At 37.5% G+C, this 72,089-nt stretch overlaps 3 long non-coding RNA genes across 32 annotated transcripts; 2 read left to right on the forward strand and 1 right to left on the reverse strand.

Annotated features, from left to right (window-relative positions):
- Positions 1–16,825: 16,825 nt before the first annotated feature.
- LOC113356787 lies at positions 16,826–24,873 on the reverse strand. 30 transcript variants are annotated; one of them, XR_003363211.1, is made up of 12 exons: positions 24,731–24,873; positions 24,160–24,207; positions 23,714–23,992; positions 23,537–23,564; positions 23,051–23,192; positions 20,034–22,693; positions 19,813–19,889; positions 19,685–19,715; positions 19,416–19,538; positions 19,009–19,302; positions 18,500–18,753; positions 16,826–18,331 (listed from the first exon to the last, which is right to left on the reverse strand). It is a non-coding gene; the product is annotated as an uncharacterized LOC113356787 (long non-coding RNA). The 30 variants fall into 30 exon arrangements; XR_003363212.1 differs by having other exon boundaries at positions 19,685–19,727; XR_003363199.1 differs by having other exon boundaries at positions 19,416–19,889; positions 23,714–23,811; positions 23,920–23,992.
- A 4,322-nt stretch (positions 24,874–29,195) lies between these two features.
- LOC113356789 lies at positions 29,196–36,310 on the forward strand. The gene is made up of 2 exons (XR_003363219.1): positions 29,196–29,651; positions 29,871–36,310. It is a non-coding gene; the product is annotated as an uncharacterized LOC113356789 (long non-coding RNA).
- A 5,558-nt stretch (positions 36,311–41,868) lies between these two features.
- On the forward strand, positions 41,869–43,697 carry LOC113361465. The gene is made up of 5 exons (XR_003365133.1): positions 41,869–42,194; positions 42,269–42,334; positions 42,492–42,622; positions 43,357–43,424; positions 43,570–43,697. It is a non-coding gene; the product is annotated as an uncharacterized LOC113361465 (long non-coding RNA).
- Positions 43,698–72,089: the final 28,392 nt, after the last annotated feature.

Below are 72,089 nucleotides of genomic sequence, written 5' to 3' on the forward strand. Positions count from 1 at the left end.
GCTTTGATATTGTCTTCATTTTGATTTCTGGAGGATCTTTCTTTCTGAATTTTCCTCCGAATCTTAGTGATTTCTGTGTTTACATGACCAAAGACAGTGTGATTCCAAGTGCCCAAAGTTTTTGTGGTAGCTTGCAATTTCTCTGACAGGTTCAAACTTGTATTCTCTGTGGAGTTCCAAGTATCTTCAATCACTTCTTTGCAGGTAGGGTTTGTGAGCCAAACTTGATAAAATCGTCTTATCTTTGGATTTTGTTTTGAAGTAGGTTGGGTTTGAAGGAGTATTGGTGCATGATCAGAGCCATGAGGGATGAGATTGTTAATGATTGAGTCAGGGTAAGAGATAAACCAATTGTTGTTAGCTAAAGCTCTATCTATCCTGGTCTTAACATTTTTTTGGATGTTTCTCTGAAGGGAATATCTCTTAATCCATGAAAATCTATGGTGTCATGAACAATCTTATATGATGGTGAGGGTTTTGTGCTAAAGCTTTGCTTTTCTGAGGTATGAAGAGTGATGTTGAGGTCCCTAAAATGACCTAAGGTGTTTTTATATTCTCACCAACTTCTGTAAATACTTCCATTGTTCTTCTCTTTCATGCTTTTTATGAGAGCCATATATGCAAGATAATAACCAGCTTCTATCTTGTAAATGAGAACACACTGTTAAATGCATCATGTTGCTAGAAGTATGAATGATTTTAACTCCTAGACCATCTTTCCAAAGAAGAACTAGACCTCCAGCCTTACCAAATGTGTCTTGACATTGTATATTTGGATATCCTAAATGGGCTAAGAATTTTTTGACTTTTTCTGTTTTTTTTTTTGTTTTAGACAAAAACAAGATATCTGGATTATAATGATAAACGCAATCATTTAGATACTGCCTAGTTTTCTTATTTCCTATTCCTTGGACATTCCAAGCTAGAATTCTCATCATGCAAACTATATTTTCACTACTTTTAGAAAAAAGAGGTTTCTGAATGTTTAAAATGGGAGATATATATGCAAAAAGATGAGAACTAATGTTAAAAGACAAATCAAAATGAAAGTAGTTTAGAGAAAAGATTAAAACCTGATCATTCTGCCATCCCTGGTTGCCCTGCTGCTGATTGATAAAGTTGTCCCAATCTTCAATTTCATTATTATACCTATGATTATAGTAATCTTCATAATTTTCCATGTTGTGGCTGCTTTCATGCTGCATTCGAGACTCTTGATCTTGAACATTTTCCTCATAATTTGCCTGAGAGGAGCTTCCATATTCTCTGCACCTTTTGTGGCTTCTGGCATTTGAACTTTCTGGTCTATTTGAAGAACCTTGAGAATAAATGGTTGAAACCAAATGACCATCCTCTGGAATAGTGAAAGCTCTCTTTTGACCAGTCTTCTTCTTGTTGTTCTTTTTTGGAGAAATATGAATTGTTTCTCCTACTGCAAATTCTGGATTATTCTCCGTTGGATCAATGATTTCTCCAAAATCTTCTCCAAATTTGAAAATGTATCCTGCTATAATCTGAACATGGTTTGCTTTTTCATCACATTCTCCTTCATTATGATTTGCAATCAAACAAGCAGGGCATAGTTTCCTTGGTTGCTTCTGAAAATAAATTGGTATCCATTGAGTGTATTTGGCAGCATTCTCTGCAAGAATTCCCCTTATCGTAGGATTAGTAACATTAAACTCAATGAGGGCATTTACTACGTTTGAATCCACTGGACATCCATCTTCTGGTTGAATTTTGATGACTCTGCCTACAATGCTTGCAATCTGGTTGGTTACTTCTGCATTCTGGAATTCAATTGGCAGCTTCTTTATGTCTATCCAGTATTGCTGAATGTTAAAATCAATATTTCTTGCATCCATGGTTGGATTCCCCTCTTTCAGAACCATCAGGTATCCATCGATATTCCAAGGAGCTTCTCTCAGAACATCATTATACTCCCTCCAACTTTTGAAAGTGAAAGTGAAGATATTTAAACCTCTTTGTATGATTATGAAGTGACCATGACCCCATTGGAGAGTAGCTTCATATTCAACCTTTCCAACTGATAATGAAAGTTCATACATGACTTTTCCGATAAGACTTTTCTCACATTGCTTAATACCCTTACTTAACTTGATATGTGGGTATCTTATGACTCTTCGAACATTCTCATCATCACTCAAATTTGTTGAATTGAGTTTTCCAATTAACTCAGAGACTTCACCATAGGAGGTATTATCAGACATTTTGTATATGTAAACTGATAAGTAAAAGAGGAAGATTGTGATGATTGAAAGACTTACTCGAAACCTTTTTATACTGTTCCTGCTTGATTCTTTCTTGTAACGTGTAATTTTGTTCAGAGAAATTCTTACAAGTTGAGCTTGGTTCAGAAAATTTCCGATCAGTGTTCTTTGACGGAATCTCCAATGAGTTGAGTCTTGATATTCTCTACAGCATATTTCGAAATCTTCATTATGTAATAACATCTTCACAGTGTCAGCCATTAAAAAACCTTTGGATACTGGACCAACGTCTCGTGTAGGGAACCTTTGATGACAGAAGACAAGTTGAACGCACTACCTGCTGTTCATGGCGAAAGAAAACAAAATCACATTAAAGGGAAAGTAACTGATCAGAAGTAAAAAAATAAGGACAGTGAAATTAAGGCACTAGAAACTATAAAGAAATTTAAATTCTCGATATGCAAAGAAAAAAAAGACAGTTAATGATGCAGAGAGAAAGAAAAAACTTTAATGGATGAGTTGACTCAGTTTTCGCTCCCGATTTCGTCCCTCCAATGTTTCCTCCCATTGTCGGATGTTCTTGTTATGTTGCTTTCACTATTGGGTATTTTTGTTAACAAGTGGTAGTCTTTAAAGCTTAGGAAATGGTTAGTATTTGTTTGTTGATCAAGAGACATGATATATCTGCATCAAAAAAGGAAGGCTATTATTGGGGCGTCACATTCCATTAGAGGGGCGTCACCTAATAGGACAAAAACGGGTCACCCAGAAGTAATATCAAAAACCCCTTATCTCAAATAATTTTTTAATGACCGAACAACCCTTTAGTTAATTTTAATTTTATTAAATAATAATTAATTCTACGGTTGGAATCAATCCAAACCTGGACGTAAAACCAATTTCTACAGTTGGAATCAACCCAAACCTGGACGTAAAATCAATTTATACGGTTGGAATTAAAAGGAACCTGGACGTAAAATTGAAATTTACGGCTAAGTTGACGAAAGGAAAATTCAGTAAACTAAACCTAGACGTAAAATTGAAAATTACGGTTGGAATTCAACTAAACCTAAACGTAATACAACATGCAAATCAAAGTTTACGGTTGAATTGAACTAAACCTAGACGTAAGTTCTTCAAAACCTAAATTACGGTTGAAAAATCTAGTAACGTACCCAGACGTAACACTAGCAAAAAGTAACTAAAACCCTAATTTTACTTCGATTTCATTCAATCTAACCTATTTTAAGCACAAAAACAAGTAAACAAAGATGGGTATGTTCGATTATTACCTTACATACACCATGAGTTTGTTCGATGAAATGAATTCAAATGGATTTACGATGAAAAGGATGAAAAGAAAGAGGAGAGGAAGAAGAAGAGCAATTTAAATGTGAAGAATGAAGAATAGAAATTAGGTTTTGTTTCTGTTTTTAAGTTTTAATTTTAATTGAGGGTAGTTTGGACAGTTGCTATTGAATCAAAAGTACCCCATAACCAGATTTTTGGTCACTAAATATCCAAGTGAAGCCCCTCTATTGGATGGCGACGCCCCAATAATAGCCTTCCAAAAAAGAGGTACTATTTTAGAATTTCTTTTTCAGAAACATTCAAAATCTTGTTGCACAAAAAAAAAAGTTTGCATAAATTTAGCCCTACCCAACACTAATTCCTAGGTCCGCCCCTGATGGAGAGATTAAATCTCAATCTAGCGAAAAAGATCTCATAACCATGGAACCCAACGGCGCTGCTAATCCGGTCAATCTTGATTCATATACTCTTTATCTCTTTTTACCTGTTTTGTCTATTCGATTCAATCTGATCTATTTGCTGTGAACATCTCGATCCCCAAATGAACAACAGAAGGAGATCATCGAAGATGATTCTATCTCAGATGCAGAAGCTAAGATCAAATCTTTATCAGCAAAGAGTAAGAATGTCATCAATCATGATGAACGAGAAAGATCAAAGAAGGTTGCAGTTTCTTTAAAGTGTGCTGCTTATTGCATCCAATGTGGAGCCTTAGGGCATTGAGATTGTAAGAATGTAAGAGTACTATTCCCAGAAAAGAACCATGGAAAGAAACTTTGTCCCCGTGGTTCTGGAATGTGCATAATTATTGTTAATCCTGGTTGTGAGTTTTCCAGGTGCCCTGTTAGCGAGGTAACTAGGTTTTTTTTTCCTCCTTTTGTCTTTCTATGATTTTATTGTTTTTCTGTAATTTTATAAATTCTGTATAAACTTGTATCTGTTGTTACTTGTTTGTATCTTCTCTCTTTTCTCATATGGCTTTACATGTTGCACTACCCAATTAGGAATTTAGCATATATATATATATATATATATATATATATATATATATCTGTGTTGCTTTATTTATATCTTCACTAGGTATCCCGGGGCTTTACGGTCCCGTCTCAACCTCTCGTTATAGTCTTAAGTGTACTCTTAAGTGTACGTACTTTATTTCTTTGTAACAATATAATTAAAAAATATTACAACCTAGTTAATGTATCCAAAATAATGAATATTTAATTTTTAATAGCAGGCTAGGTTCACATAAGCCATGACACTTTGCCATCCAGCACCAACAGCAACCCCTGCAAGTGAGTTTCAAAGTATCGAATCAATTTCACTGTACTGTACATGTTATTAATGTTGTATGAACTAAGAATGTCATGATGACCTGAGAGGTATTGAACACTGTTAAGAACTATGGAGAAAGCAAGAAAAGGTGATAGGGTATCTTTTGTTGCTACTGCTTCATGCACTGTAAATATGTAGGCTAATTGTATTCCGTAAAATAAAAAAATCACAAACAACACAACCACAATTGTGAACGATGTTAGTGTAGACACCACTATTGCAAATTTCTCTCCTTGCCAACTCCCTCCACCGAGTTCATTGTAAAAAAGACAGTTGGTTAATTATAAGAAAAAGTATCATGTGAAGAAGAAGAAAAGGAGAAACATTATGCTACACACACTTCATATTGCCATAACCTATTCATTATCACCTTGCTCCCGCCAAGTATCAAATAGATGTGATCATATCCCACCAGTGAATTTTAAGCTGCGCACATGAGTAAAATGAAAACTATAGGTATATACCAGATTGCAAGAGCACTTTTCAGGTTATGGAAATATGTGCCAGCAGTTCAATTTGGTCGCTACTAAAAGCGCTGAATGCAGATGGCCAAACTGCTCTCCTTGCAGACGGGTCTGTGATGAATTATAAAACCCACAATTCATATTTTATCAAAATATTTTACCTAATTGAAAATTCAAATAAATTTGCTACGACGCTAAATAATAAAATAACACATAATGTACCTGCAATTGATTGAATAAAAAAACTCGGTATGTAGGATGCTAGCAATTGAAGGCCAAGGTTAGCAAAGAAAAAAGGGATTTTATTCCGCGAAACGAAAGCTACAGAAACTGCTTCGTCATATTCATGGATCAGGACGACTTCACCATCCCATGACCGAAAGTTGCACTTGATGAATGTATTCGGCAGCATGAGCTCCTAACTAATAAGGCCAGCACATCAATAAAATGCGATGATAAGTACAGAGAGAAAACCAATCATCGTTATTGTACAAAGAAATAGAGAATCAAAAGAACAGATGGATCCATGTTGACAACTATAAATTAGTTTAGCTTAGTGTGTAACGTGAATAACAGTGAGAGAACAACAAAGGGGATGACCTTTTTTCTCTACAAAACATATTTAAACTTACTCAGAGAATGATACAAAACAGAAGTGCTCAAATTGGGTCAACTCCATGAAAAATTAAATTGATGGTGTTTTACGTGGGAAATACAATATGTTAGTTTTTTTTTTTTAGCTAAATAAATGTGATTTACTTAACATATGATTGTGAGCCTAATCTGGCCAGTGCAGGGATTATAGCAACGTGACACTCATGCATCAATACGTCTAAGCTCCCAGATTAGATAAAAGTAGTTGGTATATCAGCATGTTAAATTTGGAACTTAAACATTATTCCAATTAATAACCAACTGTCAATTTTTAATAGAGGACGAAATTACTTAGACTGTCCATTATCTTCACATGTTATTTTTAATTCATTGAAGATACTACTCTTTATAAATTTATGATGCTCCCCAATCATGAAAATGCATGTTATAAGACCATAATGATGTGGTCTATATATTTCATGAAAATTATTTCATAAAATACATACCGATAGGAAAAAAACAATGTATTGTTGTTTCTGCTTATCTCCCAAAGATTAGTAAATATGCTTTAAGGAAAAAAAAGGTTGGTATATGTTAACACTTCATTTTGAAATGATTTTTGAAAAATAAATCATATTCCTTCAACCAACACAACCAAACAGGTGTTAAAAGACTTGATGTTAAGAAAACGATACGAAAACATACGGAAAACTAACCAACAAAAACGCTCATTGAGTATATAAAAGTTCGAAGAATCCATTAACAAAATTGGGAACGAAAAAAGATAACCCTTATAACAGAGTAACTCAATAATTCGAAACAAAAATTATAATTAAAAGCCCTAGATATGCACATATTGATACCTATTGTACTCTTCATTAGTACATATATTACGTTCAACCGAAATAAGAAAGCAGTAATATATGTTGATTAAAAAACGATACGAAAACAATCATAATTATTATTGTAAAATGTAGTATCACATAACCTTTTAATCCTATTTTAATTCTGCTAATCGTTTAGCCTGAAACCAAATCTATATGTATTTGAATTAGCTCGACTTCCATATTATTTTTTCAGTTTTATATACTATAAGACCTTCTTTGTGTATTTTTGTTCTTTCTTGATCCAAAATTCTATCCATGTTTACACTATATTTTTGTTGTGGGTGAATGTTAACATTTTTTTTTTACTTTTCGTTCATCCTTGTAATAATATTTTCCAAATTCTACGATATGTTCTTTAGATGCATGGTTTGGGAAAAATTCCTCATATCATGCCCTCTATATATTTGTTCCGTTACTTGTTTTTTTAAGTATGAAATCACTTCTCCATCTATTTCTTTAAAAAAAAAACTCTAGAAAACAAAATTTCCTATTTTCTTAAGTTGCAGATTTCTTAGTAGTTGTTTTGCGTCCGTCCCCTCATTAGACTCTGAATTTTCTCTGAAAATTTTCCTCAGTACAATGCTTCACATACAATAGATGAGTTGTAGAATTTTACTGCCATATGGCGATAGATGAGTTGTAGATTTTTTTCCTGCATTGTTGATTTCGTCAGTGTCATCTAATTCAAAAAATTGGCTAATTATAAACGTGATGTCATTCCAATCTTTGTCTAATTTTTTATATTGTTTAAACTTTGCTATCTCGTGTTTTGTCCTTCTTTTCGATGTACATATATATGATCCTATTGTAATTATAGGTAACTCAATCTTTTTTAGATTCATAAAACTCAATAGGATAATACTATGAAACGTAATCTCGTACTGGTATTGTTCTCCATGTATATGCCGTCCCAACTCATATGTTTTTTTGGAATCTATTTGTTTTCTATTAAGGAAATAAGGGACCGGTCTGTAGAGTTTCTTATGTTTTGTCGTACATAACATTGGTTTATTGATAAGGATATGTTCTTCATCTATTGAACTATTTTGACCCGAAGTTTGAAATCTTGTTGTGGAGAGATATTTTTCTCTTTCTATTATTCACCAAAATCGTGTCGTTTATTGATCTCAAACTTCATCTATTGTAATGCAAAAACTCTGTTCTTTTCTGGGTTTATTTAACAGTAAAACCTTGTTATATTCTATTGGTTTGAATAGCCTATTTTAGATGCAGGCTTGTGATTCGCTTTTGACGATTGGATTTATCGAGTCTACTTTCCATGATTTGACCATTTTATATATGAAATCCTAACTAATTTCGGAATCGTCTATTTTTAGGAAATTGTGTAGATTGTTTGATATATTTTTGTATTTTTGAGGTGTTTTGGACTTAGTGTGCTCAGTCCTAAACCTTAATATTTTAGCCACCAGCTCAACAAACCTGTAAGTATATTTGTGCCATGTGTTCATGCTTTGTATATATCTGTTTTGTTACTTATTTTCCAAGGAATGCAATTACTTCTCCGTTTATTTATTTTAGTAATTTCTTCCTTAAAACAAATCTAGAAAACAAAAATTGTCTAATTTTTTAACGTTGCAAAGATGTCTCCGTAGTTCTTTTGCATTAGGTCCTCATTAGACTTTGAATCTTTTCTGAAAGTTTTCTCCAGTAAATAATCTTCAAGCATTTTATCATCACGTGAAAATAACAGAGTTATATAATATTTTCTTGCATTTTTGATTTCCTCAATATCATCCGCTTCTAAAAATTGGTTAAACGTGATGCCATTCTAGTCTTTGTCTAATTTTTTGTATTGTCTAAACTTTGTAATTAGCTCTTGTTTTTTCTGCTCTTTTCGTTGTACATATATATGATCTTATTGTAATAATCTTTAATATAGTATTTTCAAGATTCATAAAACTCAATCGGATAATACTGCGAAATCGTGATCTCCTATAGATATTTGTCTCCATGTATATGTTGGACCAACTCATATTTCCATCGAAGTATATCAGTTTTCTATTAAGGAAATAAGGGTGCCACTTGTAGTTTCTTTTTTGTTGTGTAGTACCTAACATTGGTTGATGCATAACGATATTTCTTCATCTGTTGGACTATTTTGATCCGAAGTTTGAACTATCTTGTTGTGGAGCGATATATTTGTCTTTCTCCAAAATCATATTTATTATTGTTCTCACACTTCATCTATTTTAACACGAAAACTATTTTATTTTCCGGGTTTATGTAACAATGACCATGTTATTCTGTTGGTTTATATAGCCTATTTTTTATACAGGCTTCTGATTCGTATGGTTGAGTATATACATAATTGTAACTAATTTAGGAAAATGTGTAGATTGTTTGCTACGTTCTTGTAGTTTTTTTAGGTATTCTGGATTTAGTGTGTCTGGTTGGTCTTAAACGTTGACATTTTAGCAACCAACTCGAGAAACCTGTAATTATATTTGTGTTGTGTATGTGTATTGTTGTGAATGTTGCTTTTTAGGGTATTTGATGGTTTGGGAAAAGACTCATATTATCATGTTCTCTATATATCTGTTATGTTACTTGTTTTCATAGGAATGAAATCACTTCTTCGTTAATTTCTTTTAGTATTCTCGTCCTCAAAATAATATATGGAAAATATTATTTTTTTTATTTTTTTATCGTTGCAAAGATGTCATTGTAGTTCTTTTGTATTCGGCCCCTCATTAGACTTCGAATCTTCTCTGAACGTTTTCTCAAGTAAATAAGCTTCATGATTTTACTGTCACATGACAACAGATGAGTTGTAGAATTTTATTTTGCATTGTTGAATTCGTCAATGTCATCCATTTCTAAAAATTGGCTAAACGTGATATCGTTCCAGTCTTTGTATAATTTTTGATATTGTCTATACTTTGTTAGCTCGTGTTTTTGTCTTCTTTTTTACATGTACATATATATGATCATATTGTAATGATCTTTAATCCAATATTTTTTAGATTCCTAGGACTCGATCGGATAATATTGCTATAACGTGATCTCGTACTGATATTGTTCTCCATGTATATACCGTTCCAACTCATATTTATCATCGGATTCCATTAAGGAAATAAGGGTTCCATATGTAGGGTTTATTTTATTGTGTTGTACCTAATATTGGTTCATTGATAATGCTATGTTCTTCATCTCTTGAACCATTTTGATTAGAATTTTGAACTGTTTTGTCGTGAAGAGATATTTTTCTCTTTCTCCAAAATCATATGTATTATTATATTCTCAAGATCATCTATTGTAATACAAAACTCTATTATTTTCCAAGTTTATGTAACAATAAACCTTGTTATTCTGTTGGTTTATATAACTTATTTTTGATATCGCGTTGTGCTTCGTATGCTTGAGAATATACGTGATTCAAACTAATTTTGGTAATCCTCTAGTTATAGGAAACTGTATAATTTGTATGATTTTTTAAGATATTTTTGATTTAGTGTGTCCGGTTGGTCTTTAACGTCAATATTTTAGCCACCAACTCAACAAAACCGTAGGTTTATTTGAGTTATGTACGTGCATTTTTGTGAACGTTGCTTTTTCACCTCAGCATGTTTTGCACTAGGAAGTACTAACCTTTTAACTTGATTTTAATCATCGAAATTTAACAAATTTCGATCACAAAGTCAGACGGTGAACAGTTACTCGACAAATTCCTGAAACAATTGTTCATCGAAACCAAGATATTGTGTTGCAACTCTTGAGATTAATATATATAGTGACCTAATTAACAACTTTAGATTGAATTCAATTGTGTCTTTGGGTAAAAATAAGTTTTAAATTGATCAAGTTGTGTTGCTTGTTAATTAGCTCCTTACCTTTATTATGCAATTTTTGTGTTCTGGAAGTGTTGGAACTTAAAAATAAAATAAAATAAGTATCACAGATATGTGATAGGTACTGGCGCTGCAAACATCTATTCTCTATTTCGTTGTTGATTTTCCACATGTTCCTGGTTGAATTTAGGTTAATGCAACCACATATCTTCTATTTCCTAGCCTCTTGAGAAACTATACCCGATTATTGTGAAAATTGCTTTTCCACCTCAGTAATTATGATTTTTTATTGGAAGTATTGACTCTGTAACTTGATCTTACTCATGCAAATTGAGATGAATATCTTGATACATCCCAAGTTCGCCAACAATTTGAGATATTAACTTTGCAACCCTACCTTATATTATATGTGATATAAGATGGAGTATCCAAACAAAGTTTTGGGATCACACCTGAACTAATGTGACGTAGTTGTTAAGCAAAAGACTTTACCACAATGTGGCCTAAGCTCTGTTCGAACTACGAACACTGTGGTGGGCATTTGAATATTTTCCTATCCTAAATTGTCAAGAAACTGATTGTCCCAGCAATTTGTAATAATCAACACCCAAAAAAAAAAGATGCGTGATTTTCCATAAACATCATTATTGTAAATACTGCACTTCAGGGTCCCGGGGAATAACATCAATAATCCTTAAAAAAGAGAAACATAGATTTACAATATATTGAGTTTTCCAATAGAACAATAACCCAAAACATCCTAATTTTTAAACAACTCTAAAACAGTGCAACTGTTATCTTAATGTAGAAGCTAGTACTGAAAAGATTAATAGAATCTTCTAAGAGTAATACTTTTATAAGAAATAGTTATATCTAAACCAATCCATTATTTTTTCAGATTAGTTTTCAAAAATTTATTGGCCGCCTACTCTTCATTATCAGAGTTTACTTTCTTTTTCAGTATGTGCCGAGTATTTTTGGCTGGTGTGTTTTGGTTGTTTTGCTTGATTGCTTCTTTGTCATTTCTTAATGCACGTTTTCTACCCCTCTTAGATGTCTCCTTGTCATTATCTTTGGTAGTATGTGTAACATTCCTTTCGTGTCGTGAACCCTATAAAGAAAGCGAACTTTACATGTAAGAGGGGTCCCTACAGAGAAAGAGATCTTTCATATTTGAAAAAAAAAAGTGTTTTAGTAACAAACGCTTGCAAAGCTACATGGTATTTTGTATCCGCATCCTGAATCCTCTAACTCTCCTTCTGACTTGAACACTTTTTGGACCGTAAAATTTTCAGACTGGTTAATTATATTGTACTTATATATTACGAATTTGAAAACAGAGGTGTGTTCCTTGATTCGGTTGAACCACCCGTGTGCCTCTTCTTCCTTGTTAATCTGGATTTGGAAATAAATAATGTGGTGAGCATGTGTTCACAGTACATCTATCGAGTTAATTTTCCATACTAATATGTCGTTACCCCATTGCATTGTTCCAGGTTATCTACATGTTCTTTCGTAGTTCATTTCATCAACTTTTCTGTTGTCTTTCCCATCATTGTGAGTACTGCAATATCTTTGTCATCTTTTACAGTCAAATTCAATTTGTACCTATATATATTCTAAGTCATTAGTAAGTCTTGATGTAGTTTCCATCCATTTATATATATATATATATATATATATATATATATATATAAACACTATTCATTTTTACCATCTTCTTCAAAATTATTTTTGCACTTGTTATACCAAGGTTCCTCATCTTCGTCGTACTCAACCTTTTTACTACATCTGTTGCATGCACTATAATACCATTTTTTGTTCTCAATCAAGCCATGTATCATCGCCTCGCAGGTGAATGTTCAACCTTTTGCCATTTATTCGAAGCGGCACACATTTAGGTATGTTTAACTTTTTATTATCAAACTTTAATTTTTGGTTAATACCTTTTAAAGTAGTCATAAACAACTTATCAAATTAATCAAAAACTATCTGCTTCTCCAAATGTTCTATTTTTTACCATAACATGCCCTTGTGGTTCTTGACATAATTTTCTTGCTACTGTAAATGAGTTCACTATGACACACAGATTGAATAATGAATAGTTATATAAAATTTCTTCACAATCAACCCACAAATTGCGTGCAAATAAAACTCGTTATTAAGTATTTTACCTTTAATGTAAAAGAATTCTATGTACAAAGCACCATCGAAATTATCCCATTTATTATTATGTTCTAACAGTGAGATAATAACAATGATTAGCTTGATGGAAGTTCTACAAACAGTTTTTGAAAGTATAATGTCATCCTTCCTTAAGATCTAACAATCCCATAAAAATGACATAATGCAATTATACAAATAACCACGTTGAGTAATCTTGAAATTCTGAAAACAGTAAACACGAAAAAATTAACAAAGAAAATTATAAAAATAACCCACCCTAGGTTTAAATCGAACCTTTTGGAACATCATCTACGAATAAAGGTCTAATTTCATGGAACCAAATGGTTCTTAAGGCTTTTGATTGATACTCCCTTCGATGCAACCCATTTTAGAAATACTCAAGCAACTTTTCTTCCACAATCCTTTTTCTTCCATAATTTTGAACGCAATAAAAACCTATAAAGTTCTGTGGTAAATTGTGCTACTATAACTGTCAATAGGTAACAATTGCAGCAGCATTAACAGACGTCACAAATGTTCTACTCATTTGAATATTCTTTTCAGTCCATACAGCATAGCACATGACAGGTAACCTACAAAATTACTAAAATTATGCACCCCAATACACAATCAAGTAACCTGGCCTGTAACCACTACTACTAAACTGATAAGCAAGGCTCGGTACAATGTGCCATTGTGATACATAAAGCAGTTGCTACAACTATTCATAGTTATAAGGGGAAGGGTTTCATCAAAATAATGGGGAAACAATAAGAGAAGAAAAACTGAATGAAGAAGATGAATAAACATGATTGCATCGAAGTAGGATATAAGCAATATACCAAACCCCTACCAAGTATAAATTATAAATTGCAACTGCAGCCACAAATCATTGAGACATCAAGCAAAAGCATCAAAAGTCAATATAATATCAAGTACAAAGAATCATCATGCAATTTATAATTTTACTCTTTTACGCAGTGGCCTGACCTTTGCATATACATGCTCTTTCTGCAAACCACGATAGTGTAGTAGCATCCAGGAAAATAGTTCGTCTTTCAGATTTACGTGGAAGCTTGGATTATTATGGCAATGCGAAATACTCATAAAATCATAACGAAATTGGGTTAGTATGTAATTGTCTAATCTTAAAAGCCTCAAAGGCAACAATATTAAACAAAAGCACACTAACTAAATGCAGTTATGTTATGTCGTGGCCGTTGTAGCAGCGAGTCCATGAAGGGGATACAAGACTAACAGAAGTACGCACCTGAGTTTAGAACTGAGCAGGCATATGGTATGTTATGTTATGTTAGGAAATGACCCTTATGGCCCCGGCTCAACCTGTTATTAGAGTTATGCGTCATAAAGTCTTTGGTATATAATTCAGGGTTTTTAACTTGCCATGTTACGTGAAAATATTTTAAGAATATCATTAATATGTTTTTGTCAATATTCAGGCATCACTTATGATTGTTTCTTAATTTTTTTTCCTTGGTGGCTTTTCTATTTATTGATTCCAAGATAATTAAACTGACCATCGGTGAAACTTGAATGCTATCCACTTAGTATAAGTATCCACGCAACCTAGCAAAAGTGAATATTTATGCCTTAGACACATGCATGAATTGCAAGCTTCTTTCTTTGGCATTCCGTAATTCTTGCATAGTTGTATTTATTTTTTAGCCAAGATTTTGTCTGTGCCAGTTTTGAATATCCATTCTACACGTTTTTTGAATTGTCTTAGCCCGTGTTTCTGCTTTTTTTTTCACTTCTCCATTATTTCGTGGACTGATGTCTACATGTAAATTTTTTATTCATATTTACACGTGGGAAAAGATCGATGCATGCTCGTTGTTTACACACATTTTCAATGACTCGATCTCCTAAAAATGCAACTGCGTCCTTGTCGATTTACTTGAGTGCTTTACCGTTCTTGTCATCCTTATCATCAATGAACTCTTCATTCCTTAAATAAATCTCAAGCATCTTATTATCATATGATAGTCCGATTTCACTGCTGTAATGACACTTAACGTTGTTCTTAAGATGGTCATGATCATGCAACATCAAAAACTTAAAAAATGTAATACCATTTCAATCTTATTTCAGTTTATTATTTGGTTTTAATCATTGTTGTTTTGTTGCTTTAGATCCTGCAAGAAGTTCTCTAATTCGTCTTCAGTATCCGAATATCTTGCACTCGATTAAGGACCCACATAAGTCCTGCAAGAAGTGTTTGCTCTTTCTTTTGTTGCGTAATGTGTGGTGCTCTTTCTCAGCATCACTGTTAGTCTTTCCTTCCATGATCTCTTCATCCTTCATAAAAAGTTTAATCACCTCGTTTTCTAGCGATGACTGTCTTTTCTTCTGCATCTAGGCATAATCAAGTTTTAACAGGTTACACAACAAAGGAATATTTATCTTCGCGTGGCAAGAATACTTTCCTAGTTTTGGTACCCTTTTGGACGAATTAGCCGTTGGAAATAGAAATGTCGCTATCCTTATCAATGCATTATTATTAATATTAATATCCACTACTCTTCTTATAAAATCAGATCACATTACATCATTTCTTTCATACATCTACATTTGACACTTTGACCGAGTTGACTGGGTCAAGCGCTCAATGATTTGGCTCTGTCAGAAGCGCTTAATGATTTGGCTCTGTCAGAAGCGCTCAATGATTTGGCTCTGTCAGAAGCGCTCAATGATTAGGGAATGTTGAACCACCGTAGGGGTGGGAGGTGGTTTACAGTGACGTGACACCATCATGAATCTTAAATGGCCATAACACCCATCCTTAGAGATTTGGCAAAATTCTTAAATCGTTTTCCTAAAAATCTATTACCATTACAAAATTTATGAAAAGAAGGACAAATAATATAAACTCTACATGAGCTCCTCTACTAAACCACCGTGAGCAATCATGAAATCGTGTAATACTGGAAACTCCAATGCAGCGGCAATCACATATCACATTGGGGTGAGTGACGCTTTAGGCTCCCTGGGGATGTCTACTAATAACGTTGTTTTCTGAAATGGATCCTGCGAGAGTTGTCTCTCTCTACGTCTCTTTGTTTTGGTTCTTCTTTCATCAAACTTTATTCGATTAATGAATCAATTTACGATGATAAATAATATCTTCATGAGTTACAGAGTAGTAGACCACCTTCCCTTTCAAAGAACTACAACTAATAGCTTATAATGAGTCAAACCCTTTCGTCACCTACAATATAAAATCACCTAGTAATATGGGAAACCGATATGGAGAATTTTTTTTATGATAAATCTAAGGTGTAGAAAAATACCTAGGTAAGTTCTAAAAGCAGGCAAAGTGACTACCATGTACCAACACCGAACATTGAAATAGCCACTCATATAGCGGGCGTGTTAAACTTCTTCTAAATATATAGTATGTACGAAGAAAGAAACATAAACATAGAAGAATTAATGAATTAGTTGAATACCAAGTAAATGTTAATACAATGAATGAACGTCTATTTCTTGCACGTCTCTTGAGTTCTTCCATAACATCGAAAGCTAATTTAGTCGTATAACTACCAAAAGAACTTGTAACACTTGAATGGCAAGGCCAGGAAGCCAGCTCTTTTACATGCCAATGACATCCAACGAATTCATGCACTTGAAACTCTTAAAAACTCTATATGAATGAAGTTTAGAGTGAACGCTTTAACAGAAATTGTAGAGTGAACCCGTGAGTGAACGCTTTAACAGAAATTGTAGAGTGAACCCGTCCTAGAAAGCTGCATCTGCAAATCAGCCAAGGTAAAAAAGAATTCTCCATTATGTTACAGTATTTGACAATGAGAAAGGGTATAAGAATGTTCAGAACAAAATATGCAAAGGAAAGTGCTGCCTAAATCGGATGATACCATAGACACAGATGCATAACAACAAAAATATCCAACTGACAATATTTTTTATTTTTTTGATCAATAAATTAAAAGTTGCATAGATAGGAGATGAAATACATGAAATATGGACTAAGAAATAAATCATTTGTCTTTCTCAAGACTCGCCAATTCGCCAATATATTAGCTAAAATACAGTCAAATCCATGATAAATATTCGTGCTCCACCCAATCCCAATCACATTCCTCCCCCACATCTATGATTGAATTTCTAAATCTCTATATGCTCAACTACACAATAAATTCAAATAGCATAAGAAGCTTTAGCCTTTAACTCATCTATCAAATCCAAAAATTAACAAAAATTTTCTCTAATATAAAATCGAACTTGAATTTTATAATTACTGTGCCCCCTTGTGCTCTATCTCCTCAGTACTGCCACTTTAGAATCATTCAAATCTGGTGGAGCTCCTGCTGGTCCAGTTATTACCGGCACAACTTCCTCTGTCACTTTTACTTTCTTCCCACTTATCCTCTTGTACAAAGTTTACCTCCAACATAGACTTTTGATTCTCTCTCACTTTATCACTTTATTTTAGCTGCCACCGGAACGTTTGTGATCTGGAAGGCTGCAAGGGACATGAGCGATGAAAAATGCCTTGCACTTTCACATCTGCTTGAATATGCATTTTAGGTTGTCATAACTTCCCCTGGACTCATCCACATTTTAGCTTGTCATGAATGGACCTATTAATATTGTAAAAGAAAAAAAAAACATTGTAAAAGAAATTATGGGAAAAATGCTGCTCTTAAACCTTAACCTGGTGGGATAAGAAAATCAGTATCTTCAATTTATTACATAGACAAACCACAAAGCCCGTCGTCCTTCTGATGCCATAGATTAAATCTGTGTAAAAATCCTTAACGAAATTCATGCCTACAGTACCGCAGTGAAAAAAGTATGCATAGATTGTATCATCCTCAAAAGTGGCATAGAGTTGTATGAAGTACTGTTAATATAACTCATCTGTAATAGGCAGGAGCTTAATTAGATTAAAAGGAAAGAAGAGTATCCTGGAATAGCTTAGACAGTCTCCATCATTGATGCTGTGAATCAAGTTCCGTTGCTGATTCTGTGAAGTAATATACAAATCTCACCGGCAGACCTCCATTACAAAATTCAAGAATACCTCATCCTATCAAGTTCCCCTGAAACAAACCGAATAACTTAATTTTGTCTTGATGTATGAGCATATCATACTACAGAAAAATTGAATGTATAAAGTGAAGCAGGAAATAATTTAATTGAATTGTCAAACAGTTGAAAGTTTGAGAATAGCATATATCCAATTTGGGTAACGCTGAAACGTCAGGCTGAACATGAACAATCCTACTTGCTACCTCACTTTCACTTACATGATTTCTTTGGCGATCAATTTTTCAGATATTAAGCTCCTAACTACTCCAACTACCTCATTAACTTTATTTACTTGTGAAAGCCCAATAATGTAGTAACCATCCTTGAGCACTTTCATACTCTTCAATCGTATATCCAAAAATTATTATTTCTGGTTAAGAAAGATTAGGAAAGTCTCCATTATTGGTGACGTTAATCAAATCATCTACGTGATTTTTCGGTACTTCCCATATTTTTTGACGCTGCAAAAGAACGGCAGCAATTCATTCAGTATTTCTTATACAATTGATGCTACAAAAGAATCACATAAAGACACATATACTGTCAATGAAAGGTTTATTATGTAAGTTCAATGGAAGGTTTATCATGTAAGTTCACAATTAACATGAAGAGAAAGAGGAAAAACTCACCTCAGAGATATTGTTGCCAGTATCAGTAGCTGATGGGGAAAAGTGCCCCTTCTAACACGACTTTAGCCTCTAGACTCAGCTCACTGATAAACTTCAATGGAGAAGTCCAGACCAACGGCTCTGCCAACGAAGGGGTTCAGCATTGCTGCACATGCTCCTTAATGCTATAGCATATGGAATGCTCCTGCAAATTTCACCCATGAATCCATCATAGGCAAACGGAGTTTACAATTCCAAGTTAACTTCAAGTAACCCTGTCGATTGAAGCATATTCAAAATGTTAAAGCATGATAGCAAATATTCAAAAAGTTTAAAACATGATAACAAATATTCACTTGCACGTTAATAATTTTGGAACTTGGGTTAATGATGAAAAAAACCGCATATACGGATTACCCTTTCCATATTGAGCAAGAGTTAACACCAACATATATTAATTATAATATCGGATGCTTCAGAATAAGAGCAGCATAACTTTGTTTTCATAGTTTATAGTTGTTTTGGCTTACCCTGATGCATCTCTTTTTATTCGATCTTCTCCTTACGCAAGAACCGCATTGAGCTGCTCAAGGTAACTATAATCTAAACAATCAAAATCGTTATTTTATTAAGAAAAAAAAAGTGATTACTTACTTTCCCATGTGTAAAAGCAGGCACATAACTATTGGACTGTGTTAGTCTGCCTTTCATGACCACCGAATGCCTTTAACCCCTTAACTTCTGTCGTGTGCTTATATGAATAGGAAAATCTATTCTACCTTTCGGTTTGTTTACTGATATTCTCAATGACTTCATTATGTCCACTACACAAAACCACAAATCAAGTCATATTGACAATACCAAAAAATGAAATGAATTGTATACATCCAGAAAATATACATTCCCCTTAATTTGCTAAGAGAGATGATATATATACCTCAATTGTCCAGGACAAATCCTCAATAGTATCAGACCTCATTAAGAGTCACCTTTTATAAGACTAATGTCCAACATTCATCTTATGCCATCATCTTCAGGAATCAGGATCCTCCATCCATGGCTACCACATACAAAAAAGCATGACTATTCTTACCTCTACTTGAAGAATAGTAGTATTAGTTTTCCTAGATCGAATTGGGTTAGCATTAATACATCTAACATGATATGCTTTACAATGCAGTGAACCTTAGATGTACAAATACTAACCAAGTTCAGCCAGGGGCGCCATTTTCTCCCTCTGTAGTACATTCTGATAGTGTTGTAGCTCATTTGGAATGCATATAAAAGATCAACGTAATAAAAAATAAGAATAAAGCACAAATCGTAAAACATACCTCCTATCATTAAAGCAAAATGCATGCTTCAATGCAAGTCCAACCTTAACTGATTTAACGAAACAACTCCATCTAATCTGAAGTTAAAGTTCAAGTTCAGTTCAGTTCAACTCAAAAGCACCTAAACAACAAATCAATTCAGAAACACCCAACAACCAAAAAATCAAGTATAATTTTGGAGTAATTCTAAGTAATCTTCGAGCACCAAAATTCAGCACTACCTTTGAAAACCAAACTCATTTCAAGATCCATTTTCAGCAAGGACTTCTTTATACCCTCCAACCTAGCTCTCTGTCTTGATTCATAGAAAGCTTAAGATCAACCTCAATCCTGGCTACTTGAATTGCTTGGTAATTGCAGTGGAGCCTCCTTAGCAGAACACGGGATGCATAGGTAGTAAATATACACATAGCTCAACCATATACACTTACTTATCAACTCTGGGAACTCTATCACAATGAATGATCATCAATAGAAACAATCTTTTGCTTCCTTATTGGATGCAGCTCTTTGAATTACATTTGAGGTTGTTTTTAAAGAGTGAAATTAATCACTGTAGCATCAGGTCGGCAACATTAAACTACGGTAGTGACTCAGGTGAATAATACAAAGAATTTTCGTAGGATGGAACTGAAACATTAAATTCAGACACACCAACTTTGTCATTCCTATGATAAACCTAAAGTTTTGCGATACATTCCCACATGACAGCTCTATCAATCAAAGGAACTGAGACCCGCAAAATCCATGCAGTACGAAAGTTAAATCTTAATTTCTCCATTCCTAGTAAAAAGTGCTAAACCTCGAAGTATATTTCCTGATTTCTCTAAGACATACGAAACCAAACCTGAAAAAAACAAAAATTAAATCTTGATTTTTGAACTCCTCGCACCTATCAATTCAGCTATGACATTCACATCAAATAAACCCTAACTCAAATTAATAAAATAATATTTGGATGACTTTAATAATTGAATTTAAGAAACACTGGATATCTGCTATAAAGATAAAATTGTAGCAAAGAAAACAAAATTAATCAACCGAAGACCCTAATCAAAACTTATTCAAGAAAACAAATACAAAATTGAGATATAAGTCACTACAGGACGTGAAATTTCGGTTGGAATTGAGATATAAGCTCGAATTTGCTGTAACACGGGGGATGATGAGGAAGGTTTTCAACGATTTCTTTGTTGTGAGTAAGCCAGAAGAAGAGAAGAGTTTCATAGTAGAGTGAGAAGTTTAAAATTTTTCCAAACAAAATAAAGCGAATAACAAATTTCGGTACCTAGTCGTTTTTCTGCATCAATCAGATTACAACAATGCTAAAAAGCTGCACATCTTTCTGATTCTACTTTAACCTCCGCAAAAATTTGAAAAAAACAACCAAAATCAATACAATTAAATTTAGGAAACCACATCAGAGAAGCAATAAAGAATCGAAAAAAAAAGTACAGACAAACAAAAATTTAGGGATTCTGCGCAAGAGGAAGTGTTTGGAGAGGGAAAAAATGAAAAAGCTGGTTAGAAATTGTTCCGTATAAAAAAAATTCTGGCAGATGAAAAGCCAATTTTAGGGCTCGAGATTTCAACGGCCAGAAACAACAGGGAATATCTCGACGGCCCCAGACAGCCTAAAACAACAGGGAATATCTCAGCAACTAATTCAATGAAATTAGTGGAAATAATACCTGCAATTTGCATAAAATCTACTTACAAAAATTCGACATTGTGTACTACATTCAGTTTAGCATTAGCCCATGATATCAAACGATTTTCTTCTTACAACACTGATTAATATGCCAACTACAATGAAGCCCACAACTACTTAAATCAAACTGTATTAGAAAACTACCCATACTTAGGTGAGTATCTCACTCTGTAGTTCACTACGGGAAGTATGCCGAGGAACCACTATATTTTCCAACTGTCTGCAAGATTTAAGTTTATCATGGGTAAGGCTTGTCCCTAATCGGTAATTTCATCACCCCATCTCGATGGGTATTCTCTGTTCATGTTCAAGTCACTCTTAAATTACTGATCTTTAGTTAAAACAAATCAGAAAGATAACCTACATGCAAGGATCTGGATCTAATTGCTGGTTCAATAGAGATATGCTTAGGAAATTAAAGAAAATATTAACGAAAGCCGTACATAATATGAATCTGCTCAAAGCGAATCTTATAGTTGGTCCAATTTGCATATCTGACTTACGGTGATGCATCAAAATCATTTGGAACAGAAAACAATCAAGAAAATGCAAGAAAAAAGATAATGTACATAATACAGAGATACGACTCTAAAGAATGATAATCTGTACCTGAATAAGGTCTGGAACTAAGGATTTTGCCAACAACAGCTTAGATATCAGATTTCTCCTAGAATAACAGCAGTTGATTTACTCATCAACAAAAGCTGAGATGCCTTTCCTAGTGAAAGAGTTCTTAGACCTAAACTTGTTGACATGAACACCTCCATTCTTCTTGAACAAATGGGATGTTTTTTTATGGGCCTATGAGATCTTTCATACAAACACCGGCTTACTTATATCAGCTAATGCAGTGCTCCTAAGATGCTCAAAGTTGAACCAATTGTTTTTTATGGGATATTTTTTATGGGCCTACGGAGTCTTCCTACATTTCCTGCAAACATAAAAACAGATAAGAAAGAATCCAAGGCTTCTGCGCAACATGGGAGAAGATTCACAGTACCAGTAAAAGAGAAACATGTGTGTTGTGAAGCGGATAATTTGTTATGTGCTGAAGTAGAGAGAGAGCATAGGGAGACTTGCACAGTTCTTTCCTGACCACCACCTTGAGACCCAGTAGGTAGAACATTCCAGCAGGTTTGCCAGCCAAAGATTGTGTTCTCCATAGAACCCCTGCGAGTATATTAAAACTTAGCATCCCAGTAGCAATAACAACAGAAAACTAATATGGGAGAAAATACTATTTAAATTAATCAATATCCACTTCCTCTTAAAAGAAGTAATATGGGGCATAATTAAGTCAGCAGAAACTAACTTTTAAAACCCGATTCACGGTCATGAGGGTTACCCTAGATCATGACCATCCACATTGATTCTACTCAGCCTTTTATGCAACAATGTTGTATAGCAATTTGAGACCGCTCCAAAATCATATAAAGTAAATTAGGTAACATCCACATATTATATAGCCATTGTCTTGTGGAAGTGGAACCTAGGCACGCAAGATCAAGCCAAGAAAGTTGAGTCAACCTGAACATTGCTTGATCTTCTTGCTGCACTGAGCAGTAGCTCTAAAACAACCAAAGAACTTCAAAACCAAGACCTGTCTAAACTCCCAAGTGAATCTAAATAAACCATGCATAAATTCTGTGAAGGTTTAACCTGATCCCAGCTGCCACACAAACAAATAATCAGAAACTCAAAAGTAATTCTATCCCAGCAACATTTATCTTTTGCAGAATATCCCAGCAAAAGTAAATCTATCCCATCTGCTAGAGTTTTTGTATTTCTACCATGTAAAACAAAACCTAAACTATGTAAGAATTCTAAATAATCAACCGAAATTTTAGTCAGAGAACATAGATTTACTTATTTGTTAATCAACGTTGAAGTGTATACTTATTTTAGTCACAGAAAATAGAGAGGTATCAAGAAGAATTTTGCAGCACCACTTGTGCACCATCTCATGACTACTTATAGTTGGTAACTGTAGACAGATAAGGCGAGAAGTAGAACCTTGTCGAAGGACTATTGACTGCAGACTCTGTAGATATACATGAAGAGGAACATGTTGAAATCATCCCATCAATTATCTAGACTCATCACAGAATTATTGAAACAAAGCACCACAACGCCATATTGATAGAGAAATTATACTAAAATAAGCGCACAATTTGAGCTTAAACTGTTTACCTTTGCGCAATCAATTTCAACTGGATCCTCCACGCCATCGATATTAATTTAAAAATTCACAGCAGGTCCCAAATGTAATATCGTTGAAGTGTATGCATCTGCAATTGAAAGGGAACAGCAAGAACACGGTTGTCAAGTGGTTTTCCGTAAGCCCCTATAATATTAACAAAACTTACTCATGAAATATCAGAGGAAGAACTTCCCACTGTTCAGTGATAAACCACCATATGTAGCTCATAAACCATGTGGATTGATGTGGTTTCCATGATCGACAGATGCCTGTACAGTATACAGGGATGTGTATAACATTAACATTCACTATAAAAAAAATAAAAAAATCAAACCTCTAGATTGATGTGGTTTCCATGATCGACAGATGCCTGTACAGTATACAGGGATGTTGTATAACATTAACATTCACTATAAAAAAATAAAAAAAATCAAACCTCTAATGACTGATGTGGTTCTTTGGAAAAATCATCGACTTGCTCAACCTATAGATAAAGAAACAACACTAATCAACTCATAAAAGGTTAACATTTTAAACCTAGCGAGTAATAAGAACAACACTTAATGTACTGATTAAGAAGCATCGATACGAACAGAGAGAATATGTTAATCAATTATCTGCATGTCTGAATCAATTTACACAAAACTGAAGCTATCAAACTCAAGTTTAGGCTAGCAGCAAAGAGCAAACGGTAGGACAACAATGCTATTTTGTGATATAATACTTCTTTTAGTCAATAAAATATTAAGCAGGTAGAATACATAAAAACATCTCCAATTGAACACCCAAACTTTTATAATTCAAAAAAATCAAGATTGGGAAGACGTAATTAAGATTTAGATGGAAAAGTACAAAGAAACCTAAAAATAAAATTTGATTCATTATTCAAACAACTTTTAACTTTTGATTGATTGAACCATACAATATTTCTTATGCAACAATTAATGGAAATCATTGGCCAGAAAACCTAATTAATAGATATGGAGAACCTGAAAACTTTGAATTACCTTCATCCTGAACTTCTCCTGGTTCTAATTTGCTTCCGAGATCACAAAATAACAAAACCCTATCAATACAATTCGATAGGATGAACTTGAAGCAAAAGGGAGTTTATTGAATCTCGTTCATACAGAGCAATGAAGAATTGCACCAAAAAAAAAAAAAAAAAAGAAGCAAAATCTAAGGCCATAGTCATAGAGGTGGAGAAAATCATCTTTTACATGTGACATAAACACCAATTGCATCCAACGGCCATAAACATCATAGAATATTTAGACGGCGAAAAACAGCCTTAAGCGCCTCCCCACCCTATTTCTATCATTCACTGCCGTCCAAGTCATAGCTCGATCCGGATGATTCCGACCGTCAGATCAGGGTCCCCGTCAAATCCGTCCGTCTAATGACTTTCAAATCTAAGAGTCAAACACCATCTTTTTTTATTACAGTGATTCAACTGTAGTTCAGTGACATGTTGATTGACTAGGATGATGGAGGTTGTGGATTTTTTGCGTCGTGTGAGGATCCGTCAACAACTACTGTGTCTGCATCAAATGCTTCAGTTGCTGATCTTCCATGCCCGCGTGATGCTGATTCCAGATTAGGTCTGACAGCAAAGACTGGACAGAAGGTTCGTTCTCCTGGTAAACAGGTATATGGAGTGTATAACTCTAGACCTCTGGTGCACTCCGGGAATAAATGGTCTCCTCTAAGATGTTACTATGTGATTTATGTTTCATCTTGCGTCTCACTGTTTCCCATATCGTATTTAATTGCCTTCCTTGAATCATTTGAGTTATGATCTGTCAAATTAGTCCATGCATATCCAAACCACTAGTTTAACAATTTTTGTTTGATATACCATTAAAATCATTAGGGTCTGGAAAATGCTGATACCAAGTTACTAACTAGGAAAAATGGAAACCTTGTTTTTCTCGCAAGTTTCACAACCAAAACATTCTAAAGTCTCCGTTTGCATAAGGTTAAAAGTAAAAAAAACGGAAAAAAAGGAATCAATGCTTAATTTATGATACCTCTTTTTTATTTTCTAATGAAAGATCTTATTTAAGAACAAGATAAACCTAGATGGAAATTAACTAGGAATGGCATTTTCACAGTAAAATCCCTTTATGATAGACTATGTGGAATGCATGACATTGACAGAGCTAAGGAATTATTCTGGAAAAAATTATGGAAAGCAGAAATGTCGAAGATAATTAAATTGTTCGTATGGAAATGTCCGAATGATGCTCTACTAGTTAATCAGATTCTTTCATGTTATATGCCTAATGTAGATGAAAAATGCATATTTTGTCATGATCATATTGAAACCTTAGAGCATCTCTTTTTTGAATGTGTGTATGCTAAATCAGTATGGAACCTCCACCTTTCTCTGGGGGAGTTAATAGTAACACAACGCATTTGTGTTTCAAGGAACATTATAACCAATTGCAGGTAGGAGGGGGCAATTTGACTGAGACATGTGCAACTAAATGCTGGTTCATATGGAAGGAGAAGCAAAAGCTACATCTTCTCTACAGATTTCAATTATTGTTCAGAGACGTGTGAACTATTGGGGCACTACTCAAGGAAATATGAACCAGCAAACAAGTTGTACTAACTCAGTAGCACAACAAAATGTCCCCTGGAAATTACCTGACTCTCAGTGCAACAAGATCAATTATGATGCCTCTTGGGTATCAGATGTTGATAATGATGGATCTGGACTAATTCTGAGGAATGATGCAGGTGATGGAAAAGCAGCTACGCCAGAAATTCTCAAAGACTCGAGCCCAGAAAAAGCAGAAGCGTTAGCTCTTTTACAGGTTGCCAAATGGGCCAGAGATGAGGGCATATCATGTTTCTGGTTGGAGGGTGACTGTGAAAGACTGGTGAATTTCATTCATGAAAAGGATACTATGATGTAACAGGGCATGTCCTGAAGTGATAACTTGACAACATTTTACCTACTTCTCTGTTTTTTGGCTTCTGTTTCTGTGTGTCTTTGTTTCAGTTTCTCCTTTGGTAATATATTCCATCTTTGGAAATTAAGTATAGTAAATAGGATAAAACCTTATTAATAAATTAGTGTGGACTCATAACAATTCATAAACCCTGAATGGACAAAGAATAAGCATCCTATCATTCATTCCTACCGTGTATGCATGGCACACGAAAATATATAAATGAGAAATTTAGAAGAGCTGAAAAGGGCATCTAGAACTACACACTGATGTCGGATGCTTGTGCCACATAGTTTGCATCCTGCTAAGGGCAATTACTATGGTAATGTACAAATCCATTTTTTTGTTCAGCCAGGTGGATGGCCAAACAGGTTTTTCCACCATGTGAATAACAGTGTGCGGTTGATCATCAAGTGCCCGGGCTAAGGACACATGCTTGCGTGTGTACGTTAAGCGCGGCGCTGGTAGAAAAAAACTCTGTCGTGCAAGTCAACAATGCTGACGTTGGTCATACCAACGCGGGCGTGATAAACAAAAACGCCAACGGTCGATTTTCCAACGTCCATATTCTTAACGTTATAGTTTTCAAAACTATAAATTCATTCAACTGAATTCTTTTCAGTCACACCACCACTATTTCCTTTTTCTAAAACTCTTCTAAACCAAATTTTTTCGACACAATATGAGCAACTTTTAAAGAAAAGTAGTCAATACTGTAAAGAAGAAAAGGGATCGAAGAAATGAAACGGCACCACGGCCTTCCATAGGTGTAACTTATTCTCAAAATCGGGAAGCAGAGTTTGCTTCGCCGAGTGTCGTTGCTGCTCCATCATTAGTCTAATGTCATGTGTCGGTGCATCAAGATCGATCTGAGGGTTATTATAGAATGAGAGGTGGATTTTTAGACTTAATGGTTGTTTATGAAGCTCTATCTCCTCGAGTCCGAGAAAGGGTTGAAAGATATTCCTGGCGTGCACTTTATAATGTGAAGCCTATAAGACACAAAAACAAACTTACGACAACAATGGTAGAAAGGTGGTGGCCGACGATGCACACGTTCCATTTTATGGATTTTGAAATTGGTAAGCTTGTTTAACTTCACTCAAATTTTATTTTTTAATAATTATTAAATAATCAAAAGAATTAATTATAGTTGATATTATTAATGTAATAGGAGCCCCTTGATTTGTATTTCATTTGTGGGATCCCAAGTGGAGTGGGAGAGCCGACACCATTCAACTAAGACGAATGGATACCAAATAGTAAATGGGAAACGTTTTTTCTCTCGTTTATAGAATCAGAAATACGTGAAGATCATTCAGAATTGAAAGGAGGCGGGATCAAATATTCTGCATTGAAGTCTTTCCTTGCCCAAAGCAGAAACCCAGAAGATGTAGATGACTATCCTGAACTCGACAGGGTGTTTATCTTATGGGTACTGGGTCAGACGTTCTTTTCCAAACTCAACTTTTGTTGCTCGTGTTGGTTGACTTTCAGCGTTAGAAGATCTTGACAAAGCACCAGATTATGACCGGGACTCTGCAATTTTAGCAGAAATGTACAGTGGGCTGGATCAAGCGTCCATGGGTATAGTTAACTTCACTGGTTTCTGGGACATCATAAAGGTAAATATCAAAATTATTATTTTTAAATTTAAATAATTTTTATGAACAAACCACATGGATAGTAACTACATTTCAGAACAGACCCATAAATCCACCCAAATTAATATAACTGCTAGACTCGCTAACAAGTAACAAGAAACCCATTAAGTACTATCTTGTCAGCTCGAAGTTGGTCTAGCGGTGAACATTGTTACATTCTTATAGCTTAAATACTTATCAGAATCTCAATGGAGTTGATTCAACTAACCTGGATTCCCAAGTCACCAAGCAACTGTTCAGCTTATTTAGCTTCCATCCTAGCTATCTCCTCAATTGGACCTTTTAAGGTTTCTTGACCATCAATACCTACGTTCGGATACCAAAATCGAAATACCATCAGAAGAAACATGTAAACTAATAATATACAAAGCATTTCGATGATCCCTGTAGATACTAGTGCAATAAGGTTTTTACAAAGTGAAGAAATTCAACCAAGTGCAGGTAAATGGTGAGAGTAACTATGACTCTCTTAAGCAACAAACTGTCCATGTTTACTGTAGGAGCAGAAAATATAACAAACACGTGTCCAAAGATTAGAGCGGGAGTAGTTTAGTTGGATACATCCATGTATAGGAATTGTTGCCTCTTTGCTAGTTCTTATCCTACCTAGTCTGCCTTATGGGCAGTATTGTAACTTATGTGTATCCCTCCTTTATAAGGGAAAGAGAGAGATATTTTTAGGGATCCTTCTTCTCCTTCCCACAACGGAGATCTCACCAAGAACTCCAATCCTTTGTAATGAAGTTTGTATGTAACACTTCCGATCATAGTAAAACCCGTGGATGTAGGCTTCATTAATGGCCGAACCACGTAAAAACCCTTATGTTCATGTTTACTTTGATGCACTTCTTCTCTTATTTGTTAGTAAATCTTTATCTTAGGTGTTAGATTTTATTGGGTGTGATTGTTATATTTTTAGCAACTACATTCTGACGCCGACTAAGGGGACCGAGAGTCTCAAATCCATAGTTTATAGCTTGGAAGTAGTTCCACTGAAGTTAGTACTTAGTACTGATCTACTGACTACCTGAGTGTTGAAGTGTGAAGGGTAAATGTGGAACTCGGACTAAAGAAAGCCATCTTCAGACATCAGACGGCAGAAAACATCAGTAGTTCCGTGTGGGTGAACCAGAGATACATACAAAGAGGACCTCGACAAAATTGGAAACATAGATACTTTGGCGAAGAAAAAATCCGAAGCAGGACGAATCTTCTTCTCATTTATCTCTTATTTTTGTTTGTTAACATTTCGATCCGAAAGTTTTGACTACAAATTTTCAAAAGGTGTTTTATGGAAAACTAAGGTTTGTTCTTGAGCAAAAATTGGATTTTCTTTCAAAAGCTTTACTCGATTTCTGTTTTGATGGGAGATTTGCTATCAAAAAATCTTGTTTTACAAACCCAATTAAGCGATTTTGAAAACGTTGAGTAATGAAATTTGTAGTTGATTTGGGTATTTTCATGCTTGTGACGTATGTGATTTTTCTGTCTTGGCTATTCACTGAATTGATTTGCTGCTGCAGTGATAATTGGAATGGTGTACGACGCTGACAGTAGAGGGAGAATCTTACAACTGATTTTCCTTGCCGCGATATGGATTCCATCCCACCTCTAGTCTCCATCATCGGGAGTTACAGGAAGATGGAAATTGTGAAAACACCAGCAATTTATTCGGATCTCATCAACTGAATTACGAAGGAGATCGTCACGAGACAAACTACCACAGTTGAACAAAGCTTAGATTAGCCTGTTTAGATCATCGACATCTCGTCAATTTACCTCGGATGAATTCCAGATTATAAGCTGCAATCAGCATCATGTCGGCTACTTCAGGGGAGTATACATCTCGGGCTCGGTCACAGGAGTCAAATTCAAGACTCCATCGAATTTTGTTCTTTTAAATTAACTCGTAGCATCCATCTCGGGTCCAACCACCTCTGGGTTCATCGGCACATCTCCAACCAATGACCATCTCGACCAATTCTGCTTGTAGCATCAATGGGAATTACAACAACTCAGCTTTGTGGAATTCTATATTGGGGCGAGGCGAGTCAGTTAACTTGCTCGGATCCAAATCATCTCGTGCCTAGTCAAATCAGGACAGATACCAGGCGATCGGGGCTAACTACATCGGCCGGTTCCATTCGTTTGCAAAGCTTAAATCGGATCAGTTCATATCAGGAAAGGTGAACCTCATCGGCCAGGGTAGTCGCTTCAGATCAACTCGGAAAGATCATAGTTGACTCGCTTTGGGAACTCAGCTCGGGAAAATGGAGTCGGCTCGTTCCAGAATAGTACACCTTCATCGAGACATTCATCCATAACAGGGAACATTCTTAACTCCTTAATCCTCATTTTTCGGGTCATGTTGATGAATGTTATTTAACATCCTCCTCGAATAAGTCTGGTACAAGAGCGATCGGCTTAGTTAAATGCAACTCCTACCTAAGAAAGCATGAATAGTTTTCGTTTCAATACTTGAGAAAGCATATCCCTGACGTTTGCCATGCAAATATGAATTACTTCTATTAGCTATGAACTACAAGGTTTCAAGCTTGACTTGATGTCCAGTCATCGTAAAATGGTACTGAATGAGAAATATGCGAGAAGGTGATGTCTTGTTTTATAGTTTCGGAAGAGACCATCCACTATTGATCCATGTCTATCCAATATGAACCATGGCGCTTCATTTATGTATTCTCGTTATGACATGATTGAACTTGAAATTATATCTGACTCCTTGAAGAGATATGTTGCTGAAACTTTAAGCATTTTAAAATTGAATTCACTGAAATGCTTTGTGTAATGGCTAATACATAGGGAGTCTTGGTTGTGCATTATTGTGCACAGATTCTGTTGCTTACTTGATTTGAAAGCTGGTGATAAGATACGCATCTATGTAAAGTGGACATTTTGTTGTTTCCTGAAACACTAAACTCAGTTTAATAAAGAATATAATGCAGACTCTCGTGAATGTAATTCGTACTAAGAATCCAGCAGGTATAGGCATGAGATATTGCGGGAAGTAGCTTCTTCGATCGTTTTAGGGCGTCTGTGTGTCCAATCTTTTTAGCATGTGTAGGGCTATCTGTATGTTGGTTTCTAGATGATGCTGTAATGTTGAGATAACTAGATTTGTCAATTTAATTTGCGATCCGCTCATTGGGAAGAAAACAAGTGTATATAAAAGCAATATGATGAATAGATGCCTGTAGGATAACAAGTTATCAGTTGGAATGGTAATTAGATACACGAATAAGCTGAGAAAGTTCATCACCTCGTTATGTTGGGATTGTCGCTATAATCATTTATACTTAGGTTGTCACAATAGCCGTTTAAATCATCGAAATGCTTAATTCTTCAATGCATTGTCATTCTACTTGAACGTGTCACTTATCTTGATAATTCTGTGCTGTTAGAGTTATACCTCAACCAGAGCATCTACAACAATGACATCTAGAGGGGTCATTTGATTTTTATAACCATTGCTCACCTGAATTGATGATCGCAGGCGCATAAATCCAATCCCGAGTATGAATTGAGAAGTAAAAGGACGAGCGTTGAGCGGAGACGTAGACTCCAAGGGAGGGGAAACTTTGCTCATGGAGACGAAAAGATCCTCTCTAACCAAACCACCAGACTTTACCCACTGAATTTGTGGAGTATCGGCCACTCAGCATCGTGTAGGATCATCTCAGATGGGGATTGTTGTCATTCACCTCAGAACAATCTTTGGCTCGGGTCTCACCAACTTCTGGTCACTACCCCTCATTGGGAAAAGAACTGCACATACGATCAAATTGGACTTGCATACGCTTCTTCAGATCACCATGAACCACAATCTCAGACATGATTTCTCGGGAAGGCTCAAGATTCCATCTATGGTCAACACCAGACATGACGGCTCAACACTGGGAGAACCTACTGGAATCATGCAACTGAGCGGGGCAGCCACGCAGCGGAGGGTGTTGAACTCTGGCATAATAACGCATCGCCGCAACGACAATTACTTCTCTAACATAAGGGCAGTGTCAAGAACTGTCACTTATGAAAGTGCAGGCCATGTGACCGGTTATTGGAAGTCGAAGCTAAGTGTCACCTTTCCTAAACATGAATCTTGTCGTTAATAATACTTCTGTTGATTGAGTTTCGAATATGCAATCTGGTTTATGTGTCGCTCGGGATACTCACTTAACTGATTCGTCGTTGCAGGAAAAAGGATGTTGTCTTTAATTGTAAATCGACCCTTCAACGAAATCATCTGGGAAGATTCTGTTATGAACGATCGTTTCGGATCAACCATCTTGGAGTTAACCACACTAGTCTGCTCATGGAACATCATTTCGTCTAAGGGAGCTATCTTGGAGTAAATAGTTCAGGCCAATCAACTCGGAAAGCAACGAAGTAGTATCTCAAGCTGCACCTACTCGCGCCAGATCACATCGGGGCACATACAATCCGCTCTGACTCCACTATCTCAAACCAGAAGTATCTATGACCGACGCATATCGGGCAATCATTCTCTCCGGGAGACAACTCAGAACACTTCTCCTAACACATCCCAGCACACAAAAGCTCGCCGTGATGCCGAAGTTATCTCATGAATGGCACCAATAAAGTTTAGGGCAGCTCCGGATTTTACAATTCAAGAATTACCCAGGCCATCTCTGGCCTCAGCTCCAGATAAACTTGTCTTGAAATGTCAAATTGGACATCACACTTTCCTTCTCTTAACCTTTGATTCCCTTTGATTGCTGCTTGCATGACATACTCTAATGAATGTGTCCAGGCCATAGGAATTCATTAAGACTAGTTATGATTGAGATACCCATACTCATGTTTGAATTGAACGTCAAGATGCCATCAATATTTTCTTAATACATTAAACGATCGGGTGTATGTCTAGCTTGACCTTAGTATGTGGCCAAGCAGCCTTAGGCAGCTACTTGATGGGAATAAACTTAAACATTTTGATTGAGACTCGAAAATCGGCTCTGCATATGTAATCATCTTGATAAAAGTAAACTGTTGGAGTGCATGATTTTTCGGATTCATCCTACAGTTACTTACCTTTTTGAATCCACAGGAGGTCTGAAAGGTCGATGAGGAGACTTTAATCGCTTGGAGGGTGTACACAATGGATGCACGACGTAATGATCCAGTTTGCTTGAGTCTGCGAAATTCATTCGGGTATGCCAGTCGGACTATTAACAACAATCAGTCATCTCGGGACAAATCAATGTACCAGTTGCTGCGCCTACTCGTGTCAGTTCGTATCGGGTCATATCCAATCCGTTTCGGGTCCTTGCAGCGAACACTTCCTCGTTGCGAATGATCATCACTCGAACCGATCACATTGTCGATTCCAGCTTGCAAGACTCATCAACTTACGAGCAACACCTAAAGAAGGGGGCGTATCCTTGCACTCTTTTCTCCGACCTTTACTAGCTAATACATTGGACGATATCTACTGCAAAAACCCTTAGCAGAGCCTAGATAAGTTAAGAAGAACGAAATAACATCCGCTACCCACATGAGAAATATGAAAATTTTCTGCACCAACTTGGATATTCAGATAAAATGGATTCTTGTTATTTAGTATCATGATATGAATTGCTTTATTTCTAGCAGCCAGGAATTAAGAATCCAAGAGCTTAATTGAATACCTATTGGAAGTGTGAAGTAATAGGGGAAAGTTTCGGCCGAGACGTGATCTGTATAACCCGAACAAATCGGATCGCAGAACACCCGATCAAAATGATGATGGTCAACAGACTCAATTAAAACAACCGCTTCGAACAATTTCGTCACAGCAGTCAACCCAGCTTCACCGAGATATATCAATCAGTCGTGGACGTCACATTAAAAGGTACCTTTGAGGCTAATCGGGCGAGATACGCCGGCGACATGATGGTGAGCATCGATATTGGAATGGTCGTGAACCGAAATAGCAGTAATCAATTCTCTTCCCAATTAGTCTACAAGCGTGGGAGATTCGGCGATACTTGGAGCAATGTGTGACTGAGATATTCCTCTAGCATGTGACGCAGAACGGACAAGGAGCAAATGATGTTCCGAAGATAATCACTTGAACCACAAGGCTATGCCAACTATGTTCAGTACTCAACTACTTCGGACCAGACACGTCACGGATTAGTGCATATTGGGCCTTCGTCTATCTTAGAACCTACTCATGACTACTTCCTCTCCATTTCGATAAATTGGAAGCTCGGGCCAACAAGCAACCACTCGGGCATACCTTTCATCGGACGAGAACGGATCATTCCCAGCTTGGGATCGATTACCTCACAGCAACAGCTGACCATGTGAACATATAACTTCGGGAGATTACACGACTGTTTGCCTATCGAATTCCTTATCCGTGAACGCACCAAGCCTAACTACCAGTGCGACGCTATCTCACCTTGCCGAGAACAATCGACTACGGATGCAATGCAGGACTCTTACTATCTTAACACGAAACGTATAGTCAGGGTAAAACCGGAAACGGACGAAACCGGACAAACGAGGACAAACGGTAGAGAAGGCATTTTTCGGGAGACAACTGATAACTCCAACATCAAGGAAAGAACTTGCAAATCGTGGCAACGAAACGGGACCGAAATTGAATATCCGTGGAACATAGTGTACTGCATGAAACGTACAGCGGTAAGGCGATGGCATGATAAACGCAGCGATACCATTCGTATTTGGGTCATCCAACGGAATGGCCCGAGATGGTCTAAGACTTCTGACTCCAACTTAGACTACACAGGCTTTGGAAAATAATAACCTGGGGGACGCCTTGGGTTGTTAGTGTACTGTAACACACAGGTCATTCGTAATCGGGTCATCAAACGGAATGATCCGAGGTGATCTAACTTGTCATTTATTTCCTTAAAACCACGAGGGGTAGGAAATATGACATGAGCGACTAATGGTCATTCGTACTCGAGTCGACGCCAGTGTGGAAGTGCCGAGGTGACTTACACTCGAATGGTCATTCGTACACGGGGCAACGCCAATGTGGAAGTGCCGAGTTGTCTTACACTCGAATGGTCATTCGTACTCGGGGCAATTCCGGTGTGGAAGTGCCGAGGTGGATTACAGTCGACTGGCTATTCGATACTCAGGGCAGTGGCAGTATGCAAGTGCCGAGGTAGCCTAAGGGTTCCGGTGGTTGGAAACCAGTTCCAAAGATTGTTAAGATACGATTTCTTCTCGGCCAGGTAACCTACTTACATTGGAAAGGTTACCCCATCGCAAGTGGCCGTGACCACTTTCCCGAGATGGTTGGTCGATAACCACTCGGGACCATCGAGACATAGCACCTAGGAAAGACCTAATACACTTTCACTGAATCTAAAAGAAGTGATGAGATACCTCAACCGGGACATGGCATTGGGCCCGATGACCCTCCATGTTGAGTGTGTTCGACAAATATGGAATATTAACTAATGCCTACTTCGAGATGATTTGTATTGCAGGAAGACGAGCATCCTAGGACTACGAACGGTCATGAATGAAAGGTAAGACGAGTATGTTAAGGTCACAGCCCCTACAACAAGGGAGTAAAACCGGTGACGCAGCTTGAAAGCTTGGTAATATCCATATGAATGATCGCAACTGAAGGGGCATCATAACTTTAGCAGTGGACTTACCTTGTCAATGGCAAGTGATACTTGAATGATTCAGTCGGGAACAACACTATCGGGATCACGCACAAAGGGATCGCAACGTATATCAGTGACGGCAACATGAGCTACCCAAGTCCTTCAAATTTGTGAACAGTACTGCAATGCATCGCCTTCTCTTATTAAGCTTTAAATTGATATTATTTTGTGTTAATCGGTATTTATTACTAAGGTCCGGCAGAAAGTCCAATCGAATGAAAATGCTACGAGAAAGTTGGAACAACATGTGATACCTATTATGATTATATTAATTTTTCCGGTTTAACAAAAATCGTCGTTAAATATTTGAACCATAAAATGTTTTATTGCAACATATGGATGCGATATTGTCTGTACAAATACCATTACGTCTTGATACTGAATATGACTGTAACAAGCTCACTGACTATGTCAGAGCTTGAATATCTTGTGCACAGATCTGGATACACATCTTCGGGCGAGAAAAAAGACGTGGAAACTAAGGATAAGAGCTTATTTGGGGCACCATTGTCGTCTCGAGGCTCTGCAAATGAATGGGTTGATGGAGTAACGATCGGCTCACAAACCAACAGAAGGCGGCAACGAGATAAAGGAATTTCCCGAGTTTCTGAACAAACTAAAGGTCGCAGCAAAGAACCGTACCGTATCGACATCGTTGAAAGCAAAAAAAATCACGAGCAACTATACAGCCAAGTTATGAGGCGAGAAACATACGAGTACAACCTACATCTAGCCTTTTCACACCATTGTAAAGTGTGGCAGTACAATGCACCCGAATGACAGGACTTCAACGTCAGTTGCAAAGCCAAACTCATCGCTGGAAAACATAAGCTAAGTATCGCCTCTTCCATGCTGCAACTTGTCCCAGCAAAATGTTTCTCATACCACAGGTCTGGGTCATGCTTGTCATCTCGGGACTCCGCAAATGAATAGGGGCAAGTACGCGTTCTAGGAAGGTGCAGATGGTATTCCTTTGCGCAGTCCCTTCAACAACAATTGGACAGTCATAACATTGTAAGAAAAATGTTATGGAGGAGCGGCGCCAGAAAACCTTCATCAGTTGAAGCAAACTGAGGATGCCAAGTAGGGGTGTAAATTCGGGCAGGCCGGGCCGCCCGACCCAAAAACTAAGACAGGCCGGGCAGGCCAGGCTTAATATTTGTGAGCCCGTAAACAAATTCAGGTCGGACAGGCCGGGCACAAGTAGATAATTTGCTACCCAAAGACCGTCCAAAGCCCGCTTTTTATACGGGCAGGCCAGATCGGGCCGGACAAGCCACTATTTTTTTTTTAAGTTTAAATTTTCAAATGAACGGTATTAAATACAATATCCTTTCCTTTCCAACATCGCATATTGTAAGTGATAGTATTATTTTATATTTAAATTACACTGACAAATTTTTAATTTTAGCCTATAATAAATAATTAATTAGAGTACAATAAACTTTCTAATAAGAAAATATATTACCATTAATGTTTTGAAAAGGTTAATTATAAGTAAAAATAATTATATATTTTATTTTTCTTGACATAAAATTGACAATTATAAAATTGTAACTTTTAAGTCTTTTTAAGAGGATATTAAGATTAATGGCACATAGAAAGCTTCCAGGCCGGGCACCAGGCCGGGCATCATAATTAATCGCAAAGTCCGAGACCGCCCAATAATTTAATCCAGGCCGGGCCGGGTGGTCCATGACGGTCCATAACAGGCTTTGGGCTACTTCGGGTACAGGCGGGCTCGGGCGGATACAGGCAGGCCGAGTATTTTCGGGTATTATTTACACCCCTAATGCCAAGACAGCCAGCTGGTTCGAAAAACAGCTAAGTATCATCTATTTCGAGAATTTGTTATACCATGTAGTTTAGTGATTGTTTGCATAATTAGAACGACTAGGATAAACCAAGAAACTCTACAACCATGTTGATGACTTGAATAACCTGCATACATTTTTCACTTTGAATGAAAAATGCCTTGCTGATTTATACTACGAGCATGCTTACCGAATAACATTTGCAAGAACCAGAACGATTACATCCTTATAGCCACATAGTTACAAGCTGGACCATAAAAATGTTGCACCCTGAAGTTAAGAGACCCATCATGTTTCGGAATTTAAGGATTAAACGTAAATCTCTCGGGGCATAACATAAACCCTATGCAAAATAGCTTCTCCCAAAATCGCGCTAGGGATTGAATGTATTCTCTTGATTTATCTTTGTGAAAGCATGCTACATTATTGAATTCAGATGACACTCAGATTAAGCCCATGTTTGTTTACTCCTGACTCATCTGAGTCGTCTGGATCTGAATCATCTGGATCTGAGTGAAATCACCTGACTCATCTGGATCTGAGTCGATATGTTTGTTTTGAGTCAGATCTGACTCGGAAATAAGTGAGTCAGTGGTTTGGTCCCATGAGTCAAGGGTATTTTGTTACCTGACTCAAATGAGTCCGAGTCAGGGGTTATGTCTGAGTCAGAGGTCGAGTCAGATCTGACTCAAAATGGAAAACAAACGGTCTGACTGCTGACTCGGTCCGAGTCAGGGGTTGACTCAGATTCAGACGCCGAGTCAGCTGCAAACAAACAAGTTCTAAGTGACAAAGTTAAGATTGTCTTTTAACATCCTTACATCGGCATCATATAATCTATGAAAGGTTTAAGCTTACAAGACACTGTATTTGTGAGAATCTCTGCAATTACCACTCCTCTCCATGAGCAGCAGGTACCCACGTTTGTCTACAGAGCTTCAACTGCGATTCACCAAGAAATGAGGCCAAGTGAACTAGGCAAAGTTTGAGCATTGACCACCGAGGCGTGATTGCAACAACTTCGAACATGGAAGAATACATGACCAGACTATCTCGGGGCTAATGAGTTCGGGAATACTGCACACAAAAGACTAGGAAGTCATCTTGAAGGAAGCTTTGATGATTACCAAGGGAGACGGATAGCTCGGGGCAAATGTAGTGATCCACAATTGTTAGAGGAGACCAGCCAGTACGATCCTATGTTAGCGGAGTTACAAGGAATATCACGGCACGACGACAACAGTCAGCAGCCTTTGAACCAAGAGTTGCTTTGAAACTTCGCATAAGAATAGGGGCAAGTATGCATACTACATACGCAGTTTGTATTCTTCTGCTTGGTTCCTTCAGCAACAATGCGAAACCATGCGAAAAACACATCTGATGCACATTCAGCCGAAGTTATCAACTTACCCCAACAAAGGACCCATAACAGAGGCAGACACCACCAAACTCGTGTCGGAAAAGGAAGCCATTTAAAACCTAGAAGAGCGACTCAACATCAGAAATTCTCAACAAGAATTCAACTCGTTTGGACATTCCAGACACCATCTTGAACAAGTGTTAGAACAACTGTTTCGAAGAGAACTAGTACCAGAAAGGAATTTGAACTCCAAATGAAAGCTTAAGCCGATCCAGAAGTACACCCAAGAATTTCAGATCAACCAAAGAGGATAATTCCTACAAGACGAGACTTCACTCCGAGCCTATCATCTATAACATCACGATTTGAACTCGTCCACAATATCGAGAAAAGTCAGAGCCGATTAAAAAGGAAGTAAGCACGCGACGTCGAGTACAGTTGAAACATACGAACCAATCGGGAAGCACAGCAAGATCGGAACCAAAGATAATGATATGCCTAGTCGGGAGGCATTCTACTTAGAAGCCCAAACCCAGACATCTCGCAGCCCAACAGAAATCCCAAGTCGCCACAATTTGAGAACCGGGTAACAATCAGTTTGACTTTGAATAACGCACAGATAATCATCATCAATCCAAGACCCGAAGTGAAGGTACCGACTGCAAGACATCAACAACAGCGGAGACGCAGTATTTTCTTAAGGATTGCTCTTCGCAAACCTCAAGAAAGGAGCATAAATGTAGGAGCAGAAAATATAACAGACACGTGTCCAAAGATTAGAGCGGGAGTAGTTTAGTTGGATACATCCATGTATAGGAATTGTTGCCTCTTTGCTAGTTCTTATCCTACCTAGTCAGTCCTATGGGAAGTATTGTAACTTATGTGTATCCCTACCCTTCCCACAACGGACAGCTCACCAAGAACTCCAATCCTTTGTAATGGAGTTTGTATGTAACACTTCCGATCATAGTGAAACTCGTGGATGTATGCTTCATTAATGGCTGAACCACGTAAAAACCCTTGTGTTCATGTTTACTTTGATGCACTTCTTCTCTTATTTGTTAGTAAATATTCATCTTAGGTGTTAGATTTCATTGGGTGTGGTTGTTATACTTTTAGCAACTACATCTACTATTCAACAAAATCATTCGATCAAATCACAGCGAAGGGGACAGAAGAGCATCAGAAGAAACCCGTCAAGTAATACATATTTCAATTGTTTATGTAGTTCCATGAATCAAAACCAAACCACTGTAGCAACCAGGATACCACCACTGTAATGGCTTGACTGAATAATATCTAATTGCATGGGTCAAGAATTACCAATTGTTCTCCTTATGATTCGTCATGCTAAGGCATTTTTATGACATTTTCATATCTAATTGCATGAATAAATTATATCTAATTGTATTTTATATATATACTAGAAATAACCCGTGCCATAATGACACGGCATGAGACGGAATAATTTTTATTTAAAATAATTTTAGTAACTACCACACTCCATGAGGCATAATTCTATCCATGAGTACTTGTACATATGAAAATCTTAATCCCAATAATTATAATTTTGGTTATGTTTAAATAATAATTTAATAATTCCTCACGATAATCTCTAGACTTAAAATAACATCTTTTGATAAAAATTCCTCGTTTATGTTGTCCTTGCATGGGAATGCCTTCGGTATCTCCAAACAAACAGTCTACCTCGGTATCCCATTTGAAGAATAACCGATGATCATTCTTCGATGGACGAAACCTGGATTTCTCCGTTATGGTGTTGAACTTGGGGAGTGTATAGAGCCCTCCCTCATGGAGCAATGGCCCAAACTTCCATATAAATTTCTAAGGGATGATGTCGTGCATGGTATCTCCCTGTGTAGGATGTAAAAATTGATTAGAATGCTATTCTATTGTATTTAAAAAAAAAAACATTAGTTTCATTCAGATCGCAATAACAATATACTCACGTTTTCGTCAATCATTAGTAAATCCAAAGTAGTGACTTCTTTGGTCGTCATGAAATCAATCTCTTCCCATTTTCTTACAACGTGAAACTTGAACTCCGAAGGTTTATTTTCATCACAATCATGCCTTCTCTAAAAGGAAACAAACACGTTTTGGGTAACGCTTTTCTTGGGGTTGCAGCTAATCATGTTTGACATGTTGATATCTTAAGCTAAAAATTTCACCTAAAAAATAAGTTAGAAATAAGTGAATGAGTGGGAAATATGTGAATGAGTGGATGAGTGTGGTTGAAGAAATACATTACTCTATTTATATACAGGCTCATGGAACAATTGTAATAAGTGTAGCTTTTAATTTTTGGACGTTTTTTTCGTTGCATGGTATAGACTTTCTACATTATTTATGGGTATTCATGATGGTGGGAGGATAATCAGGAAGTAAATATATGAATTAAAGAATTAGGAGCGAAAAACTTTGGTAAGTATTTATATTCAAAACGGTAAGCTTTAATTCTTAATTTGCCGTGCATGTCCTAAATATTAGCCCATTTATGATGGACCACTTTGTAATGCTTGCCGAGTTGAAACAGAAAAAAAATTTCTTCCTAAAATTAGGTAAGTATTTCAAATGGTGAGATTTAATCCTTATTTAGCCGTGCATGTCCCAAGTATTGGCTCCATTTATTATGTACGGCTCAGTCGAAATTCATGTCTTTTTAATAACTTTTCTTTTTCGGTTTCTCTTCCTTTGGAAAACTGTTCTTATTCTTATATTTTTCTAACAAAACAATATTTATCATTCAGCATGAGAAACTGGTTTTTAAAAAATGTAACATTTTTTGAAAAATGTTTTTGAAGATTCTAACGAAACAATCTTCCATCCGTTTCCAAAAATGTAAAAGTTTCACATTTTTCCGTAGCGCGCCACATGAAGATCATTCATTCTTTCTCTTTCTAGCTGCAAAATTTCCACGAAATAGTCTGTGAACAGATTTTTATTCCCCAAGAGATTTCTGCAGCGTTTTCTTTCTAAGTATATATTTTTCTAAAGTTTTTTGTTCTTCGGGTTTTACATATGGCAACTCTAATGTTATTTTTGTTTTGCAGGTTGATTAAGGTTGGCTTATCCGATTGCCATTTTTTTTTTTGGTTTTATATATTACAATCCTCAAGGTATTGCACTCCGCGTAACTTTGCTCACGTTACTCGATTGTTTCATTTGTTCAATGAGCACAATGGAAATTATGCTTTGTATTTTTGATTTTTTCATGAGTAGAATAAAAATTATTCCTATTATTTTTAAGAAGAAGATATTGTTTGTGTTTTGCAGATTGTTGAGGATTGACACACTTTTTTTTTGTGTGAAGACATGGTTGAAAGTGAGTTTGTGCACCCCCTAAAAACCGGGGTGCACGTTCCTGCTCTCCTCATTGGTGCATTTTTCGGTTGGAACCAGATTTGGTATTTGTGCTATATTTATTTTTTTTCGTTCAGTTTCTCCAATCAATGAAATCAAAGAAATAGTTTCTTTTTCTTCTGAAGGAAAATAAATAGTTTCCAAATCTCTTGTTGCTTCAGATGCTATTCAAGAGTTTTATGATGATGATGAAACTACTAAAAACCAACTGGTTACCCCTTGAACTATTATTGTGCAACCCTGTTGAGATTTCCGGAGACGATGAAAACACTGTTTTCTTGAAAAAGAAAAAGAAAAATAAGAAAACGAAAAAAGTAAAGTAACTAATAAAGTTTGAAAAACTAGGTGGTTTTAGTATTTTTGTAAACCAATTAGGTGAGAAGGAACGTGCACCCCCGTTTTAAAGGTGTGCACAAATTTGGACTCATTAAAAGTTATTGTAGCATTTATATTTTCAGTTTTTTTTTATTGTAATGCTACTATTTAATGGATGTAACGTTTAATTGAAGAGGAAGTAATTAAGAGGGCTAGAAGGGGGTTACAAACACCACAACCGCTAGAATTTTTTGGTTAGGATGAGATTGGGGTGGTCGGGTCACATGTTTGTCTCTCAAAATGTTATCCGTCCGTCCAAGGCTCAAAAATCCATCATGTTTTGTATTATACTAGAAATAACCCGTGTCGTAATGGCACAGCATGTGACTCTAATGTTATTCTAAAGTTTTTTGTTATTTGGGTTACACACATTGTAACGCTAATGTTATTTGTGTTTTGCAAGTTGATGAGGGTTGGCTTATTTGATGAATACAATTAAAATCAGGCCTATGATGGAAGAGTAAATTTTTGGTGAGTCATTTTTGGATATGTATTTGTTTCCGATTGTTTCCTTTGTACAATGAGTATAAATTCTTTGTATTTTTCGATTTTTCCCTTTATACTATGAGTATAATGAAAATTATTCTAAAAAGAATATGTTATTTGTATTTTGCAGATTACTGAAGGCTAACTAATTTGACTTTTTCAAGATATGGTTCAAAAAAATATCTTTATTTTTCTATGGTTGTAACGTTTAATTTTTCACTTTATTATTTTAGTGGCACAATTATTTTTTTTAATTGATGAATGACTAATTAAAAGGGTTATCAATATCTCCATAATGGAAGGAGGTTACAAACACCACGGCCGCTAAATGTCTTTGGTTGGGATGAGACTGTGATGGTCGGATCACTTGTTTGTCTCTCAAAATGTTACCCGTCCGTCCAAGCTCAAAAACCCATTCTGTTTTGTATTATATATATATATATTTTTTTCAAAATATTAATAAATAAGTGATTTTTCATTAACAAGTTTTACAAAGTAAAACTTATTTAACAACCCTTGTTTTAGAACGCTACCATTAACATGTTCAAGATTCATAAATTCGAAAAAAAATTGAATAAAATTCAGACAAATATGAGAAACGGAACTTACCGAAGGCTTTTAATTGTTCTTTTTTGACATTAATATCCCCTTTTGTACTCTCCAAGATAATCAACATCAGACTTACTTGAAGATTTAACAGAAAAAACTTCATCCACATTACTAGTACTACAACAACAGACATTGTTTTTAGGTTTTCTGTAACTCAAATTAGAAAACCCAAGTGGATTTTTTGGAAATCTATTAATATCAATCCTGTTAAAGGGGCGGCATGTTCCATTAGAGGGGCGGCAAGTGTGATAACAATGTCCATCTAGTTGGTTAGGGGATGTCCTATTGGGTGTAAATTGACTAGATTACCCTTTTCACCATAAATGAACTAATTTACACTTGCTTTTTGGTTGAAAAGACTGAATTATCCTCCCCTAATTTTAACCTAATGGAATCAGAAAAATCAAAACATTTTTTTTCATCTTCATCTTCTCTTCTCCTCCTCCATTAAAACTGATTTTTCATTGTCCTCGATTAATCGGCGATTTGAAAAATTGATAATCGTTGATTGAAAACTATATTAGAGATGCCGAAGAAGAAGGTTGACGAAGATTGTAGCCGTTCTAATCAACCACATCTCCCATTAGGTCAAGAACATAAATCTGAAACTCCTCAACCGTCAAAAATTAGGGTTTAGTTTATTGTGTTGGATTTAAGTTTGTTTTGTATCAAAAATTAGGGTTTTTGAAGAAAATTGAAACTGAAATTTGTAGTTGCATGTGAGTTACGGTTGGTAATAACCCAAATACGAACCGTAACTGTAGATTTTTTTGAACTTGCGGTTTGTTTTAACTCACATACCAACCGTAAGTTCTAAGTTTTGAGAATTAGGTTCAGTTACGAATTTTATTTGCAACCGTAAATGGACTTGTAGTTGCAGGAAATCCTACACTACACCCCTCATATGATTTCATTAATATTCGGCTCATTTTAGATTAAGAATCTTAATTTTATCGATGATTCTTTGAACAATCTTACAAGAAAAGATAAAGAAATCAAGAATAACCACTGCTCTAGATTTTCTCTCTCCTATTTACTTGCTTCTCACCCAGAAAAAGATCTCTCCCTTTCCTTTACAATTGAACAACTATTTATATGGAAGTACTTAGTGGATGACAGCTAATCTGTCCTTTATTTTCGGATATGTCTTGCGACATTCTCGCATACTTACAAATGTTATTCTCGCAAACTCTCTAATTTTTGCAGGACCATCACATTTTTCTCATGATTTTAGCTGACGTCGTTTATCATGTCATTTCTGAAATTGTTCTGCGACGTTGTTGTGTTGTGTTGTGTTTTTCATAATTTCGCTGAGACATTATTGCTGCGAGATTCTGATCCTACATCTTGCCTCTTCTCATATCTTCTCTGCGAAGTAGAGAATGATGTGAGAAATGCCACAACTTCATCTCTTCATATTCTGTATTTATCACACGTATTCTTTCTTCCATCTATCTCTTGACACGTCTTCTGTAACCGCTGTTTTTCAACCGCTCACGTCTTTTGGCATTAATGTTGTTTATTTCTTTGAGTAAAAAATTTTCTTTATATATTCTTATTACTCTTCTTTCCATTTTCTTTTTACTTTCTCTTCTCTTTTTATTCTCTCATCTCTGCAACTCTATTGTTCTTCCGTAAGTTCTGCTACTGTAATTCTTCCCTCTTCAATCTTCTTACTTTTTATCCATTCCCAGACTTTATATTCAGATATGCCTCCAAGTGGCCATAAACATGAGAAAAATTTAAAAGACATCCAAAAAGATCTTGCTGAGAAAGGTTTCACACTTTCTACCATTCCTGGTGAAAGTGCCAAGTCAATTCTTTCTATCAGACTTTTGTCAGATCAATATTGTGATGATCAATCAATCATAATTTCGCTAGGTCAAATTCTTGCAGGTCTCCCCATTCCTCTTTATGACCCAGATATTCTTCTATTCTATGAAATTCTCGCTCACTCGGGATTCACGCGAGCTATCTTCCAATTGAGTGGGGATTGCATCCGTCTGATGCTGGAGTTCGCTAACCGTGGTGATGGTAAAGAATCTCTTTATTCCAAAGAACTTAGGGATCCTAAATTCGCAGACTTGGAGATAATCGCTGAAAAATATACAGTAGCGAGTTTCTTTGAGAATTACGAATTGATCTCCATGAAGAAAGAGAATACTCGCTGGGGTATTCGCTTGAAAAGGAAAGATAATATTGATGAAGCTAAAATACTCATGCAAGACATTGATTGGCACTCTGGTAAGAATACAACTCCTCGCCAATCTAAAGATGATAAATGGTGTGTTTTTCCCTTGATGCTGAAAGGACCTTACATTGCTGGGTCAAATTTTCTTCATGAGAATCTCGTTTCCTATCAACCTTGGGCATTCTCTTGGCCCGAGAAGGAGAAAGAGGTATGTCTCTTTTAGTTTCATCCACTTTACATTTCTTTATTTATCTTTATTCTTTTGTTCGCTGATTTTTGCGAAATTCTACAGATCCAGAAACTGAAAGATATCTATCAAAGTACTGGGAAGGCTAGTACCTTGTTAGATCTTCGCTCATACACAGATGAGGTAAGAAATATTCTCTTATGATTTTAAACAGTATATTGTTGCCTCTATTTCTTATTTCTATCTGTGTGTGAAGGTTATTGCTGAAATAGAAGAGCCTGCCCATGTTGCTAAGACTGGTTATAAAGGCAAAGGTGCTCTTCGCAGGGAAAAACCAACTGTTCCTCCTTCAAAGAAGAGAAAAATCCGTTCTTCCTCTCCTTCAAATATTCCTTCCCGTGAGAATTCCGAGAGTGATGAGAATGATGAGGATAATGATGATCTTGCTGCAAATGAAGATTCTCCATATGAATCTTCTATGGCTAAGCTCTCCGGCCTCTTTTCTGATTCTTTGCAAGGAATGGGAGATAGTCAATTCGCTAATACCTGCAAAGCTCTCGCTACAATTTGCGATGTTCCTTTACTGGATGGTGATAATTCTCTTCGCGGAGTTTCTAGATCGATTACTCCCAACTTCCTGCATTCCCTCAATAGTCTGGTATGCTTTCGTCTTTTTACTTCTTCATTACCATAACTCAAAACTTCTTTCTATTTTAATACTTTTTACATTTTCTCGCAGGCTGGAAAAGCTTCTTTCGTTGTTGCTTCAGATCTGGAGAGGAGACGCGAAATTCTTGAAAAGAAGAATTTTCAATTTCGTCCAAAGAATGAGGAATTGGAAATTGAAGTCAAGGATCTTCGCGAGAAGAACAAACAACTAGAAATTTATTCTTCTTCGTACAAGAATAAAATCTCTAGTCTTCAGCAAGCTAATAATCAACTCTATGGTATGTTACTTTTCTCCTTTTTCTTCATTCATTCATCCTGTTATTTTATCTTATTTAATTGATCCTTTTTGCAGACATTTATGGTCTTAATTTCTGATGAAGCCACCATTCTTCGTTCATTTCCTAATGCCTTGGATAATGATACTCTTCTTGAGCGTCTTAATAAATCTTTAAATAGTTTCTCAAATGACATAATTTCATCTCTTTCTTTGAATGAACTGAGATCCAAATTTTGCCTCTTAGAGATTGAGCATAGATCTAGTTTAGGCTTAGCCAATCGATTTAAGCGTCTCTTTCTTAATTCTAAAGAGAAAATCAATGAGCTAAGAACCAAAATTAGCGGTCTCATAGATGATAAGGACCGCATATTTGATCAAGGTGCTAAGGCTCTGGCGAAATTCCAAGAGACCCTTCTTGAAGATCAACTTGAACGAGATGAAGCTAACCGCAAGAATACTGAGCTCTGCGAAAGAGAAAACCAAATTCGTTCTCGTCTCCTTATAAATAATGAGGATGAATTCGCTTGGGCTGCGAAAATCTTAGACGATGCCAGAAAAGATTTAGGTGTAAATGTTAGTCTCCAAGTTGAGCATACAGCCTTGATTAGAGATATGATTTCTAACAGAGAAGGTTATTAACTGTTCTTCTTCACTAATCTTTTGTTTCTTATGACTTTTCACCAAGTTATTAATTGATTGCATTTTGCTCGCAGATTCTGAAAGTAGATATCGCGAAAAAATTGAGGAACTTGAAGATGAAAAAGAGGAACTCGCAAAGAATCTTTCTTCTCGCAACGATAAGTATTCTAGATTAAAGAATCAAATCAAGATCACTGTTGCGAACTTTAAGAACGATGTTATGCATTTTCGCAATCAAACTATTCAAATGGTTTGTGATGACCATAGTATTCCTCATTCTGATTATCCTTGTCTCTTGGAGGAGATCCCAAAGAACATTCCTAGTCTGACTATTTCTGATAGCGAAGCTGATGATGAAGAATCTGATGGTAATGAAGGTTCTGATGGAGATAAAAGTTCTGATGCAGATGAAGAAGGGGACAAGTCTGATGAAGATGATGATGGATCAACTAAGAAGTAGTCTTTGTTTCTTTCTTTAATCTTCTGTAATACTTGTACATTTATTGCTCCTTTTTGTATATTTGCGAATTCTTTTGGTTCTCCATATTCCTTAATATATGAGTTTCTTTCATTTTGATCCGCATTCACTAAAACAATTCTTCCTTGCAATATGGTTAATCAATATAATCATTAATTTTTTAATTTTTGCGTAAATATATTATGTGGAGACAAATAACATTCTATAATTTCATTCATTCCCATACTTGCCTCTGTTATTTGTATCCAAATGAGAGATTTTGCAGATTTTTCTTATTGCGTGCCTCAACTTCGCAGTTGTTTATGTATAATTTCGCAATCATATGCGAAGTGAATTTTGATTCTTTTCAAAATCTCATCCCGGTGTGGTCTTATTTTTCCTTTCTAGTTAAAGGTCTTATTATGCCACCTCTTGTCATTGCGACAAAATCGCAGGATGTCCTTGCACTTTCATGCAAAAACCCATTGATCTTGCCTTAACTTTTTTCTTTTGTATTATGGCCTCTTCAGGAATGTTGCGACAATATAACAGGCCTAAATATTCTTGCGAAAATAAAGCCCCATTACATTGCCGTCTTGCGACGAAATCGCAGGACGTCTTTGCACTTTCATGCGAAAACCCATTGATCTCGTCTTATCTTTTTCTCTAGTATTATTTCCTCTTCAGGATTGTTGCACAAATATGACAAGCCTTAATACCCTTGCGAGTAAAAAGCCTCATGACATTTGCGTCTTAAGACACTTATCATCTCCCTAATGGAGGGTGCCGCCCTTATCTCCCCCCTGGTTGCCCTTTCAAGGAGGCGTACTTCTACCATACAAGGTTAGATCCTCCCATCCAGTCTTAACAACAACCAGTTGTTTTCGCAGCCTCTTATTCCTTTTGCCTATAGGGCTTATGGTTACGAGACTGCACTCTAGGTGGGGTTTTCTTCGGGCCGAGTGCAGTATAAGCCAAGACTTGTCAAGAATGGAAAGGTACGCTCCAGACGCCCCTGGCACTCTTGACTCAACCGTGTACCTCGGCGCTTTGATCAGATTCTGCACTCCTTGGGAGAGTCCTTATTACCTTAGTCGCCCAACCTAAGTCATATGCTTAAGCTGAGAATCCAAGGTGCCTCTCCCGGATGGGTTTTATTAACCCCAAATCTCAATGACTCGGGTTCCGGTGGCGGTGTAGCCTTTCCCTGATCCATGCAACAGGTACCCCCTTATATGACGTACTTTAGGTCTTACATTTGCCTCTTGCGAAATTGTATTCGCGAACTAGGGTGTACGCCATAAAGGTTCGCCCCTTTCTCTTTTGTCATTGCTCTCTGATTGTCTTTTGTAGAATTCATTATCTCTGCGAGATTCTTGCATATCATCATATTGTATTTGCATTTCTCAATCTCAATTTTGTCATTCAATAAAATGTATTTTTGAGAATTTTATTTATTGCGAGAGTGTCGCAACAAATCAATTATTCATACATTACCTTTGTTATCTTCTACTTCTTTGTTATTTTCTGCTACTGTTTCCTTGGTAGTGGTATGTTCACCATTTTTTATTCTAAACTAGCATTAGTTTCGCAACATCTCTTCTTCTTTTCTTTCGATTGCATCCACCATCAACCTCTCACTTCTTTGTGTATCTTTGTTTTTTTGTCGCCAACTTGCCTTCTTGTTTGCTCTTCCTTCGTAAGATTCCACCTCAGTTTCGTAACACCTCTTTCCTTCAACCCAATCTCCCTTTATGATTCCTACGCCGCTGGGATGAGGAAATTTGATGCACTGATGGAAAGTTGAAGCTACACCTAGAATCCCATGTAACCAAGGTCGAACAATTAATGCATTGTAGGGTGACTCTATGTCAACGACACATAACATGATTTCAGAAGATATTCCCTTCAATGGAATTCGCATAGTAATCTCCCCTTTAGGCTTGTTGGCAGTACCATTAAAACCATATATCTTATATGTTGATGGTATAAGATCATCATCTCTTCCTCCCATAGTTTTATAAGTATGATAAAATAAGATGTTCACAGAGCTTCCAGTATCGATTAGAATCCTATTAATTGCCCATGAATCTTCAGTTTCATCATCCTCATCTTCTTTCGGTTTTCGATTAATTTCTAATTTTACCACCAATGGATTGTCATGTACCTCTCCACCTTCGGGGACTTCTTCTGCGGTGAAAGAAATGGTCTATTTTTGCCATTCCTCTAGTGGCGAGATTTTCGCAATATTCATAATTTCTCTTCCATCATTATCTCTTGCGAACGCTCTACTCAAAACATTGTCATGAAAATCTTCAATTGTTTTGTATGAATGTATGATAGAGTGACAGAATAGATTCTTCGCTTTTGCACCAACTTCTACGAAGAATGTTTCCTTCTTTTTCATCGTGTTTACTTTGTGATGCTCTGGTGGTGGTGGCAATGGTTGATATTGCGGGTGCTCTACCAAAAAGTGGTTTAGTTTTCCTTGATCTATCATTCTCAGAATAGTTCTTTTTACATTTCTGCAATCATTTGTAGTATGTCCATGAAAATGATGATAAGAACAGAATTCATGACTTCTGTGGTTTGGAGGTGGTTCCGTTCCCATATTCCATGGTGTTGGTATATTCTCCATCAAAATTATAGCTTCCCATATTTTTCCACACTTGCATTTAGAGGTGGCATCTTGATCTCTTCCCATACCACTTTGTGACCTCCTTGTCCTCTATTATAGTTTTGTCTTTGACCTCCATAAGTTTCTTGCGGCTGATCGAGTCTTTGAATTTTGTTATTTCCACCACGATTGTAGAAATTTCTTTCTATTTCATACTCTTCTTGATCTCTACTTCCCATAGCCACCAGTTTCTGTTGATTGTTGCTCATCACCTTTTCTTGTTTTGCTTGCGAAATGCTCGCCACTGTGTTTATTAGTTTGGTTAATAAGCTTGAATTTGCTGTTTGTGAACTGGTGTTCGCAACCGGATATGATTCCATTTCATTTTTCCTTTCCTCTAGAGCAATATATTCTTCCTGAATTTATCGCAATTCAGTCATTGTGATTGTATTCTTGACTCTGAAAATTTGGATATACAATAGATTGGTTGCAAACATAGCATTGATAAATGATAAGATGAGATATCTCTCATCTACACGGCCAACCATTTCGCTACACATAGTCCTCCATCTTTTAGTTAGGTGCTTCAAACTTTCGCCAATCCTTTGTTTTAATCCAAACACGTCTTCAATACCAGGTCGCGAAGAATTATTACTTATATATGCCCTAAGGAATGTAGTCTGCAAATGATTGAAGGATGTTATTGTATTCTTTGGTAGACCTTCGAACTATTTTAACGCCTCCCCTGTTAAGATGGATGCGAAATACTTGCATAAAACGGCATCATGATTTTCCTATTGCAACATGCATCTCACATAGGCTTTAATCTGTTGAATTGAACAAGTTGTTCCATCAAAAATGCTGGTTAATGCGGGCAAATTGCATTTCGGTGGTATTCCTCTCATTTCTTCTAATTCTTTTAAGATTTATTTATTTACACTTGAATTTTGATCCATTGGTCTTTTTAATTTCGCCTCCCTTTTTTTGCGTTCATGTCTTCCTTGTCTCGCGAAATTTTGCATTTGTTCTTCATCATCTTCATCTCGTCTTCTTCTGCGATTCTCTTCCTCATCTCTATCTTGAATTCGCATATGATGATGTCTCTCATCTTACCCTCCATGATTTTATTCATTTCTTATCAATTCCATTCGTTGTCTTTCAGCCATCCTTTGTACTCTATCATACTCTTCATTGGTATTATCGTTATTTCGGTTTTGTGTACGCCTTCTTTCTCGATTGTCGTGATTGTTCTGGCGAATTATCTCCCGAATCTCTTGTTCTTCCATTTACGCTCTCAATCTTTCACGTTCACAAATTAAACGTGCTTGTTCAGCATAATGTCTTTCAATTTCTTCTTCAATCGTTTGTTGATTTCTTTGAGCTTCTCTCTCATGTAAAATTCTCCTTCCTTCCTCTCGATTCCCTTCGCCATATTGATTATTTTGTCCCTGACGTTGTCCATTTTCTTGATTTCTATCATTTTGCCTATCATCAAAAGTTTCATTTTGTGGAACATAGCGATCATCATTCCTTTCTCTATATTCACGATGTTCTTCATTAGGATTTGATATTTCTTCTTGAATATTATTTCCGGCATTAGTTGTGGGTGAGTTTCGCCTCATCTCTCTTCTAGTCGATCTGAATATGATTTTGTACTACTTCTCGATCTTCTACTCTGTAGTCTCATATTTTCCATCCTCAATTCGTGATTTTCCCTTGTTAGATTCGCACGTTCTTCTACCTCAGCTCTTCTTTCTTCATGTATTCTTCGTCTCAACGTTTCTAACGCTCCAATTTCTTCATATCCATGAATTATTCCTTCATATGCTTCTTGATTTCTCTCTACCTGTCTATGATTTCTGGTTTGCTGCTCTTCTTCTACTTCTTCTGCTGAAATGTACTGCCAAGTGTGTATACTCACCCTATCATAATCTGTATTCCTTCCTTGTATTAGTGTTTGTTGAACTGGTGGTTGAATTTGATTTTCTCCATTATTTCTCATTCTACTAGATTCTCCCATTTCACTTCTTTCCCTTCCATCAATTCTCTTGCTTCTTCTAACAGTAGTTGGTTGTTATGATGTATTTCTTCTTCTAGCCATTTCTTCAATATTAATGAATTGCAAGAGATTATGTAAAATTCTTAATCAATCACTCCAAATCTTCACAAATCTCAATATTAATCTTCAATTTTTTCTAGAATAATCTTCAATCTTCCATCGCTCCCTGTTTCTAGCGTCATTATGTAGTCGCAGGAAATCCTACACTATACCTCTCATATGATTTCATTAATACTCAGCTCATTTTAGATTAACAATCTTAATTTTATTGATGATTATTTGAACAATCTTACAAGAAAAGATAAAGAAATAAAAAATAACCACTGCTCTAGATTTTCTCTCTCCTATTTACTTGCTTCTCACCCAGAAAAAGATCTCTCCCTTTCCTTTACAATTGAACAACTATTTATAAGGAAGTACCTAGTGGATGACAGCTAATCTTTCCTTTATTTTCGGATATGTCTTGCGACATTCTCGCATACTTACAAATGTTATTCTCGCAAACTCTCTAATTTTTGCAGGACCATCACATTTTTCTCATGATTTTAGCTGACGTCTTTGTCATGTCATTTCTGAAATTGTTCTGCGACGTTGTTGTGTTGTTCATAATTTCGCTGAGACATTATTGCTGCGAGATTCTGATCCTACAGGACTTACGGTTGGTATCGACACCTTAGTTAGGAACCGTAATTCTTTCTGTATGTTTCAATGAATTTTTACGGTTTATATTTGCATCACAGTTATCAACCGTAATTACGTTACGGTTTGTAACTTAATTAAAGTAACCAACCGTAAATCATCTTGTATGTTAAGAACTTATAAAATAGTTATGTACGGTTCAAAAGTATAATTGACTTACCAACTGTAGTTTAGTTACGGTTGGTCTCGATTCATTATTTATCAACCGTAATTTGTTGCGGTTTGTATTTGTTGTCATATTACGAACCGTAAATAAGCATGCTCACCAAATTTTTTTTGTTTCTTGTTTTCTATATTGTTTGTTCTACCCTTAGTAAATCAATCAACTGTAATTCTTGTGTAGGAATCCTGATAGGGTGAAGAATAAGAGAGGAAATAACTTAACCCCAATTGATCATACGCCCACCCCTCGCGGTGACAAGCATTTAGGGGTAGATAATAGAGGTATCCACAAGAATGAGAAGAGGAAGAATAAGTTTGAAATTAAGTTGAGATAACCACATGTGGATGAATCTAGAGTTGAGTTAGAAGGAGTGTAACATAATGATCAAGAAGAGTTCGGAGTCTAAACTAACCGTGAAGGCAACGAAAATGAAACTGTAGAGAAAGAAACTAATTATGATGAAGATGAAGAAGAATCTAAAGAATCCGATGATGAAGAAGAGGTGGAAGAGGAAGAAAATGATGAAGAGGAGGAAGATGAGGAAGAGGATGAAGACAAGGAAGATGATGAAGACAAGGAAAAGGGAGAAAATGATGAAGAGGGCGAAAATTCCTAGGGAAAACAGGTTGTTGTAGCTGCACCTCGAGTGAAAGAAAATAAGCCGAGAAAGGACCCCGCACCGAAAGGGATGCATATTCCTAAAGGCAAATAATTGTTGTTGCCACCGAAGAAGAATAAAAGACCTTGGGGCGAGGCCCCAGATAAGTCTTCAATCTTATTTGGTTATACCGGTTCCTGTTCCGCAAAAGTCTGTGAGACAAGGGTATGTTTTTTGTTACTTTTCTTAAAACATTCAATTTATAACTTATTTTGATACATTTTGTTTGTTTATTTCAGTTCTTTCTTCTTTTTTTTGATGCAAGAAACCATTAGATTAATCCATAATATTACTTAACTTCTTAGTTGACTTCCTTTCCCCCCTTACAAGCATAGATATTTCATTGGGGATGTTATGATCAAAATCAAAGGAAGTCTTGGTAGTTCTAGCTTTTTTGGCTATCAAATGAGCCACATTGTTTGCCGATCTTTTTACATGACTAATACTGAAAGAAGTAAAAGATGACAACAACTGCTTTATTTCATCTACATAGCTCCGGTTCATCCAGTGAACTACTGAGCTAGCATTGCTGATAGAACTAGTAACATTTATACAGTCTGCTTGAAAGATTAGATTGTTGAGGTTGAGTTCTTTGGCCCACAATATAGCTTGTTTCATGGCCAAACATTCCGATTGCTCCGGATCTACTCCTCCATATTATTGCCTTCCTCTGATACCTCTGGCTGAACCTCCCGAGTCTCGAATGATTAATCCTATTCCAATTTCCTTTGAAGAGTGATCAAAAGAAGCATCTATATTTATTTTTAATTGAGTATCTGATGGTGGAAACCAGTGCTGTGTTTCCAGCTTCTTTTGATGTTCATGATTATGACTTATTTCTTTAAGACAAAGTTGAATGAGGTTCCTAATCTCGTGACAGGTGAACCATGTATTAGTTCTCATATTTTGAAACACTTTCATGCATCTTTTCTTCCATATTTGCCATGCAGTACACATTAGGGTGAAAGACCATCTTTGATTTTCCTCCTCCAAAGAACTGTTAGAAAACCAGCTAGCAATCCAAGTAGAGACATTAATATTCTGACTCTGTAAGCTATCAACATTGACATTCATTCCTAACCATATCGATTTTGCATAGTCACATAAGTAGATGCTGTATAGTTTCCTTTTGTGAGTAGCATAAAGGACAGGTTGTGTCTATATCTTTCTTGTAGAGACTAATTTTAGCCATTGTTGGAACAATGTTTTTCAAGCATTTCCACAGGAACAGTTTAATCATGTGTGGAGCTTTTATTTTCCACAGATTCTTCCAAACTATATTAGGAATTGAATTCTGATGTTCTGAATGATTAACAGATGAGCTGGTCAAAACTTTATAAGCCGATTTAACTGTAAATTCACCAGTTCTATTACGCTCCCAAATTAGTCTATCTTCGCCCTGCTGAGGTAAGTTCATCTTAAGAATTAACTTTGCAATATGCCTGGAAATGTCTTTTTGATTAACTCTACATTCCATCTTTTTGGATTGTGTAGCATGAGATCCGATACATACACAAGCTGGACCGGTTCTTTGAAATTCCCGATTGGATAAGGCGGATGATCCAAACCTACTATCCACTTAACATACCAAATAAGAGTTTTGGTACCACACCTTATGTCCCATCTATGAAATTTCCTGACAATTTCTAAGCCTTTTTCTATACCTTTCCAAACCCAAGATGAGTTTTGGTGATTCTGCTGAAGATGAAGAAATTCACTGTGAGGTGAATACTTTTGCTTCATATTTTTAACCCATGTTCTATCTGTTTCAGTACAGAGCCTCCAAGCTAATTTTGTTAACAGATCCAGATTAAATTGTTTTAGGTTTCTAAATGCAAGACCTCCATATTCTTTGGGCTTACAGACAAATCCCATGCAACAAAATTAATCCATTTATTTTGTTTATGCCCCCACCAAAAATTCCTTTGAAGAGTATCGAGCTGTTTCAAAGTATTTTTTGGAATTTGGAAATTACTCATGGAGTGAGAAAGAATGACGTTTAAAACCGATTTAATCTTGGTTGTTTTGGCAGCCTGATTAAGGGTTGTTGAACTCCATCCTTTGAATCTGTTAGCATAAGACTCATTTAAAGATTGAAAAGATGTTGTTTTAGACTTCCTTAAGAGAATTGGTAAACCCAGGTATTTATCTGATGAGCATAACCTCCTAACACCCAACTTATGAGTAATTGAGAGTTTAACATCTTGCAAAGCATCACCACATATAAAGGCTGAGGATTTGGAATAATTAATGAGCTGACCTGATATGCTCCCAAAATGTTGAAGAATTTCAGAAATATGTTGAATACCTTTTTCCGTTGCTTGAAAGAACAACAATTAATCATCCGCAAATAAAAGATGATTAATTGGAACTGATTTTTGAGGTATACTAATACCCTAAATATAATTCTTCATCTGAGCATGTTATAATGATTTGGATAGATATTTCATTGACATAATAAACAGATAGGGAGTCAAGGGGTCTCCCAGTCTTAAACCTCTAGTTGGGATATATGGACTACAAGTGCTACCATTCAGTCTAATGGAAATCGAAGTAGTCGAGATACATTCCTGAATAATGGCTCTCCAGTCAGCACAGAAACCCAAATGAAGAAGCATTTTATCTATAAAAGACCATTCTAATCTGTCGAAAGCTTTCGACGTGTCTAGTTTAAGAGCAACAAGAGGAATTTTATTTTTTTGACTTCTTCATCGAATGAATTAGTTCATGGGCTAAAATGATTGTTGATGGTGGATTTTAGTTCAGGGCTAAAATTGCAAAACCAAATTTAATGCGCTGACATCCTGCAAAGGGTAAATCCGTTTGATAAGTGATGAGTGCATAAAACCTCTTCACTTTATTTATTCGAAGCAATTCAATAAAAAACACAAAATACACCCAGAATGGTGCTTGCAACAACAATCTCAATTATTCTGTGAATTTTATTAGCATTAATAATTAATGCATGATTTGCCTAGTATTTTCTGTGCTGAGCCGAACTCTCATTATTTGCATGACAGGACGACTAAGTGTTCACTCTCAGCAGAGTAACATGAATATCTGTGCCAATATTGAGACATGCACGAAGTACCCACACAGGCTACACCACTCTCTGACAGAGAGAGTCTCGCATCGACGTGCTTTGGTTAGCCCGATCGAGCATGCTTAATTTCCTTAAGGGAAATCTAGACTGTCCATATCAGCCTCAGAAACGATCGCGGCCACACAAGTTGGCCGCGCAATTTAACAAGCCTAGCCAAACCCTGGCAAGAATAGGCGATTGTCGTGATGACCACCGGCGAGCCCACTTATGCCCTAGCAGGTTGGACATCACACGAACATCTCCTAGCAACGTCAAACGCCAACCCTAAGTAGGGTGGCCGTGCTGCTTTGTAGAGATTCAATCGAACATAGACTGTTCAGGGCAGTCTTAAAACGATCACGACCGTCCAACTTAGCCAGCCTATTTGGACGGATTAGATCATCCCATGAATGATCAGAGAAGCGCTAACGCACACGTTGGCGGGCCCACTTCTCCATCACCTGATCGGTTTGCTCACGGCATGGTCATGGAGCAATGAACGTTTTCTCAAAACATGGAGGGCGTGATGCTTTCAAGGATCGCGGAAGTGCGCTAGCGTCTTAAATCGATCACGACCATCCAACTTAGCCAGCCTATTTGGATGGCTTAGATCGCATTTGGGACCATCAGGAAGGAACACATGTGTTCACCACCGGCCCAACGTTGGCCCCACATGATCGATCTCCCCAAAGGAGGCCCACAATGTGCCAAACCATTTGGCCAAAGTCATGAGGGCGTGACTGATTCAAAACCCTAATTAGGGTTTGCGGCAATGCACATTTGTCGTAGTTCTATCGTAACCATCCATCTTTGCCAGCATAAACGAAGGGTGTAGATATAGACTCAAGAGGTCCCAAGGATATCAACGTATTCACCGTGGGCCCACCTTTGAGTGTGACCGGCCGACCTATGCAGACTAGGGTCCGACGTCTCGAAACGCACGCCCAAAGGTGGCATACCACACGACCTTCAAACCTCTTTGCGGCAACATGTTTCTGCCGCAAATCGATCACGACCACTCATCTTTACCGGTCCAACTGAGTGGCCAAGATCGAATATTTGTCGGACCAAGAGGGGCAAGTCGATCACGACCACGTCAGTGATCCGTCCTCACGCACGCCCAATCGGCTCACTCAAAATTAACGCCCATGTGTGAATTCGATCAAGTCAAAGGTGGATGCTTGCGCACCTCTAAAAACCCTAAAATTCCATCAACGACAGCAAATATATGCCGTAAATCATCTCGTCCGTCCAACTTTGCCAGCTTGGTCGGACGGCTTGGATTAAAAATTAGGCGATCAATGAAGCACTTCAATGATCACCGTCCGCCACTCTACCACAAGGAGTGATCAACCAGACGGTGGCCCGCCCACGCGGCTTCCAGACGATCACTCGAAGATGGTTGGACCTGCTGCCATTTTAAGACGCTTAATCCGCGTCTTATTCAATCAAGCTTTAAAACAGCGATGCTTTAAGCATATCGATTGTTTTGAGCTGCTTGCTTTAAAGCGCTGCATTACATGCATCGAGCATACACGATATTTCATGAATATCAATTCCATAAATAACTCAGTTATTTAACTTAATGGCACCGTATGCTATTTCCTGCGATGGGTCCCACGACCTGACCCACTCATTCGAGACATCACACATGTCACAAACTATGGGATACTTACTGGGATATTGGTCTGGCGGTTTACAGCGTGCAGCGTGCAATGCGCCATTACGATAACGTGTCAGGAAAAGGTGGACGGTTAACAGTGATGAGGGAAGTGGGCAAAGATGTGATCGTGTGACAATCATTATCCATACACAACCCCACTACTCCATCACTTCACCTCCTCCACTTCCTACGAGATGAGGGTTGCGCTCAAGGACTTGTATAAATAGGTCCTTCACCTATTTCCAAACAACACAGAGAAACCAAGAGTTGTCATAGTATCCAGAAAACACACAGAACTGATAGCTTACATTGTGCAAGCCATTTCAACATTCTGATACAAGTCATAAATAACCGACACCTTCACAATATTAACACCTTCTTCCCTTCCCTCCCTAAGATCAACACCATCTCCTTCACTTTGTGACCGAAGCAAGTCTGGAAAGACCATTTCTTGGTTTAAGCAAGAATTGTATAGATTGATCTCTCGAATCAAAAGCACTCCAGTGTAGTGCATTTGTTTAGGGTTTAGATTCGTTTCTCATCCACACACACCCAAATTTACCAAAACCAGTAGAAAAGGTTTTCACCCATAAACAATTGGCGACCACACTGGGAGATTAATCTCTCGGTTGTGAAGTCAATTTCTTCAATATCAATCCCATTTGGTTGATTTCAAGATGGTTGGTCTTAGGAATCCCCCAACAATTTTAAATCCCGGTCGAAGTTCCCCCAGTGAAGATACCCCTCTTCCCAACGGTGTATCTGATGGTGTAACCGGAAGAATCCCAACATCGATCGAGTTAGTACGGGTGCAGGAGATTCACACGAAGAACATGGACCTGATCAAAGAAACAATAAACGGCATACTCGGTCTCCTCATCAAGATGACATCAGATATGAGCGGCTCTTTTGTCACGAAGATTTCTACATTGGGGACTGATCCTCGCAACGATCCTCCTCAAGTTAATAGTTTCACTATGAACCGGAGGTCGGTAGATCAGGAAGCATCTTCTCTAGTGGAAAGTTTATAAGAACTTTTACACCTTTAGAAGAATCAGCGGGCGGAGACGTTTGCTGCAATCAACCAGATAGCCCTGGACGTGCATTTAACTCCTTTGCGTCCAGAAGCCTCAAAAACACCAGTGATGTCTGTGAATAATGTTACATTTACAGAAGAAGACATGATGGCGGAAGAAGGTCACAACCGGGACCTACACGTTACTGCACGCATCAAGGATACAAAGTTCAAGAGGGACCTCATCGACACGGGAGCGTCTTCGAATGTGAATACTCTCAAGACACTCAGGACGGCCAAGATTCGCCCAAGCAAGATCGTGCGACAACCTACCACGATGACAGACTTTGAAGGAAACCAAACCAACACGTAAGGGTGGTAGAGCTCAGGTCCGGGTCAGCAACAAACCCTGATGCCACCGGCGCTGAAAACGCCCTTGATGTCAACTTTCCTTCCAGTAACATCAATGTACCACCTGTCAGCATGATCAACACCAGCAGCGTAGGAAGCGTTCACTCAGGCGTTACACCTTCGATCACCAGAGCCAGAGCCGCTGTCGCCACACTCCTTCCTGTTGGGGATCTTGATCGCAGCCAGCCAAGTAGCTGCCAAGAACCGATGCTGCTCGTTTTTTTGATACCAGCCAGAGCTTCACCATAGAAACAACCACTACAAAGAATATTTCGTCCATGTGATGTTCCAAGCATCCCAGTATCGCATCTAGGAGAGTACAATGATCTTGTATCAAATCACAGAGGCGTAGATTCAAGGTGGTACAATCGAAGTAAGCTACACTTGGGGACTGAAGCTTACTTCAGGTTTAGAAGTTTAAACGCAGACTCCGCCTTACCAGCGAATGCAATGGAAGCATATCTTCCATGAGGAAATGAGCTCAGGATAATTGCACATGGGGACTTTTGTCACGCTGCTTACTCACGGGAGAGCCTGATACACTCAAAGCCAAATTATGCGCGAAGGACATGCCTAGCGGAGATAGAGCTAAGTAACTATCCTTAAACTAAATGTTTTTTTATCTATTAGGCATATCAAATAAATTTTAAAATCTGTTAGTGTTGAGACGAGAAAATTCCTCAACACTCACCACTGTGTTTCCAGGCAAACTGCCTCAACACATTTTTCCTCTTAGTGTTGAGACGTGAAAATTCCTCAACAATCATCATTGTGTTGCCAGGAAAACTGCCTCAACACATTTTTCCTCTTAGTGTTGAGACGTGAAAATTCCTCAACACTCATCACTGTGTTGCCAGGCAAACTGCCTCAACATATTTTTCCTCTTAGTATTGAGACGACAAAATTCCTCAACACTCATCACTGTGTTGCCAGGAAAACTGCCTCAACACATTTTTCCACTTAGTATTGAGACGTGAAAATTCCTCAACACTCATCACTGTGTTTCCAGGCAAACGGAGGGTGTAGATATAGACTCAAGAGGTCCCAAGGATGTCAACGTATTCACCGTGGGCCCACCTTTGAGTGCGACCGGCCGGCCTATGCAGACTAGGGTCCGATGTCTCAAAACGCGCTCCCAAAGGTGGCATGCCACACGACCTTCAAACCTCTTTGCGGCAACATGTTTCTGTCGCAAATCGATCACGACCACTCATCTTTACTGGTCAAACTGAGTGACCAAGATCGAATATTTTTGGGACTAAGAGGGGCAACCATGCACGTCAGTGAGACGTCCTCATGCACGCCCAATCGTCTCACTCAAAATTAACGCCCATGTGTGAATTCGATCAAGTCAAAGGGGGATGCTTGCGCACCTCTAAAAACCCTAAAATTCCATCTACGACAGCAAATATATGCCGTAAATCATCTCGTCCGTCCAACTTTGCCAGCTTGGTCGGACGGCTTGGATTAAAAATTAGGCGATCAATGAAGCACTTCAATGATCACCATCCTCCACTCTACCACAAGGAGTGATCGACCATATGGTGGCCCGCCCACGCGGCTTCCAGACGATCACTTGAAGATGGTTGGACGTGCTGCCATTTTAAGATGCTTAATCCGCGACTTATTCAATCAAGCTTTAAAACAGCGATGCTTTATGCATATCGATTGTTTTGATCTGCTTGCTTTAAAGCGATGCATTACATGCTTCGAGCATACACGATATTTCATGAATATCAATTCCATAAATAACTCAGTTATTTAACTTAATAGCACTGTATGTTATTTCCTGCGGTGGGTCCCACGACCTGACCCACTCATTCGAGACATCAAACATGTCACAAAATGACGGATACTTACTGGAGTTTTTGTATGGCGGTTTACAGCATGCAGCGTGCAATGCGCCATTACGAGAACGTGTCAGGAAAAGGTGGACGGTTAACAGTGATGAGGGAAGTGGGAAAAGATGTGATCGTGTGACAATCACTATCCATACACGACCCCACTACTCCATCACTTCACCTCCTCCACTTCCTACGAGATGAGGGTTGCGCTCAATGACTTGTATAAATAGGTCTTTCACTTATTTTTAAACAACACAGAGAAACCAAGTGTTGTCATAGTATCCAGAAAACACCCAGAACTGATAGCATACATTGTGCAAGCCAGTTCAACATTCTGATACAAGTCATAAACAGCCGACACCTTCACAATCTTAACACCTTCTTCGCTTCCCTCCCTAAGATCAACCCCATCTCCTTCACTTTATGACCGAAGCAAGTCTAGAACGACCATTTCTTGGTTTAAGCCTGAATTGTATAGATTGTCTCTCGAATCAAAAGCACTCCCGTGCAGTGCACTTGTTTAGGGTTTAGATTCGTTTCTCATCCACACACACCCAATTTACCAAAACCAGTAGAAACATTTTTCACCCATAAATAATTGGCGACCATAGTGGGAGATTAATCTCTCGGTTGTGAAGTCAATTTCTTCAATACCCAATCCCATTTGGTTGATTTGAAGATGGTTGGTCTTAGGACTCCCCCAACAATTTAAAATCCCGGTCGAAGTTCCCCCAGTGAAGATACCCCTCTTCCCAACGGTGTATCTGATGGTGTAACCGGTAGAATCCCAACATCGATCGAGTTAGTACGGGTGAAGGAGATTCACACGAAGAACATGGACCTGATCAAAGAAACAATAAACAACATACTCGCTCTCCTCATCAAGATGACATCAGATATGAGCGGCTCTCATGTCACGGAGATTTCTACACTGGGGACTGATCCTCGCAACGATCCTCTTCAAGTTAATAGTTTCACTATGAACCAGAGGTCGGTGGATCAGGAAGCGACTTCTCTAGTGGAAAGTTTATGCGAACTTTTACACCTCTCGAGGAATCAGCGGGCGGAGAGGTTTGCTGCAATCAACCAGATAGCCCTGGACGTGCATTTAACTCCTTTGTGTCCAGAAGCCTCAAAAACACCAGAGATGTCTGTGAATAATGTTACATTTACAGAAGAAGACATGATGGCTGAAGAAGGTCACAACCGGGCCCTACACGTTACTGCACGCATCAAGGATTCAGAGTTGAAGAGGGCTCTCATCGACACGGGAGCGTCTTTCAATGTGATTACTCTCAAGACACACAGGACAACCAAGATTCTCCCAAGCAAGATCGTGCGACAACCTACCACGATGACAGACTATGAAGGAAACCAAACCAACACGTACGGGTGGTAGAGCTCAGGTCCGGGTCAGCAACAAACCCTGATGCCGCCGGCGCCGAAAACGCCCTTGATGTCAACTTTCCTTCCAGTAACATCAATGTACCACCTGTCATCATGATCAATACCAGCAGCGTAGGAAGCGTTCCCTCAGGCGTTACACCTCCGATCACTTGATCCAGAGCCGTTGCCGCCACACTCCTTCCTGTTGGGGATCGTGATCGCAGCCAGCCAAGTTGCTGCTAAGAACCGATGCTGCTCGTTTTGTTGATACCAGCCATAACTTCACCATAGCAACAACCACTACAAAGAATATTTCGTCCATGTGATATTCCAAGCATCCCAGTTTCGCATCCAGGAGAGTACAATGATATTGTATCAAATCACAGAGGCGTGGATTCAAGGTGATACAATCGAAGTAAGCTACACTTGGGGACTGAAGCTTACTTCAGGTTTAGAAGTTTAAACGCAGACTCCGCCTTACCAGCGAATGAAATGGAAGCACATCTTCCATGAGGAAATGAGCTATGAATAATTGCACATGGGGACTTTTGTCACACTACTTACTCACGGGATAGAATGATACACTCAAAGCCCAATCATGCGTGAAGGACATGCTTAGCGGAGACAGAGCTAAGTAATTATCCTTAAACTAAATGTTTTTTTATCTATTAGGCATATCAAATAAATTTTAAATCTCTTAGTCTTGAGACGAGAAAATTCCTCAACACTCACCACTGTGTTGCCATGCAAACTGCCTCAGCATATTTTTCCTCTTAGTGTTGAGACATGAAAATTCCTCAACACTCATCACTGTGTTGCCAGGCAAATTGCCTCAACACATTTTTCCTCTTAGTATTGAGACGTGAAAATTCCTCAACAATCATCACTGTGTTGCCAGGAAAACTGCCTCAACACATTTTTCCTCTTAGTATTGAGACGACAAAATTCCTAAACATTCATCACTGTGTTGCCAAGCAAACTGCCTCAACACATTTTTCCTCTTAGTGTTGAGACGTGAAAATTCCTCAACACTCATCACTGTGTTGCCAGGCAAACTGCCTCAACACATTTTTCCTCTTAGTGTTGAGACGTGAAAATTCCTCAACACTCACCACTGTGTTTCCAGGAAAACTGCCTCAACACATTTTTCCTCTCAGTGTTGAGACGTGAAATTTCCTCAACACTCATCACTGTGTTTCCAGGAAAACTGCCTCAACACATTTTTCCTCTTAGTGTTGAGACGTCAAAATTCCCCAATACTCACCATTGTGTTGCCAGGCAAACTGCCTCAACACATCTCTCCTCTTAGTGTTGAGATTCCTCAACACTCACTACTGTGTTGTCACGCATACTGCCTCAATGCATTATAGTGCTGAGGGCTCCACCACCTCAACACTCGTCTTTGTATTCAAAGGTCGTTGCACCAGTACTCCGTGGCCAAGACAGAAGCGCGTCAACACAAAGATTGCAGATTGCACATACCTCTTCCCAAAGGTCAATCGAATTTTCCTGGTAATCTTCTCATGTCTTTCCCTTTCGATTTTTCATCCTTGTCTGTCACCATCTAATGCTTACCCCGCAACAATGCCACTGTTACGTGCTAAGAAGGGGACTTAATGTTGATGGTGGATTTTACTTCAAGGAAAAAATTGTAAAACCAAATTTAATGCGCTGACATCCTGCAAAGGGTAAATCCATTTGATAAGTGATGAGTGCATAAAACCTCTTCACTTTATTTATTCGAAGTAATTCAATAAAATACACAAAATACACCCAGAATGGTGCGTGCAACAACAATCCCAAATATTCTGTGAATTTTATTAGCATTAATAATTAATGCATGATTTGCCTAGTATTTTCTGTGCTGAGCCGAACTCTCATTATTTGCATGACATGACGACTGAGTGTTGACTCTTAGAAGAGTAGCATGAATCTCCGTGGCAATATTGGGACATGCACGAAGTACCCACACATGCTACACCACTCTCTGACAGAGAGAGTCTCGCATCGACGTGCTTTGGTTAGACCGATCGAGCATGCTAGATTTCCTTAAGGGAAATCTAGACTGTCCATATCAGTCTCAGAAACGATCGCGGCCACACAAGTTGGCCGCGCAATTTAACAAGCCTAGCCAAACCCTGGCAAGAATAGGCGATTGTCGTGATGACCACCGGCGGACCCACTTATGCCCTAGCCGGTCGGACATCACACGAACATATCCTAGCAACGTCAAACGCCAACCCTAAGTAGGGTGGCCGTGCTGCTTTGTAGAGATTCAATCGAACATAGACTGTTCAGGGAATTTTTAAAACGATCACGACCGTCCAACTTAGCCAGCCTATTTGGACGGATTAAATCATCCCATGAATGACCAGAGAAGCGCTAACGCACACGTTGGCGGGCCCACTTCTCCTTCACCTGATCTATTTGCTCATGTCATGGTCATGGAGCAATGAACGTTTGCTCAAAACATGGCGGGCGTGATGCTTTCAAGGATCGTGGAAGTCCGCTAGCGTCTTATATCGATCACGACCATCCAACTTTGCCAACCTATTTGGATGGCTTAGATCGCATTTGGGACTATCAGGAAGGAACACATGTGTTCATCACCGTCCCAACGTTGGCCCCACATGATCGATCTCCCCAAAGGAGGCCCAAAGTGTGCCAAACCGTTTGGCCAAAGTCGTGAGGGCGTGACTGATTCAAAACCCTAATTAGGGTTTGCGGCAATGCACATTTGTCGTAGTTCGAACTAACCATCCATCTTCGCCAGCATAAACGGAGGGTGTAGATATAGACTCGAGAGATCCCAAGGATGTCAACGTATTCACCGTGGGCCCACCTTTGAGTGTGACCGGCCGGCCTATGCAGACTAGGGTCGATGTCTCGAAACGCGCTCCCAAAGGTGGCATGCCACACGACCTTCAAACCTCTTTGCGGCAACATGTTTCTGTCGCAAATCGATCACGACCACTCATCTTTACTGGTCAAACTGAGTGACCAAGATCGAATATTTGTGGGACCAATAGGGGCAACCATGCACGTCAGTGAGCCGTCCTCATGCACGCCCAATCGACTCACTCAAAATTAACGCCCATGTGTGAATTCGATCAAGTCAAAGGGGGATGCTTGCGCACCTCTAAAAACCCTAAAATTCCATCAACGACAGCAAATATGTGCCATAAATCATCTCGTCCTTCCAACTTTGCCAGCTTGGTCGGACGACTTGGATTAAAAAAATTAGGCGATCAATGAAGCACTTCAATTATCACCGTCCGCCACTCTACCACAAGGAGTGATCGACCAGATGGTGGCCCGCCCACGCGACATCCAGACGATCACTCGAAGATGGTTGGACGTGCTGCCATTTTAAGACGCTTAATCCGCGGCTTATTCAATCAAGCTTTAAAACAACGATGCTTTATGCATATCGATTGTTTTGAGATGCTTGCTTAAAGCGATGCATTACATGCATCGAGCATACACGATATTTCATGAATATCAATTCCATAAATAACTCAGTTATTTAACTTAATAGCACCGTATGTTATTTTTTGCGGTGGATCCCACGACCTGACCCACTCATTCGAGACATCACACATGTCACAAACTAGGGGATACTTACTGGGATATTGGTCTGGCGGTTTACAGCGTGCAGCGTGCAATGCGCCATTACGATAACGTGTCAGGAAAAGGTGGACGGTTAACAGTGATGAGGGAAGTGGGCAAAGATGTGATCGTGTGACAATCATTATCCATACACAACCCCACTACTCCATCACTTCACCTCCTCCACTTCCTACGAGATGAGGGTTGCGCTCAAGGACTTGTATAAATAGGTCCTTCACCTATTTCCAAACAACACAGAGAAACCAAGAGTTGTCATAGTATCCAGAAAACACACAGAACTGATAGCTTACATTGTGCAAGCCATTTCAACATTCTGATACAAGTCATAAATAACCGACACCTTCACAATCTCAACACCTTCTTCGCTTCCCTCCCTAAGATCAACCCCATCTCCTTCACTTTGTGACCGAAGCAAGTCTGGAATGGCCATTTCTTGGTTTAGGCCAGAATTGTATATATTGATCTCTCGAATCAAAAGCACTCCCGTGCAGTGCATTTGTTTAGGGTTTAGATTCGTTTTTCATCCACACACACCCAAATTTACCAAAACCAATAGAAAAAGTTTTCACCCATAAACAATGATTTCATTTATTAGCCTTTTTGGAACATATGTTACCTTTGAAGGAGAGATGACCTTATCCATAAGGGTTTTCATTCTGACTACTATTAGTTTAGAAATTATTTTGTAAGAGCAATTGCAAAGACCTATTGGTCTGAAATCATTTGGTGTTGATGGTTGATTCTGTTTTGGGATGAGACAAGTTACCATCTGATTTAGTCCATGAGGTAGTTTTTTTGTCTTGGAGAAATTTTGGACCATAAAAGTGATATCATCTCCTAACACTGCCCATTGAGAAATATAGAAACCCACTGGAAAACCGTCTGGACCTGGGGAACTCCATGTAGGATCAGAATCTCGCAGCAATAAGGCCTCAACGAATTTTTTAACAACACAACACAGCAGCGTCGCATAACAATTTTAGAAGTGACATAATAAACGACGTCAACTAAAATCATGAGAAAAATGTAATGATTCTGCGAAAATAAGAGAGTTTGCGAGAGTAACATTTGTAAGGTTGCGAGAATGTCGCGATACATATCCGAAAATAAAGGACAGATTAGATGTCATCCACTAGGTACTTCCCTATAAATAGTCGTTCAATTGTAAAGGAAGGGGAGAGATCTTTTTTGAGTAAGAAACAAGTAAATAGGAGAGAGAAAATCTAGAGCAGTGGTTATTCTTGATTCCTTTATCTTTTCTTGTAAGATTGTTCAAAGATTCATCAATAAAATTAAGATTGTTAATCTAAAAATGAGTTGAGTGTTAATGAAATCATATGAGGGGTGTAGTGTAGGATTTCCTGCAACTACATAATGGCGCTAGAAACAGGGACATTGAAGATTATTCTAAAAAAAATTGAAGATTAATATTGAGATTTGTGAAGATTTGGAGTAATTGATTAAGAATTTTACATAATTTCTTGCAATTTGTTAACATTGAAGAAATGGCTAGAAGAAGAAATACATCAGAACAACCAACTACTGTTAGAAGAAGCAAGAGAATTGCTGGAAGAGAAAGAAGTGAAATGGGAGAATCTACTAGAATGAGAAATAATGGAGAAAATCAAATTCAAATACCAGTTCAACAAACACTAGTACAAGTAAGGAATATAGATTATGATAGGGTGAGTATACACACTTGGCAATCAAATTCCGCAGAAGAAGTGGAAGAAGAGCAGCAAACCAGAAACCATAGACAGGTAGAGAGAAATCAAGAAGCAGACGAAGGTATAATTCACGGAGATGAGGAAATTGGAGCGTTAGAAACGTTGAGACGAAGAATACATGAAGAAAGAAGAGCCGAGGCAGAAGAACGTGCAAATCTAACAAGGAAAAATCATGAATTGAGGATGGAAAATATGAGACTACAGAGTAGAAGATCGAGAAGTATTACAAAATCATATTCAAGATCGACTAGAATAGAGATGAGGCGAAACTCACCCACAATTAATGATGGAAACAATATTCAAGAAGAAATATCAAATCCTAATGAAGAATATCGTGAAAATAGAGAAAGAGCTGATGATCGTTATGTTCCACAAAATGAAACTTTTGATGATAGGAAAAATGGTAGAAATCAAGAGAATGGACAACGTCAGGGACGAAATGATCAAGATGGCGAAGAAAATCGAGAGGAAGGAAGGAGAATTTTACATGAGAGAGAAAATCAAAGAAATCAACAAACGATTGAAGAAGAAATTGAAAGACATTATGCTGAACAAGCACGTTTAATTTGCGAACGTGAAAGATTGAAAGTGGAAATGGAAGAACAAGATCTTCAGGAGACAATTCGCTAGAACAATCACGCCAATCGAGAAAGAATGCGTACACAAAACCGGGATAACGGTAATATCAATGAAGAGTATGATAGAATACAGAGGATGGTTGAAAGACAGCGAATGGAATTAATAAGAAATGAACATAATCATGAAGGGGAAAATGAGAGACATAATCATATGCGAATTCAACATAGAGATGAAGAAGAAACTCGCAGAAGAAGACGAGATGAGGATAATGAAGAAGAAATGAAAAATTTCGCGAGAGAAGAAAGACATGAACGCAGAAGAAGAGAGGCGAAATTAAAAAGGCCAATGGATCAAAATTCAGGTGTAAATAAACAAATCTTGAAAGAGTTAGAAGAAATGAGAGGAATGCTAAATAATAAGGAGAAGTAGGCAGAAGACAATTGGATGAAGCTATAGAAGAAGCTGCGAAAACTCCATTTACAAGGGAAGTACAATTAGGAGGAATACCACCGAAATGCAATTTGCCCGCATTAACCAGCATTTTTGATGGAACAACTTGTGCAATTCAACACATTAAAGCCTACGTGAGGTGCATGTTGCAATGGGAAAATCATGATGCTGTATTATGCAAGTATTTCGCATCCATCTTAACAGGGGAGGCGTTAAAATGGTTCGAAGGTCTACCAAAGAATACAATAACATCCTTCAATCATTTGCAGACTACATTCCTAGGGGCATATATAAGTAATAATTCTTCGCGACCTGGTATAGAAGATGTGTTTGGATTAAAACAAAGGATTGGCGAAAGTTTGAAGCACCTAACTAAAAGATGGAGGACTATGTGTAGCGAAATGGCTGGCCGTGTAGATGAGAGATATCTTATATTATCATTTATCAATGCTATGTTTGCAACCAACTTATTATATGTCCAAATTTTCAGAGTCAAGAATACGATCACAATGACTGAATTGCGAGAACTTCAAGAAGAATATATTGCTCTAGAGGAAAGGCAAAATGAAATGGAATCATACCCAGTTGTGAACACCAGTTCACAAACAGCGAATGCAAGCTTATTTCCCAAGATAATAAACACAATAGCAAATACTTCGCAAGTACAACAAGAGAAGGTGACAAGTAACAATCAACAGAAACTGCTGGCTATGGGAAGCCGAGATCAAGAGGAGTATGAAGGAGAAAGAAATTTCTACAATCGTGGTGGAAATAACAAGATTCAAAGACTCGACCGACCACAAGAAACTTATGGAGGTCAAAGACAAAAATATAATATAGGAAAAGGAGGTCACAAGGTAGTATGGGAAGAAATCAAGATGCCACCTCTAAATGCAAGTGTGGAGAAAATACGGGAAGCTATAATTTTGATGGAGAATATACCAACACCATGGAACATGGGAACGGAACCACCTCCAAACCACATAAGTCATGAGTTTTGTTCTTATCATCATTTTCATGGACATACAACAAATGATTGCAGAAATGTACAAAGAATTATTCTAAGAATGATAGATCAAGGAAAACTAAACCACTTTTTGGTAGGGCACCCACAATCTCAACCATTGCCACCACCACCAGAGCATCACAAAGTAAACACGATGAAAAAGAAGGAAACATTCTTCATAGAAGTTGGTGCAAAAGCAAAGAATCTATTCTATCACTCTATCGTACATTCATACAAGACAATTGAAGATTTTCATGACAATGCTTTAAGTAGAGTGTTCGCAAGAGATAATGATGGAAGAGAATTTATGAATATTGCGAAAATATCGCCACTAGAGGAATGGAAGAAACATATCATTTCTTTTACCGCAGAAGAAATCCCCGAAGGTGAAGAGGTACATGATAATCCATTGGTAGTAAAATTAGAAATTAATCCAAAACCGAAAGAAAATGAGGATGATGAAGCTGAAGATTCATGGGCAATTAATAGAATTCTAATCGATACTGGAAGCTCTGTGAACATCTTATTTTATCATACTTATAAAACTACGGGAGGAAGAGATGATGATCTTATACCATCAACATATAAAATATATGGTTTTAATGGTACTGCTAACAAGCCTAAAGGGGAGG

This window comes from Papaver somniferum, chromosome 3 (genome assembly GCF_003573695.1).
Source record: "Papaver somniferum cultivar HN1 chromosome 3, ASM357369v1, whole genome shotgun sequence".
NCBI lineage: Eukaryota > Viridiplantae > Streptophyta > Magnoliopsida > Ranunculales > Papaveraceae > Papaver > Papaver somniferum.